At 64.3% G+C, this 64,879-nt stretch overlaps 1 protein-coding gene across 1 annotated transcript; it reads left to right on the plus strand.

The window, feature by feature from the left end:
- The first annotated feature begins 20,199 nt into the window (after positions 1–20,199).
- On the plus strand, positions 20,200–60,345 carry NOTCH1 (notch receptor 1). The gene is made up of 34 exons (XM_037127657.2): positions 20,200–20,498; positions 22,275–22,356; positions 37,126–37,388; positions 37,855–38,193; positions 39,994–40,116; positions 40,644–40,877; positions 41,191–41,346; positions 41,536–41,721; positions 41,899–42,012; positions 42,429–42,542; positions 42,814–43,047; positions 43,127–43,237; positions 43,792–43,984; positions 44,185–44,330; positions 44,469–44,582; positions 46,044–46,163; positions 46,408–46,560; positions 46,966–47,194; positions 47,826–48,027; positions 48,567–48,720; positions 48,815–48,999; positions 49,517–49,649; positions 49,949–50,206; positions 50,289–50,401; positions 51,059–51,630; positions 51,765–52,193; positions 52,639–52,787; positions 53,461–53,677; positions 53,790–53,877; positions 53,981–54,146; positions 54,654–54,949; positions 55,929–56,076; positions 56,157–56,254; positions 57,323–60,345. The coding sequence occupies exons 1-34, from the start codon at positions 20,438–20,440 to the stop codon at positions 58,781–58,783; spliced, it is 7,641 nt and encodes a 2,546-aa protein (XP_036983552.2). The 5' UTR covers positions 20,200–20,437; the 3' UTR covers positions 58,784–60,345.
- Positions 60,346–64,879: the final 4,534 nt, after the last annotated feature.

Consider the following 64,879-nt stretch of genomic DNA (forward strand, 5'->3'; position numbering starts at 1 on the left):
TAGAGACATCGACTTCTTGTTCCACTTATTGATATGTTCGTGGGCTCAGTCGTGCGTGCCCTGACCGGGGTGGGCCGTGACTTTGGGGTGCCCAGGACACACTCCAACCAGCCAAGCTACCTACCGGGCTGGGGCCACTGGAAACGGTCTCCAAACCAGGCACAGACGGGCAGGTTTGGAGTTGAGCGGGGGTGGGGGCCGTGGGCTGAGGGGCGAGAGGGAGTGGGCCTGGGGGGCCCGGGGGGCCTGGGGCCCTGGACGTGGCTCAGAGGGCAGTGGGGCCACCCAAGGGCTCGCGCCTGGTGCCCCGGGGGCGCTCCCTAAATGCCGGTGCTGTTGGCGGTTGTGCCGACTCCTCTGTCTTCTTCCGGATGGACGGATCGCTCTACCACACCATGCCTCAGTTTCCCCCTGCGTGCCACCAAATATCTCCAGATCTTTCTGGGGCAGCCAAGAACTGGCTCTGGGCAACCGTGAGCAGCTGTGCCTTGCACGAGACGCGCAGCGGTGGCCCGACAGGACACCCTCCGGCACGCACCCTCGCTCGATCGTTGAAGCCGCAGATGCCCCAGATAGACAGCGAGGTGCGGGGGTCAGGCACGGGCACAGGGGTTCTTAGCGCCATGTGCGGGTAGATGGTCCTAACAAACCTGGGTGAAGTGGTTAACTTCAACCGAAACGCACCCACGACGATGCGGGAAGTCTAACCCTGTGAGGGGCCAGAGAAGGAAGTCCCCATGCTCACCAGAGCCCTGGGCGAGGAGTCCGAGATCACCAAATCTCACCAAATCACCTGCCGAAGCTGCCACAGCCAACAGGCAGAAAAGAAAACCTTTCCATTTTATTTGATGGAAACAGCACCACATAAATACCAAACCCGAGGAAAACTGCACTAAAATAGATAGAAAACAAATATTTATCCCCACCGATACCCAAAGGCATTTGACAAGACTCCACAAAATTCTTGATTAAAAAAAAATCATCATCAAATACAACTAGATAAATAGTCCCTTAACTTGATAAAACCTTTATCCTAACCCTGAACCAGCTTCATGCGGAAGTTCTAGAAGTGCAGCTGTCAAAGGCCGTGGCGGGACAGAGCCCCCGACCAGCATCGGGCGCCATCCCGGGGGCACAGCTGGGCACTGAGACAAGAGAAAGAAAGAAAAGGTGGAACTGCCAGAGGAAGGAGGGAGAAGATTGTTTGCAGGAGATTTTATAAAACACCTGAAAAAGTAAAAGTTTCTAAATAAAACAATTCCTTACGAGGGTGGGGAGCAAAATAAATACAGGCATCTCCATACCTTTCTACACACAAACACTAGCCCATTAGGCAGTAAACTGGAGAAGAGACCCTCTGTGTGCTTGCTGTAAATATTTGGAAATCAATAAGAACCATGTCTGAGCCACACCAAGGGAGTTTGCCAATGCTGTGGAGGGACAGACAAAAGATTCAAACAAATGGGAAAGCCTGTTTTTTTATGTAAGGACTTAACATAGTAAAGACCTCAATTCTTATTAATAAATCCATAAATACAATGACGTTTTATTCTTTACAACTAACAAAGCTTATTTTTAAATTAAACAGGACTCATTCTAAGGCTCATGTTGAAAATGAAACAAGTGAGAAAAGCCAAGAAAATTCTGAAGAAAGGACCACTGGGTTTCAGCCAGGGCGAGGCTCGGTTGCCTGTATCAGACCTCACATTCAGAGGTTTGCTGATGAGTGTGTATTGCTGTCTCCGGGGAAAGAAGCCTCAAGTGAGGCGGGCAGCCCAGGCAGCTCCACGCTGGCTCATGGTGCCCAGGACTCAGGTCCTTCCCTCCCTCTGCCCCACTCTCCTGTTGTGCGGCTTCCTTCCCAGGTTTGCCCAGTGGCCCACGACGGCTGCCAGGGTTCCAGCCATCACCTCCACATTCCAGACAGCCAGGGGAAAGGAAGAAGCGTTCGTGCCCTCCGTGACAGGGACAGTCCTCGGTCACTTCTAGTCACCTCCTGCTGGCCGGAGACCACACCTGCCTGCAATGAAGCCGAGTTCTCAGGGCTTTGCTGACTTCAATAAAATCAGGTTACAGAGGAGGAAGAAAGAAAGCCACAGATGTTGGAGTGGGCTACTGCGGTCTCTGCTGAAGTGAGAGGTAGGCCCGGCCCCGCCAGGTATTAAGAAATGTTACAGCCTGGCTGGTGTAGCTCAGCGGGCTGGGTGTTGTCCTGTGAACCTAAAGGGTCACCGGTTCAATTCCCAGTCGGGCCACATGCCTGGGTTGTGGGCTGGGTCCCCAGTAGGGGACGTGTGAGAGGCAACCACACCTTGATGCTTCTCTCCTTCTCTTTCCCCCTCCCTTCTCCTCTCTCTAGAAAGAAATAAATAAATTCTTTTTAAAAAAATGTTACAAAGCCGCAGTAATTAAAACAGTGTAATGACGGTGCAGAGAAAGTGGGTGGATTCTGGGGCAGAATAGAGCCCAGAAACAGATGCAAACCTGTAACGGAATTTCGTGTGCAAATGAGAGGGAATTTCGAATCGGTTGGAAGCCAGGAAGCCTGGGAAGGAGAAAATTGGATCTCACCCCTCACACCGGAGTCAGTTCCAGAGAAGCCAGACAGGCCAAGGTGGAGAAACAAAACCACCAAGGCTAGAGAAAAGAGGAAACTTCTCTGTGAACTTGAGGCAAGGCCTTCCCAGCATGCTGCAGGACACCGAAACCGAACACACACAAAACTTTGACAAATGTCCGATCCGATATCGGGCACCTGAAACAAATGGAATGTGGGACGTCAACTGCCATTGAGAAGCTAAAATTAAAATTAAAGCCGAAACCATAAAGCACCGTTTCTACATCTCACGAACCCCTGACGCAAAGCAGCGCCGGCTGTTCTGCAAGGTGGGCACGTGTTTGCCACGACTTCACGCCGACGCAGGCTCACTCCTCTCCGGCGTCCGGGGAGCCAACAACCCAGGGCACGAGGCGAACAACCGGGAGGGGGGTGAGGGGAGGAGAAAGCAACAGAGGGCCCCCAGCAGAGGATACGCCACGGGCCACAAACGTGTGAGACGCTCTCGGCCTCACTCCTAGGGTCAGGGTGCAGATTAAAACAGCGACGGCACAGCCGCCCCCCAGGCCGTCATCGCCCTTGACCTCACGCCGTTGGCAGCCCTGGGAGGGCGTGGGGACGCACGCCTATTATTTCAAAGGGTCCGACCTCAGCAGAGGGCAATTGGCCAAAATCTCTCAGAACCACGACAGCACATCCTTTGCCCCGGTGGTCAGTCCCCCCCTCCTAGGAAGGCTTCCTGCCCCGGTCACCGGGACAGGTCACCGAGTGGGCTGGGAAAGCCCCGAGGCCCGTCAGCAGACCGCACGCCCACAGCCCGGTGCAGGTGACAAGGGAGGCTTTGGTTTGGCCATTTCGACCGGGTGCGGGTGGGGAGGGCGACACGCAGCGGTGTGCAGAGTGGGCTCCGGCCGGTGGGAGAACAGGGAGGCACAGAAATCTCTAGGAAAGAGCCCCCGGGACAGGCCACCGGGGTGCCTTCGGGACTGGGTGACGGGAAGCTTTCCTCACACACCCTGGGTCCTGGGTGACTTGTGAGCGCGTGAATGTCTTCCCACTCAGGACACAAGGGCAGATGGGAGGGGAGGGATGAGTGACGGGCTGAGGTCCGCGTCAGGGCTCTGGGTGTGTGGGAGCAGGTGGAGAAGGGTGCTGAGCTTGCTTGTTCATTCATCAAACACAACCGTGCTGGCCCCAGAGCTGGGCCCTGACCAGATAGGCTCTGTCCTCTGAAATCTGGCCCTGGCAGAGGCCACAGGGTGGTGGCGAGGGTGGGATGACAATGCACTATGACAAAGGCCGGGCTGTGGAGGGGCACCCACCAGGCTGGGGTCCCAGACGGAGGGAGGGAGTGAGGGAGGCCCACAAGCTGCCCTTTCCACCCAAGGCAGTCCTCATCCCAGAGATGAGATGGGGGCGAGGGGGGGAGGGGGGCAGGTCGGCCCCTCCCTCTGGGCTTGGCCCAGGCTCATCAGCATCTCATTTGCATGGCTATTCATCCTTCCCCAGCATCCCCAGCCCCCAGAAGCCCCTTCCTGCCCTGGAGAAAAGGACCCGGCCTGGGTCCCCCTCCCAGCAGCGCCCCCACTCTGCCCCTGCCCAGAGGGAAGCACAATGGGGTGGGGGGCGGTGGGACGGAGTCTGGCTGGCCGGGCCAGGCTGGCGGGAACCATTGTGCATGAGGCCCCGAGTGTTTGCCCAGCGAGCACCGGGCTGCTGAATGGGGCGCAGGCATCCCAGGAATGCCGCGCCCGGAGGGGCCTGCTTCCCGGGCTCCAGGGGCTTCTGCTCAGCTGCTGGGTCTTCCCGCCGTTCACACCTGAGGTGGCGGAGTGTGCAGGGCGAGGTGACAGGTCGTGGGCTGTGCAAGCGCAGGGGCACCGTGCCCCGGGGCAGCTGCCACTTCCAGTGGCCCACAGCCCCCTGCTGACCTCAGCGGTCTCAGCAATGAGGTGGGAAAGGAGAGCCCGGCCCTGAAGGGCGTCTGCTCTCAGCCCACGGTGGCAAGGGGCGAGGGCCACTGGGAAGGGGCGCCGAGGGGGAGGGGAGGGAGGGAGGCATCTGCTGAGGCCTCGAGAAGGGAAAGGCTTCTTGTCTGGCAGGCTGTGGGCCCAGAGGGGGGTGAGGGGCTGCTGGGGGCGCTGCGGGGTCCCGGACACTGGGGGGTCCATCCTGCAGACCATGAGTGACGGCTGGCAGCTCAGAGGCAACCACACCCGTCCTGTGGGCCAAGACCTTGCCTGGCTCCTGTCTGTGAAGTGGGGTGCGGGAGGCCGGTGCAGTCAGCACCCTAGAACTCACAGCCTGATCACCACTGTCCCAGGCAGGGTGCTGGGCTGTGCTTTCAGGAACAGGGAGGGGACAGGAAGGCAAAGGCCACAAGGCATGCGGGCCTAAGGGGACCAGGAAAGAGGCCACTGAGGCTCAGGGGCCAGCGGATCTGTCCCCCTCTCTGCCCCAGCCAGGGGACACACTCTCCCCTGGAAGCCATGGAAGCCATAGAGAGGATGGGGGCGTTGCAGGGGCCTGACCGGCCCTGTCTGGGCATCTGTGGCCCCAGCAAGGGGACGCTGACAGGCAGCATGCCAGCCAGGACCAGGGGTCTACCAGGCCAGGACCCCAGCGGCCGAGCTGTGAGGGTGTCACCGCTGTTCTCGCTGCAGGGCCCAGTGAGGCTCAGGGACTCCAGCTCCACGGAGTTGGCCCCTGGTTCCTGTCAGCGTCAGAACAAGCCAGAAGGGCTCCCTGGCAGAGGCAACGCTGGGAGTGGGAACACAGCCAAAGGCAAGTGGGCCTGACTCCCGGGGCTGAAAGGGCCAAGTTCCCATTGCGAGGATGGGGAAACTGAGGCGCAGGGAGTGGCGGGCGCGGCCACGGACACTGATGGCGGGAGGGAGGGCCCTGTGGGGGAGGGGGAGAGCTCAGCTGTGCGGAGCTAGGGGGGAGGCAGGGGCCCCAGACCCCCACAGGCCTCCAGCAAGCGGCCAGGACACCCAGAGGGGACTGAGAGGGGTCTGTGCCGTGACCTGCCACAGTCCCTGCCAAGGTGGCCCCGCCCTGGGCAGCGGTGCTGGGGGTCTGTCCTCCCACTGTGGGGCCTGACAGGAAGTGGGTCTCAGCCCAGCTCTGGCCTCTGGCGTGGGGCCCTGGCTCTGCTCCTGGGCTCCAGCTGGGCCCTGGGCGGCTGCAGGGGGAAGGGGAAGCCTGGCCGGGTGAAGGGCCGGAGGGACAGGAAGGGCAGGGGCAGGGGCTGTTTATGTGCAGCGTTAGACCCAGACTCAGGCCATCAGCCGCCCCGGATGTGGGCAGGAGGGCTGACCATCAGGACTGAGCGCGGCCCCCCAGGAGGGCCTGGTCCCCAGGTGTCCCCAGGCCTGGCCCAGCTGTTTCTTGCCTCCAGTGGTGTCTTTGGGGACTCAGGCCCTCGGCCCCGGAACTGGGCCTCCCCTTTCCCTGTATCCTGGCCCTGTTCCTGGACAGGTTTGAGGCTCCTGTCCCCGCAGCGCCTGTCTGGGCTGCACTCCGATCATTCGTTCACTCGTCCACTTGTGCTGGCCCCCCCCAGGTCACGTGTCCCCAGAACAGCCTCTGCGGCCCTGGCTGCGGATGTCCCACTCCCTCACACCGCTTCAAGGAGGGGCGCCCTGCCCCCACTTTCAGGTGAGGGGGCCGAGGCGCCTGGAAAGGGTGGACGGTGAGGTCTCAGGGCAGGTCCTGGGGCTTTTCCCCACCGGGGTGTGGCGTGTGCCCAGACGTCTGCACGTCTCCACCATGGCACCGCCTGTGACCCCACGTTGGGAGCCCAGCTTCCTTCCTCCCAGGAGCGGACGGGGCCCTGCACCCCCGAGTGAGGCCTGTCTGGGCCTGACCCAGTGGCGCTCGCCAGCAGGGAGAGAGCAATCGCCCACTTAGCCGGCGATGGCAGGCATCCATCTTCCTGTGGGAGTATGGAGATGACGCACGGCGAGGCCCGCAGTGCTGTCCACGATTTCGCTGATGCCCACGCTGCTGGCCTTTCCCAGCCCGCTGCCTATCACCTCGAGATCCAGACAGCTTTGTGGCTCCCCGCTGTTTTCCTTAAGGGAGGTGGAGGTATGGGGGGCACTGGGTGGGACCCCCGGGATCCTTGGGGCTCCACTTTCCCCATGAGAGGCTGAGGGACAAGCAACCCTCAAGTCCCAGGCTCCTTTGGGCAAGGGGAGGCCCAGCTCTGTGCGTGGGACCCCGAGCCCTGGCCCTTTACCTCTGCGCAGCCCGGAGGGCTTTAGGAGCCCTGGGAGGGCCCACACCCTCTCCCCAGGAAAACTCCTGAGACTCAGAGGTGGGCACAAAACCCCAGAGCACCCTAGGAACCAGGAATGCGCGCTCCAGTGGCGGCGGCGGTGGTGGCGGCGGCGGCGGCGGCTGGCCCGGGTCTGTCCGCCTCTGCCTGCCCTCACCACGGGATGCGGTCTCCCCATCTGTTAGACGGGCCCGTCTCACAGGGCTGTGATACCACACCAGAGAAAGTGACAGTGGTGCCCCTCGAGACAAACGCGGGCTGTTGTGGTCCCTGCCCACTCCCCGAGCCAGCCCTGACCTGCCTCAGGCCCACACGCGGGGCCCAGCCCGCACCCTGACCCTCGAACGGGACAGGGGAGTAGACGGCAGGTGCTCTCCCTGTGCCCCTCCAGAGACCCAGCTGCCAAGATGCCGGCCACTGGGGGCCGGATGCAGCATCTCTGAGCTGCGGTGAGGGACCCCTGCGGTGTCCTAGGCAGGTCCCCACCAAGGACCACAACCCAGAGCAGAGTACGAGCACGGCAGGAACCCAAACCGGGGTTCTTGACACCCTGGAACCGGGCAGATGCTGGGGTGGGTTTCCTTTCCTGCACTTGCTCCGTCAATTCAAGGCCGCTGCCCACTTTGCCCTGCTGAAATCCTGGTGATGATGACACCAGTTCCCACCTTTCCCCTGCCCACCCCACCATAAGCATTCCCCGAGTTGCTGGAACTTCCACAGACACTGTACCATTCAGGGGACAGACATGCGCTGGCCTGTGAGCCGGCCTCCCCGCGCCTGGGCAGTGTCCGGGTTCCCGTTTTGAATAACACAGCCCAGCGAGGTCCGAGCAGCAAGCCACCTGGGCTCCAGGTTATTTGCTCGGCATAAGTTCCCCGAAGGAGAACCACGGGTCAGAAAACAGATGTTGGATGTGTCTCGCTACACACCGACGTCAGGATGAACCTGGATTCGGCCGTGCAGGGAACGGACCCGCTGCTCAGCCTTCCCCTGGAGCTGTGGCTCCTGCCACATCCCATGGGCTGCGGCCACTGTGCGGAGCCCGGTGCTGCGGGGCCTCTCCGATTTCAGAGTTCTGGCACTCAGAGATGCACAGGGCCAGGCTTCCATGGGGGGGGGGGGTGACTCGGGAGGCCCCTGGGATCTTGCCAGGGCCCAGGGAGTGCCGAGAAGGTCCTGGTGTCTTTTCGTGGCTCCACTGACCGGGAAGCTCTTGTCTGAGAATCAGCCTCAGGTCAAGTTCAGGCCACCTGACTCGGAAGCAGAGATCTGCCACAGACTCACAGGCTGACCCTAGGCCGCCCCTTCCCCCAGAGGCCTCAGTTTCCCAGATGTAGCCCCAGTGGGCCAGCCCAGACAGGCCAGCCAGAGCCATCATGATGGCGCCACGCCAGGGGATGGTGGAGGGGTGGGGTGGGAGGTCTGGGGCTCAGTGGGCTCCCTGGAACCCACACGGGCTGGGGCCCTGGGGCGGGGCCCTTAGCCTGAGAGCTGGCTCAGCAGCCAGGGGAACTGCGGGGGGTGGGGGGAGCGGTACACACAGACACCGAGAAGTCATCATTTCCTGCCTGCTCTGAACATTCTGCGAAGCTCTTTGACTCGGCCCTTTCCTCTCTCCCTGGAGCTCCAGCCCCCCGTGGATTTTCCTGTTTACTGCACCCCAGAGGTCGGCCTTGACCCGGCTTTGCTGGGGCTAGTTCCCAAAAGGACTGTCAGCTTCCATGGGCAGCCACAGGCCCTGGGGCCTGGGTGCTGGCGGGCTGGTCTGCACCCCTCAGTCACCTGTGCCCCGAGGCCCGGGCAGTTGCCCACACTGCCCCCTCCTTTAAGTACCCCTGCTTCTTCCGCTGCCCAACCCTGCTTAGTTGTCACTCCCGTAGCGAGCTGTCCCCACACCCGATGGGGCAGCAGAGGGCTTGCTCCTGAGCCGTGTGGGCTGTCTGCCTGCCCCCGCCCCCCACGAGGCTGCCGCTCCCCACGGCCGAGGCCCAGGGCCCGGCGCCCTCACGGGGCTGGGCTCAGGGTGCATTCAGTAAATTCTCTCTGAGTCTGAATCTGATCCAGGGACCGGGGAGCCTGGAGCCCCAGGAGGACCCGCCCACTTTTCCAAGTGGTCAGTCTGGTTTGGGAGCAGGGTGGTGACGCCCATCCCCACCTTCCAAACTCCAAGAGGACCCTGGGTTGGAGGACAGTGGGGGGAGGAGGCACTCAGCCTCTCAGGGAGAGGGCACACACAGGAGGTCCCACGCAGTTGTATAAACAAACTGCGAGGGGCCCCTCCTGCTTTGTGAATCACTGTGTGCCCGCGACGCGGCCGCCCAGGGCGGCCTGAGCAGTGCAGAAGGCCTGGCGGGAAGAGCCCGAAGTCTCCATCATTCACCCGGCAGTTCCATTCCACGCCACCTTTCCAACCCCTGGCCAACCTGCTGGGGGGAGTGGGTAGAAAGAAATCTCCTCCCCATTTTTCTGGAGGAAAAAGGCTCAGAGAGGCAGGATGGCTCATCCACGGTCACAAAGCTGATAAGTTACAGAGTGAGGCTCTTTGTCAGCAAGTGGGGGGACAGTCCTTAGGGGGACATTACCCATCTTGGGAGTTCTGGCCTTCCTGGGGCAGGGCAGGAGGCCCAAGGGACACTACCCCCCCGATGGGCGGAGGGCCGAAGACCCCAGTGCCAGTGGAGGCTGGTGCCCAGTGGCCGGGCGCCCCTCCCGGGGAGGCCTCCAGACATTGCCCCACCTCCTCAGCCGGCGCTGCTCGCTGCTGAAACCCAGGCCTGCTCCCGCTCCACACCCCGCCAGACCTCAGGCTCGTGTCCCGCCAGCAGGGCTGATGCCCAGGGCAGGGTCTAAGCCAGTCCCCTGCCGTCACCCGCTCCCCTGCCTGTCTCGCTGCAGCCCTCTGTGGGGGGTGTCGATGGCCCCACTTGACAGTCGGGAACACAGCACAGAAGGGCTGGGCCTGTCTGAGGAAGAGCGGGGGAGGGGGGCCGCTCTGTGGCTCCCAGCCAGGCGCTGATCCCCTCCCGATCTCAGGACAGAAAGGAGGCTGGTCTGGCCGGTTCCTGGCTGGCGGGCCGGGCACAGGGCCCGGCAGTGCCCAGGTGGTCTCAGGGGTACGCCCGGCAGCCCGGCTCCTGCCGAGGTGGATGGCGAGCTTTGTCTGAGAGTAAACAGGCTGCGGCCTGGCTGGGGGCCTCTGGGGGCCTCTGGTTCCCACTGTGGGGCCCCAGGTCCCGCCGAGCGCCTGGGCGAGGAAACACCTGCTTGGCCCTGGGATGAAGGTGGCGGGTGCGGCGCAGCACCCTGAGAACCTTGGGGTTGAGCGGTCTCCCGAGTGGAGCTGGCGCCCTCCCCCGACAGCTACCTGTCCAGATGGCCCTGCCGCGCTCCCGGCTGAGGAAGTGGGCACGGGCGCAGGAGGGAGGGTGCCCACGGCTGGGTCTGGGCGGGAAGAGGGCTCCCAGCCCCTGGTGGCAGGTGGCGGCCCCTCAGCCGGGCCATGGTGACCTGGGAAGGAAGTGGGTGGGTCCGCATGAGCTGTGACGGGCTCTGGGCCAAAGGGTCCGCTCCTAGCCCTGAGGACACAGGGCCTCTCTCAGGCTGGCTTGGCAGCTGTGGGCGGGCCCTTGGAGGGGTCCTGGCTGCTGTTTGGCAGGTCGGCCCGGGAAGCCCTGCGTGGTCATTCACACGCCAGCCGGACAGGCAGGCCACGGCCCAGCCCCAGCTGGGGGCTCCCGGAGGGAACTGGGAGGCGGGGGAGGTAGGCCTGAACCCCCTCCCCGGCTCTGCCTCCAGCTCCCCTCCGTACGCCTGGAATGCTGTCCTTTCCCGCTCAGGTCCTGGCACCCCAGTGGTCCCCTTCCACTCGCTCATTCGTCCCTGGTGAGCATCTGCAGCACACCAGGACCTGTAGACACCTCGGCAGTGTCCCGCCCGCCTCTGTCCCCCCGTCCTCAGGAGTGTGTCCCCATCTGAAAAGTTGGGATGACGAAGCCCAGCGGTTAGTGGGGCGCAGTTTCGTGGGGGCTCAGAGGAGCCCGTGGGGCAGCAGGGGGCAGCCGGCACCCTGGTTTGAGACTGTCTGCTCCGTGGTCCCCCTAAAGAGGGGACCCCTCTGTGCCACGCAGACTCGGCCGCAGCTGCGGGCTGTAGGCCACGCGACTTCCTCCTCTTCTTCACTTTTGGTTCTGCTTGAATTTTTACAACGGGGGTGTGGACTAAGAAATAAAATGCCTTTCCTTCCCTCTCCTAAGCTCCTCCGGCTGGGCTAATCATCAAACCTACGGAGACAGATTCCCAGGAGAAAGTCAGATTTTAATACTGCAGGTGGGAAATCCACAGGCGTGTGGCAATTCCTGAGACGGGGAGGCCACGCTAGGTGGATGAGACGTCTGGGCAGAGGGGCAAGAGCGACGGGGGTTCGGGTGCAGAACAGGGCGGGGGCTTCCAGGCAGCTGAGGAAGAGGGGAGCACTCAGGGCGGGAGAACCCTTTTGAGCCGCTCGGAAACAACGGACACAAGGACTCGGGGGCGTCCAGCCAACGCCTGGCCGACACCCTGTTTCCCACCCGTGAGTGACGTCAGGCCAAGGTGACACCCTCAGGCTCGCTCCCAGAGGAGGTGCTGTGCCCGTGCCTCTTGGGCAGGAAGGAGGAGGGTCAAAGGTTGGTTCTGAGTCTTTCGTTCCATAGCAAAGAGCTTAGGAACGGACCCCAGACGGCCTCTGCAGGGAGTGTTGATCCCCTGGGGGGGGTAGGGGGAGGGGGGAGTGGGGCGGAATCCATTTTCATTGGTGTAAAAAAAAAACCCTGGGACCAGGAAACCCAGACATGTTTGTGTTTCCTAAATTGGCCCTGACCTGAAAAAAAAGTCACATAACGCCCTGGCTGGCTGGTGTGGCTCAGTAGATTGAGTGCTGGCCTCTGAACCAAAAGGTCGCCGGTTCGATTCCCAGGCGGGGCACATGCCTGGGTTGTGGGCCAGGTCCCTGGTGGGGTGTGCAAGAGAGGCAGCCACACATTGATGTTTACCTCTTTCTCCCTCCCTGTCTCTAAAAAAACAATCTTATTAAAAAAAAAATGCACCTTCCTCCCTGGGGCCCCTTAGAACTCTATAGAACCCTACAAGGGTGCTGCGCTCAGGGCTGGGCCACCCGTCGGGGGTGGAGGGGTGGAAGGTGAATGGTGTGGGCCTGTGCCCCCGGGGGGGCCAGCCGTCCCTGGCCCCGCCCCACCTGTCCAGGGGGAAGCCGGTCTGAGCCGCCTGCCTCTCCCTCCGCGTGTGGCCCCCAAACACAACCCTCCATCGCTGAGCCCTGTGGGGCCTTCTCCTCGAACCGGCTTTCTTCGGGGCCACCCTCACCCTCGGGGGTCCTTGGTGGCCCAGAGCACAGGCACCACTCTGACGCAGAAAGGGACCTTGGAAACCCAAGGCCAAAGCCGGCAGCAAAGGCACCTCTGGAACTAAATTCCTCTTTTCTCTTTGCAAGAGGCAGAGTCAGATCTGGGGCTTCTTCCTGCCTGGCTCACACCCTGGCCTCCCGCCCGTCCGCCCGCTGGGTGGTGGACCGGTCTCTGCGGGGCTGAGCCGGGGGCGAGCCCGTGGCCCTCGCTCCTTGAGTTGCGCCCAGGAATCAGCTAGGAAGGCACAGATGCCAGCCCACCCAGGGGTCGAGGGACGCAGGCTGTGCCGGCAGGGGCCTGGCTCGGCGCGACTCCAGAAAGCAGCCTCCTGGCCTGCAGCCTGCACCTTCCTCCCTGCGTTCTCCGGAAAGCCTGGAGCGCCCGCCCCAGTCTCGGGTCGGCCCACTGGTGGAGGTCTGCACCTGCGTCCCACTGTTGCCACGTTCTTGCCACGTTCTTGCTGAGTGCTGGCCCTGATGGGGATGGGTGGCCACTGCTTGGCCCTCCATGTGGCTCAAAGTGGGTGGGTCCCACTGTGTGGACCAGCTGGGACACCGGACAGGGTGCCTGGGGCCAGACTGGCAGGTGCTATGCCGAGGTGGGGACCAGCAGAATCCCACCTCAAAATGTAACTGACGTGAAGGCCTCTCATCCCACGGCTCCATCTGAAGAGGGGCCTCCTGCAGCCATGAGGGGCGGGAGGCGGGGGCCACACCCCCAGGGGGCAGGCCCCCGCTCCTTGGGGACCTGACCTGACCTCCTCACCCACCCTCGCTGTGCACCTCCCGCCTTATGCAAAGCCCCTGAAGTTGAAAACTAGGTTTCTTCACATGAAAATACCTCCACCCCTTTGTTGGTCTCCTGGGGCTGTGGTAACAGCGACCACAGACTCAGGGCCTTCCGACCACAGAGCGCGTTCTCCCCCAGCTCCGAGGCCCAGAGCCCGAAGTTCGGGTGTGGGCCGTCCTGGGGTTCCTGGGCTGTGCCCACGTCACCCCGTCTTGGCCTCTGTGCCTGTGTCTGAAAGTCCTTCTTCTCAGGATGCCAGCCATGGGAGGACAGCCCACCCTACCACCCGCTGACCGCCTCTCATCTCTATCCGCAGCGGGGACCCCGTTCTCGAGTCAGGCCACTTTTCACTGGCCCCAGGGGAAGCCATCTAACATATCTGTAGGGGACATCGTTCAAGTCCTGACACCCTGTGGGGACATAATTCAAGTCCCAACACCCCGTGGGTGGCAAGTGACACACGAGGCGTCACCTCCTGGCAGGCAGTCAAGTGTGGGGAGGGACACAGGCATGGGCACAGAGCCTCCGGGGCGACTGTCATCCGAATGCCGCCCCGTCACCCCCACGCACCCAGCTACTGCCCTCCTTCTCCCCGGAGTAGGCCTAGCCATTGAGGAGGACTCGGAGCCAGGTGCCCCGGGGGCAGCCCCGTCAGGGTGTTGGCGGGACAAGGTGTTTCTGCGCTCCCCGGCCGCTGGGGGTGCAGAGTGCACCGTGTTCTAAGTGAGGGGTAGACGGCCCCAGGGAGGAATGATGGGGCACACATCGTCACTCTCATTGCAAGGCTCTCCCCACCCGGCCGTGTCCTGCAGAGAGGGGCTTCCCGGCCCACCCGGAGTCCCCAGTGGGTGGTGGCAGAGGCGGAACTACCCCCCACCAGCCCCCCTTCCCAGCCCCGCCCTCAGGCAATGGGAACCACAGACTGAAAAAAACAGTGAGGCCCTCCCCCCACCCACCCCCCTGCTTCATGGGTTGACCGTGGTAGCAAGGTGCACCCGATGGGGTCGCAGTCCCGAGTCCTCACCCTGGCTCAGGGCACCACCTTGAATGCAAATGTCACGTGCGGGCCCCTTGCCTGAGCCCCAGCATCCTTGGTGAGGAGGTGTGGTGGCTGGGGGTTCCCATGTCCACTGGCCCGGCTCTGTCCTCTGGGCCCTGCCTCCCCCTGCCAGCCCCTGGGAACCTGCAACCTGATCCTGTGGCCGCTGGCTTTTCCATCATGCAAGTATTTTTATCTCCCTCCGCCCCAGCAGTGGTCCATCTGATTTATGCCGTGTGGAGTGGCCGGAGTACCTGTGGAGGCTGGCTCGGGCGGCCAGGACGGGGCCGGTCCCCCAGCCAGGGGAGGAGACCGACCTTGCCGCTGGTTTTTTAAATTATTGCCTCCAGTGTTTACCAGCAATGATAAGGAGGCCAGAGAGGCCCAGAGGAAGGAGGTGGGGGGGTGTGGGAACCCCCTTCCCAGCCACAGCAGCCCCCAGGGCAGGCCCGCCCGCCGGTGGAGGCCTACGGAGGCCTGTTTGTATTTAAATGGTCCAGAGCAGATCCCTGACTAGAATCACATTCCCACGCCAACACTCGGCGGCAGCGCCTCTGGTTTTGGCAATTATTTTCCTGAGCTGTCAAGGAAGAAACATGGAAGAATTCTGGTCCTACTTAAGGGTTGCTGGGTTTTTCCCTTCCTCCTGGGGACATGCAAATAGCTCGCAGATGTGCGTCTGTGTGTACCTGTGCGCTTGCGCCCCTGTGACTCCAGGAACGGAACTCCCGGCCTCCCTGCAACCCAAGCCCCCCTTCCAGGCCTGACTTCTTGTTCACGGTGGGCCATGGGGGGGGTGGGGGACGGCTGTGCCGAACATGTTTCATTGCGTCTGGAGCAAAGGGGAGAAACCAGTCGGGGTCCCCAAGGAAGGCAGCCCCACCTGGGGGGATGGGCAGGGGGCAAGGCGGTGGGGGGCTCCGGGTGCCCCCAATTTCTGCTGGGGCAGAAGCATCCCGCTGTGGGAAACCTATTATCTTCCCGGTAAAAATAAAAATGGACTTTTTTTTAAAGGATATTTCCAGCTATTTTTAACCCCAGAAAGGAAAAAAGGGAAGGAAGATAGGGAGGAAGAAGGGGGCGGCCGGGAGCTGGGAGGGAGGAGGGACCTGCGGAGGAGGGGCCCAGCCAGGCTGCCTTTTCCACGAGTGACTCAGGCCTTTGGAGGCCGGGTTGAACCAAAGCCCAGGGGGTGGGGCTCAGCAGTTTCGTCCCCCGAGGCCCTTTCTTTCTGGAGCAAGTTCTGAGCTCAGGCCTGCAGGGCCAGGTAGGGTGGAAGCGCCCCAGAGCCACCCTGACCCTCCTCCGCGCCTGCCCCTCCCCCCCGAGGCCCCGTAGAAGCCCCAGATCTGTGGGCCGGGGGCTGGTGCGGGCAGACCCTGGTGCCAGGCTGGGCTCTTCAACCCCACTGGGAGCATCACTGTCCAGTCCAGTCCATGGGAGGGGCTTGGGACAGCTTCCCTGTCATGGGGTGGGGGACTGGAGGCGGACCTCAGTGAGCCCTTACCCAGAGGGGTCATCCCTGACCTCTTAACTCAGAGAGCATCTCTGGGCCGACACCCCCACCCTGCCCCTCCTCCATGCAGCCCCCCTGATTTGGGCAGGCCTTGTCAGCACCTCCCCCACACCCACAACAAGCAAGGTGCCCTGGAGCACCCCCCCACGCTCCCCGCACAACCAGACCTTTCCTTCTCTCAAGCTGCCCGTCTTTCTGGGGCACCTGGAGGTGACCCCAGAACTCGAGGGACCCAACTGCAGTGCAACCCACGCTCTGCAGGCAGCTGAGGGGGCCTGAGGCGCTGGAGAGGGCCCTTCCTTATTGGCACCGGGGTGGCCCTGCCGAGGGCACCGGCAGTGCTCTGAGCAGTCCAGGAGCGGCGGCCTCAGAGCCCCGAGCTGCCAGGATAGGGAAGGCAGGAGGTGTCTGCTAGGGCCCGTGCTGCTCTGGCCACCTCACGGCAAGCGCCAGGTCGGCCCCACGGGCCAGCGTGAGGCCCTCAGAGCCCGCGCCTGCCAGGCCTCCACGGCTACCTGCAGGGAGGCAGGCTACCGGTCGGGGACTTGCCCGGGCAACACGCTCCCCAGGCTTCACGCCTGCCTCTGGGATGCTGACCTTCCTCTGTGGGCCTCGTGGGCAGCAGGGGGCTCACGACCACTCCTGCCCTGACCCTGAGCTGCCAAGAAGCCTTGGGGGTCCCAAGCTGTGGCCACCGTGGGGCGTAGGTAAACAGCCTCCGTGGCCTGGGACCTGGGCACTGTCCTGCATTTCTGGAGCCCCACATCAGTCACAAGTCAGGCTGCATCTGCAAGGTGTGTGGGGACCCACAGTGACAGGTCTCTGCATGGGGGACTGCACCGCCCTGAACACCGTACGACCTGTGTTGGGAGTGGGGAGACCCAGAGGCTCTAGAGGGCTTCCCGGAGGGGGTGAAGGTTGAGGAGAAGCAGCTCATTTCGGCGCGGGAGGTGGGGCAGGGAACTGACGGGCTGGGGCGCAGGGCACAGGGGCCGGCCCCAGCAGGCCCGACGCTGGCTCCCTGGCTCCGGTGCCCACTGGGCCTGGGAGATAGTGGGTCCCTGCGTGGGGAACAAGGGGCAGGCAGGGAAGCAAGCCCCAGATGCCAGCCTCCTTCTGAGAACCAGGGGGAGCCCTGGAGGTCAGCCTGAAGCCCCTGCGGGAGAGAGCAGCGGTGCCTCCATGCCTGTCCCACTTGGAGGCGCTCTGCTCACAGCCGAGAAGCCCACGCGGGGGACGGGGTATCAGCCTGGCCCATCCACCTGAAGCAACACACAGCCATTAAAACCACACCCTGAAAAACGAACACTCAGACCTCTGAGGAGTGTTCTGGGTTGGTTTTAAGTGGGGAAGAGGCGGAGAGGACTTTAGACTGCTTCATAGAGGGGAAACTGAGGCAGGGGGGCAGTGCTGGTCCCTGGGTGCTGGGCGTGGGTCTGGCCTGGTGGACGGGGGTGGGGTCAGAGGCTGGACACTTCTCAGGCCCCGGGCTGTCTCTGCGCCAGCAGGTCAGATCTGTTTTACGAGCAGCTTCAGTAGGTGGAGGGCCCACCGCTGTCTGCGTGCCGGGATCTTCCCACAGCTGCCTGGGCCAGCACCCGCCTCTTCCCAGGCCAGCCCACTGCACCCTCTCTATTATTGCCACCCTCCGCCCAGCCTCGAGCCCTTGCCCTTGTCCTTGCCCCTGACACTCCTGCCCTTGCTCCAGGGCCACTGCCACCCAAACTTGGCAGACCTGAGCCTGCACCGTAGGTCCGACCCTCCCCCCCTACTGTGAACCACCCCTGAGGCAGCAGCGGACCCAGGCCCGATGTGTGCACACAGCCCCCAGCCTTCAGGGCTCACCAGCCCGCTGAGGGCCACAGCCGCACCTGGCCTGACCTGAGCCAGAAAGATTAGGGGCACAGTGTTGCCCCCAGCCCGGGGCTCCAGTGTCACAGGCAGCACCTGGTGTGCCCTGGCGTGCAGGAGGGGCCAGACCCCCAGGACCAGGAGGAGTCAGGCCTGGCTGCACCTGAGAACCCCGGGGACCCTTAAAAACACTGACACTCCCCCCCACACACAAAGAGGACAAGTCATGCTGGACCCCCCTAGGAGGGGTCTGAATGGCTTTTCTTTGGGGGGCAGCAATGGACCGGTGTCAGCACAGCCTCCCCAGCCCACTCTGACAGTGGCCTCATGTTGTCTCTGGAGGCAAGAGAAAGGAATGCTGATCCTTGGGGTGTGTAGTGCGAGGGTCTTCTCCCTTTCGGGGCCTGGGGAGATGCGCAGCACCTCATGAGGCCCCTGGAGAAGAAAGTGGCGGTTGGACACTTGTCCCTCTCCTCTGCAAGCCAGGTCTGCAGCCATGCCACTAGCGTGGGGTGGCTTCTCGAGCAGCCTGTGTGTGGGCTCACCGCCCTGCTGGCCTTGCCCCGGCCCCACATCAGCAGGGCAGGGAGCCCAAAGTGGCTCTGCCTTGCTGCCCCAGTTCAGTTTCTTGCTGCCCATCGCCTGAGAGAAGGTCTCCAGATTCTGGGCCATCAGGACCCTCCTGTCCCTCCAGACCCCTGACCTGGGGAGGTTCAGAAAGAGAGACCAGAAGAGGGGGGCCAGAAGTCTCCCGCCTGATTTGCAAAAGAAAAAAGCTTCCTTGCACCCCCTTCCCCAGCCTACAGGAAAAGGAACCCCTTCCCAGCCCCTCCCAGCCTCAGCCACTTCTGGCTTTCCTGGATCTCCTCCTCAGCCTCAGGGACCCCAGGTGGTGGGCGGCAGAGGGGCTGGAAGCCTGGGAGGCCTGGTTGCCAGTCCGTTCTGTGGGCTGAGAGTACCAGCTTCTAGGTGGATGCCCAGGGTAGAGCCAGCAGAGCTGCACAGACCCAGGTAAGACCCCCCCAAACCCCTTCTGGCGCCCCCATCTCTGGGGCTGCTCCTTGGCAGAAGGGCAAGAACTTGATCCCCAGCTAGGGCTGGATGGCTTTCAAGTTGGACCTGGGGCTGACTGGCAGAGACACAGGTCCCCGTGGAGGGCACACAGCCAGTAGGTCCCAGAGGGGCACCAGGCTGCAGGCCTTCAGTCCCAGGAGAAGAGTGGGCATGTAGCTTGCAGGGCCCTGAGTCTGTGAGCTGGGGCGGGATGGGACTTTGAGGTCCCCTCTTCCTCCTCTCAAATCTGCTCCTCTGGGCCACAGCTAATGGATAAACATCTCTGTGGCCTCCAGGCGCCTCCCGTCCCAGCGCTGACCCAGAGAGAAGTCACCCCAGACTCCGAGAAGCGCAGCCAGTTCCTGGGAGGAGGCAGGCGAGGGAGGCTCCCAGGAGCTGCACATGGCCTGTACTGGCTGTCCTGTCCCTCCAGTGTTCACAAGTGTCCCAACTGCCACCACTGCCCTGCAACAGGTGGGCCAAGAAGGGCTGGCCTGGGGCAGGTGTGCAATCGGTCACTGTTGCCCTGGCTCTGCCCACCTCTCCGAGCCTCCCAAGGGCTGCTTCTGTGTTAACTTCCAGGTTTTCTGCAGTCCTGCGGGTTCTACTCCAGGGCCCTTCATCTGGTTAGGTCCCTCTGACTCTTGAAGGCTCGCCTCTGGCACCCACATACTCCAGGAAGGCCTCCAGGATGCCAGGGCTGCTCTCAGAGCCCTGTGTTGAGATGGGGCAGGGTGTGTGTGCCCAGTGGGAGGCTGTGTATTCTGGTTTCCTAGGACTATGTTGGGCATTTTGGATGCCAGCGCTTAGCCTGCCTTGGCACAGGAGGCCCAAATCTGGCACCGGCTCAGAAATAAATCATCTGGAAGGAGCACGTGGGGGCCTAGGTCTGCACCGGCAGTAGCAGCGGGTCTGAGGCACCCGCACCCTTTGCGCTTTGCGGAGCACCATAGGTGGGAGGCGCCAGAAGGGGAAGGACGTGAAATGACTAAGGAGCGTCTAGAGGCGGGACCCTCCTGGGGGAGCCTGTGCGCAATCTGTCCAGCCTGGCCTTGGCCACAGGCTGTTCCCTTGGGGCACTCAGAACTTCCTTTCCAGAGGCTGTGCCCGAGGCGCCACCATCTCTCTGGGTCAAGTGCCTCGGCAGTCAAAGCCAGGGGTGTCTAGCCTCAGTCTCCAAGAGTCTTAAAAAGCTTCGACCACGGGGCTCCTGGGGGTGGAGCCCCTGGGCCAGGTTCTCCCAAACTCGGCTTCGGCCGCTCCGTCCCACCTCTCGGGACTCAGCTCACCGCCGAGCACGGCCCCCAGCAGGCTTCCCCTTTTCCCCTCTACGCCCTCGCCTCCTCTGCTATTGAGATGCAAATAGTTGCCAATTGTCGTTGAGTGCCGCACAGCCACAACTGGATCCTTCCGCAGTCCTGGACGAAACTTTTGGCCTCTGAAAACTTTCGAACGAGAAGTAGTCCCTAGGGTCGGCCCACAGTTCCCGCACCTCCACGTTCCCCAACGCAGGAGGACCCGGGCTCCGCACGCGACCCCCAGGCCGAGGATGTGCAAGGGCGGTCGGGGCGCGCAGAAGGGCGCGGCCACCAAGGGGGACCAGGGTGCGGAGGGATCAGAGGGATCCGCGGGGGCGGGACCCAGGGGGCGGGGCCGGCGCAGCGGGGGCGGAGCGCACGGCCTCGCCGAGCCTCACTAGTGCCTCGGCCGCAGGAGGGAGTGCAGGGGTACGGGGCGCGGGCGCGGGCGCGGTGGAACGAAGGGACAAGCCGGCGCACGGAGCCGGAGCGAATAGCCGCGAAAGCCCAGCACGCCCTGCAGCCAAGGGAAGGGCAATAGCGGGCCGCTGCCGCCCGTGGGATCTCCCGGCGCTCGAGTGTGTGCCCGAACCCAACCCGCCCGGCTCAGGAGGCCGCCACCGGGCGCAGCGGGCAGCCCGCGGGCAGGCATGCCGCGGCTCCTGGCGCCTCTGCTCTGCCTGGTGCTGCTGCCCGCTCTCGGCGCACGAGGTAGGCACCCGCCCACCGCGAGCTTGCAACTTTCCGCGCCTTTCGGAAACTTTGGCGGCGCCCTACGCGCGCGCCCGGGGCGGCTGGGAGCTGGCGGCCAGGGTGGGAAGAAAGGGGGACCGGGCTCTCCGGGGCGGGGTTGGTGTGGGGGAACAGCCGGAGTCTGGGGCTCGGGGAGGACTGACCTTCCCCCGCGCCGCCTGCCCAGTCAGGGTGGACTCGTGCTGTCCACTCCCGGAGCCCAGGTTTGAAGTCGCGTTGAAGCCCGGCGTGGGGCGCTGGCAACCCCCGGAGGCCCATCCCTGGGCTCGCGCCCTTCGCTGGTGCGCGTGGGGCTCGCCACCGGGGCGGGCGAACTGCCTACCACTTTTCGATTTGAATCAAATAGGTTTTGGTTTCCTGTTGCTTTGGGGGCCATTTATCTTTTTCCTTCGTCTCTGGCCCGCGCTAGGGGCGGATGTTGGGGCGCGGAGTGTGGGGTCCGGGGCGCCGCGTTCGCCTTGACTGTGCCGCGCCCAGGCCGGGTGCGGGGCGAGGTGGGCACAGGGGCGCGAGGCGGGCCCGGTCTGCCTGCCCCTTTGGCAGAGTTCGCGCAAAGCCGGGGAAGGGGGCTCGGATCCAGGGTCCACGGCCCCTGGCTGCTCCTCCCGCCAGTGTCCCCGCCCCACGCCGGGTCTCTGCCCACTGCCCTGCCTCACGGACAATTTGGGGGAAGGGGCTGGTGTGGAAGAACTCAGCTGCGACTGGGGGGACTTCCCCTTTGCGGAGTTCAAGTTTAGATATCTTGCCGGAGTGGGGTGGGGGCGCTCATTCCTCTCTCCACTTACTTGGAGGGGATGGCCGAGGAATCCAGTGGTATGATTAATTCAATTCCCATAAAAGTTGGAGGAGAGAATTAGCTCCCCACTCCCAGAAGGTAGGGTTCCATGTCACCACGCCCTGTCCCAGCTTCTGCGAGGGGTTTAACTCACACAGCCTTGGTGAGATGGGCTTTATTAATTGATCTCTTCTAGGGAATAGGGTCAAGTTCCTTCCAAATGGGGCATCTTCAATCCTCCACTCTGGGTGTGTGTTGGGGGCGGGGGTGGCGCCTCCCTGAAGATGCCTGAGGGAGCAGGTATTGGGTGTCCCTAGGGGCGGGGCCAGGCCCCCAGGAGGCAGCCCTGGCACGACAATGAGCTGCTCTGATTCCCCGGCCGGCGGGCGCTTTGTTGGCGGGCGGGGCGGCTGGCCTTGCAGCTGTCGCGTTTTCCCACGATCAGTAGCTGAGCAAGGCCACCCCCCAGCGCCGCCCCCTCACAGAACATGTTTGAACAGCAAGACGATCCTGGTGGCTGGATAGGGGCCCCAGGCCGGCCGCACTCCCCGGTGAAAACAGGTTGGGGTGCCCACTTTAGGAAGTGGCCCGGGGCCATCTCAGCTTTTCTTCTCTGCTGTCCAGGTGGCATTTCAGGCCACCCTGCCCCACTTCGGGCAAGACCGCTGCACCTGCCACCTAGCCAACCTGTTCCCCTGACTCAACATTCAACATTCTGGGCAGAATGTTGAAGCCCTTTGGGGTTCACGCAAGGGCTTCAACATTCTGGGCAGAATGTTGAAGCCCTTTGGGGTTCACGCAAGGGCTCCCTGCGGCCCCCTTCCCCCAGCAACCCCATTATACAGTAGATCCTCTGAGGCGAGGCGAGGGGTGGGTGATGCCCCTTAGGGTGAGCGCCCGCCCCCCGGCTGGGGGCCCTGCTGCCTGGGAGGCTGACCTCTCCTCTTGCCCCTCCCCAGGCCTGCGCTGCTCCCAGCCCAGCGAGACCTGCTTGAATGGCGGGAAGTGTGAAGCGCTCCCCAACGGCACGGAGGCCTGTGTGTGAGTACTGCCCTTGCTCCAGCGCCGCCCCCGAGGGACCTGTTGCTTTGTCGGAGGAGCCCCTGCCTCTGCAGCAGGGCTGGCGGGACAAACACTAGTCCATTGTCTCCTGGGGATGGCCCAGAAGGCTGGGCGTGCTCACGTGCTACTTTTATTGGACAGAGTCTGGCAATTACTTAATCACCCGCAATTATGCTGCGTGTGGAGCCGGTCTGGCCTCTGGAGGCTCGCGCACTCCTCTGTGGGCCTGCTCGGGCTCACGGGGTACTAAGTGGGAATCCCCGGCACCCAGTTTCTTCCTGAAGTCCCCGAGAGACCCCTGCCCTGCCAGGAGGGCTCTGGATCCTGTATGGAGTGGTCCAGCCCCCTTGCCCTGCTGCCCGGGAGTGACCCCTCCTGCAGGCAGGCTGTGCCCCTCAGTGAGAAGTGGACTCTCTGGAAGCCACAGCCCACCTTCTCGGCCCCTGGCCCCTGGCTGGCTCCTCTGGCCTCAGGGAGGCTGGGGAGAGAAGCTGGAGCCAGGCCTGTCTGCTGCGCCCAATTCTGCGGGGTGGGAGGCTGGGGTGGCATTCCCTGCGGGACATTGGGTGTCCGTCCTGCCATCCGAAGCACTCACCTGGCTCCCTAAGGGCCTCAGGTTCTCGGCCGTGAAATGGGCGAGGGTGGGCGGGGTGGTGGAGGGTTGCTGTGTGCACACCCGCCAGGGAGGGAGCCCCAGGGAGCCCCAGTCGGCCCCTGGGGGAAGTTTTTCTTCTGTGGCCAGTGCCCTTCAACTTGAATTCATCCCTGATGGGAATAATGAGGAGGTGCGTGCTGGCTGCTGGGAGGCCCCCGCCTCCCCCTGGAGGCCCGCTGCCCGGCGCGCCCTCATTCCAAGTGCGGAGGGCCCATTCCCTTGACAACCCCCAGCCCATGGGCCAGCAGCCCCCCTCCCAGCTCCCACCCTGCCCACACTGAAGCCAATTAAGCGGGCCTGTGAGCAGTTTAATGGACAAAGCCGATTGTGTCTTTGTCAGATGCTAATGAATGCACACTGCTTTTTTTTTTTTTGCTTTTTTGGGGGCCTTTTCCTCCTGCAGAAGCCTCACCGACGCTTGATGCCCTAAATCTTGTTTCCCTTCATTCAGAGACCGACAGCTGGGACTCAGTGGACGTGCACTGGCTATTGTTGGGGAGGCGGATTAATGCTGTGTGATTAATTATGCGTGGCTTCCCAGAATGCACAGCTCCGCCCGCCCAATCCTGTGGGGGTGGGGGGTGAGTCTGTGCTTCTGCAGAGGGTTTGGGGAAGGCGGGAGGGGTGCTGCTCGGGGGAAGTGGGGGCAGTGTCTTATCGGTGGGACCACGGAGTAGGGGCGCTCTGGCCCGGGGGACCTGGGGTGGCCCTGGGGCAAAGCCCGTGCTGCAGGCTGCCTGGGCCAGAAAGGGGGTGCACTGGCCTCGGGATGGGACACCAAGGGGCCATGAACGTGCGACGTGCCCTCCCAGCCCTGAGCCTGGGCTCCCTGGGAGCCCTGCCAGGCCAAGCCAGGCCACTGATCAGGGTGCCCGCCTTGTCTCTGCCTGGGGGCCTGGCGCGCCGCCCCCGCCACCCCCCCCCCCCCCGTTGGGAAGCCTGCCTCAGTGCGGCCTGGCGCTCGGCCGAGCTCGGCCCACAGAGGCCTCATTGTACAGCCCCCACAGATCCACTCGGAAGACGGACGGAAGCAGCGTCCTCAGAGGCCCCACCTCTGGGCGGCAGCGTTATGTTGGCGGCGAGGGACCCAAGCAGGGTCTGGCCCCCAGCTGGGTCCAAGTGTGGAAAGGCACAGGTCCCGGCCATTTGTGGGTGTCACAGGCACTGGGGGGCAGGCACCCCGGCTCCCTCCTGTTCTGGGGTCTGTGCCTTCCCACTGGTCCCCAGCCCGCACTGCTGCTCCGAGGGCCCCGTGGGGGTCACTGGTGTGTGAGCGGCCCGTCTAGTCTGGCTGAGGGGGACGCTGCCCTCTCTCCTCAAAGGTGCTGGGGTGCAGGCCTCTGGAGGCCGCCGACCTGGGACCCTCTGAAAAGTCTTTGACTGGGCCAGTCTGCTGGCTTCCTTACGGACAGGGCGTGGGGAACTGGTGTCACCGTGCCGGGCACGCCAGTACCTGAATCACCCGTTCCCACCTCGGAGAGAAGGGATCTTCCTCAGAAGCCGCCAGTCAGGTGGCTGCAGGGTTGAGAATTGGAAAAAGAAGCTCAAGCGTCTTCCCAGGAAGTCCCAGTGGCCCGGAGGAAGGGCTCTCTGCACGTCCCTGTATGTCCCCGTGTGTCCCCGTGTGTCTCGCCGTCTCTGCACAGCTGCTGGGGGCCTGCCTGGGCCGGCCATTGCAGCTCTCTGCCCGTGTCCAGCCTCCAGGTCAGCCCCTTGGCGCTGAGGGGAGGGCTCCCCCTCTTTTGGTTGGGGAGGAGGGACTTGTAGGGACTGTCATCCTCGGGGCGAGCGTGCATTCTTGGCGCAAAAGACTCATGGGCCTGTCCAGCTCCCAGTCCCGGAGCTGAGGCCCCAGGAGGACGAAGATGCTCGCCTGTGAGAAAGTCGCAGCTTCCCTGGGCCTCTCCCAGGCGCTCACAGATGGCCGACTGCCGCGCCCAGAGCCCTGGAGGGAAGCCCAGCTGACCCGCTGGGGTGGGCTTGAGCTTTGGACCCTCCTGCGCTGGACGCCTGGCTCCGCCACCTCGGGTCATCCGGCTGCCTGAACTCAGGTTCCCCATCTGTCCTGTGGACCATGGGTGTCACACACGAGGGGCCCCTCGGTGGTGCGTGAGGGCTGCGTGAGGACAGCAAGCCGCAGACCTCGGGTGGGGCCGGCTGCTCCCGCCTTCTCCTTTTGAGCTGACGGTGCCGGTTTCGGGATCCTCATTCTCAAATGTTCCGTTGGCTAATGAGTTAAATCAGAGAACCCAAGAGGTGCTGCCTGGCGGGCCCAGCCAGGGCCTGGGGAGGGTTTTGTGCCCCACAAGGGCCCTGCGCGCCTCCTCCCGGGGACACTGGGGCACCCGCCGTGTGCTGGGGTCTGTTCTGTGTGTTGGTGGTGGGGGACAGGAGAGGCGAGGGTGTGGGCGTGTGGCCGTCCAGTGCAGGTGAGCACCGTGGGTGGGGCAGCTCCCTACGACCTGGCATCCCCGTGTGGATGGGGCACGGGACAGGAAGTGGGCACGGAGAAGCCAGTGCTTGGCCCCAAGATCGCACAGCGCAGCCTGGGTCAGGCCGCCTCTCTCTCTCTCTCTCTCTCTCTCTCTCTCTCTCTCTCTCGGGCTCCTAACCCTGGCCACCTGCGGGGTCTTCCCTCCCTGGACACTCCTCGAGGGAGTACAGCTGAGGCCGCGACTTCCCTTTAAAAGAGGAGGTTCGGAGGTTGGGGCAGGAAGTGGCTTGGGCGGAAAGTGATTAGGCCAGCCACCTGGCTTCGAGGGACGAATGTTGTGTCTCTGTCACCTCGCTGCACTGTTTCCATTGAGTCACTTGCAAGTCTTGGGCGAGGCCGGGGAGGAATGGGTTCTCGCCCATCCTCACCCTGAGGCTGCCGCTGCAGGGCTTCCTCGGTGGACAGGAGCCCGGGCTTCAAGGACAGACGCAGGTTAGAAAAACACGTGTCCACGCCCAGCGTCAGCTAGACAGTCTCAGCGACTTCCACGGCACGCAGACGTCAAGGAACAAGGCTTCATTAAAGAAAAGCACCTTCCTGGGCCAGGCCCCGCCTCTCTGCAGCAGCCAACGTTTTTTCCATTGAAAAGATCACGATAATATTTTTTAGAAAGAGAAAGAAAACTGCCCTTAGCAGGAAGAGGGTGGGGGCAGGGCAAACAGTTGGCCAAGGAGCAGCTCAACAGGAAGGAGGAGCTGGGTCCGGGCGCTGGGACCCCGGTGGCCGTGGCGGCAGGGGAGGGGCCCCAGGGAGTGACCGCTCCACTGCCCTCGGGTGGGCGGCAGAGGCCACTACCAGCAGACAGGGGGCCCGCCTGGGCAATGCCAGGCCGGGCCGAGGGGTCGCGTCCCCCTGGGGTGGAAGGACACTTTTCCTGTTTCGTGTCTCGCCTGTAAATAGTGAAAGGATGTGGCTTTGCAGGCGGGACGGCACGTCTAGCTTGCTTTCCTTAACGGTGGAGACGTAATAGCCCCACGAAAAGCAAGCTGTGCAGAGTGAAATCGCCCCTGGGCAGGCGGGTGATTCACCGGGCTCCCGCCCCTCCGGGGGGCGGCCGGCTCTGCCCGGGTTCATGCCCAGTTTACAGGTGGGAAAAACGGAGGCTGGGCCTGGGGGTGGGGCCCCGAGGCCGGCCTGTGGCAGCTTTCGCCTGCCTGTGCAGGCGCGCCCAGAACTTCCCAGTGCTTCCCAGAGAGAGGTTTTTGTGAGCAGCTGGTTCTGGGCCTCCCGACAGAGTGGTCCTCCCGTTCCCCGAGGGGTAGGGGCCTGGGTGTCTCTGGGGACCACGTGGGCTCCAGCCCATGCCCCACCTCAGAGGGTCTAGAAGATTCGAAGCCAGCCTGGCTCTGGTTTGCTGGGCTCCCCTCAGACATAGATCTCCTCCCTGGGCCTTGGTTTCCCCCTATGAATGTGAAGGGGTTGCGTTAGGTGGCCCCCGAAGCTCCCTTCCAGCTGCACCCCCTGGAAGGGGCCTGCAGGTGCCCTGGGTGGTGGCGTGGGCAGCGGCATGGTGGGGGCAGAGGGGCTGGAGAGTCAGACCTGGCCATGTGGCAGGGCAGGTTCTGCCAGTCTGGAGCAGGCCTGGGCTCCCGCCTTCTCACCACCTGGCCAGCTGGTGGGGCACACCTGCTGGGGAGCAGGCAGTGATTGACAGGCGCTCTGGAGGGGGGCGGGCCAGCAGAGGAGGGCCCTTCCCCCGAAGTGGCCTTCTCCTGGCCACCCCCCCCAGGCCTTGCCTCCCCCACCCTGTTCTGGAGAACATACAGGAGCTGACAACCAGATTCGGGGGGGGGGGGTAGATGTGCACTCAGGGATCTTAGTGGTAAATTACTCGTTTATATTTTGCCATTTTATGCCCTGAAAGGGTACAGCTCAGTGGCGTTTAGTACGTCCACCGGGTTGTGCAGTTGTCGCTGCCATCTAGTTCTGGGACGTTTCCTTACCCGGATGGACCTTGGACCCACTGGGCAGCTGCTCCCTGCGCCCCCGGCCCCCAGCCCAGCAGGCCCTACTCTGCTTTCTGCGTCTGGGCCGCTAGTTCTGGACAGGTCACGCAGGTGGGCTCATAGGACTCATGGCTGCTCACGGTCCTTCTCCTCAGTGTGTATCCAGGGCTCACCCACGCCGTAGTGGGTGTCAGGGCCTCCGTCCCTGAAGCACGGGCTTTTATACCCACCTGGGACTGGACCGCGTGGGCCCACGGCAGGCACTGGCATCCAGGGCCTTGTACAGCCTTGAACACGAATCCAGAGATGGGGGTGGGGGCTAGCAGGCATCTGGAAGGCTGCCTGGAAGAAGCAGCGCTCATTTCCGGGCCCCTGTGGCCGTCCCCAGTGGTGTGCATCTGTAGATCCGTGGAATTCTGGGGACAGAAACCCCCCACCCCGACGCTTCACCACCGAGTGGTCACTTCTCACTGCGGGTCTCCCCCTACCACACCCACTGCCCCTGGGGCAGAGCATTTTGGGAAATGGAGCCCCTAAACCTCCCCCTCCACGTCCCCCACGCTCCAGGGCAGGGACCCGGACGTCTTGACTTCAGGGTGAGCCAGGTGAGGCATTCCGCTCCCTCATGCGAAGCTGTTCCTTTGACTGGGCGTCCATTGGGCGGACACCCCTGAGAGGCCGCCTGAGGGGCCTGGTCTCTCCTGCCAGGCAGCCCCCCCAAGCCCTAGCCGTTGGTTGCCCTGGGGGTCTTGGTCTCTCCTGGGTTTGGGGTGTGATGGGAGCCTCCGTCCACTGGAGCAGTGGAGGCTTGAAGCTTCCTGGAAGGAGCACCTGGGGCCCTGGTTTCGCTTGGCCCATGGAGAGTACATGGGGGAGGCTCAGCCTCTGACAGCCGCCCTGCAGCCCCCAAACCTGAGGGTCACTCAGACACGGCTGCCAGGCCCACATGCTGCCCTGGACCCCGAACCCAGAGCACTCATCCCCAGTGTGGGGCCCCAGCCACAGAGGGACTCACCTGGCCCTGCCTGCACAGGGCTGCCCGGGGACAGGTGGGTGCCAAGTGTGGCCGCCCCCCAGGTCCGGCATTAAAACACGTGGCCGTGTTAGGCCTTCTCCACCGCCAGACCTGAGGCTGTGACATGCTGGCTCCGCTCCAGTGGGTGGATTGTCCGGCCTGTGTCGCCCGCCCTGTCCCTGGGCTGGCTGTCAGTGTGTGTCTCTCAGGTGCTTGCACTGGGAGTCCTGTTGACCTGCGTGCACAGTCTTCTTGTCACTCTGCGGACACTGGTCATTTGCTGAACAAACTCTTGCCCACGGGGGGCTCCAGTGGCCCGCCTCCCCAGGTCCCCGCCTGTCTGGGTGTGAGTGCGGCAGGCCCACGAGAGGGGCCACAGAGCATCCGAGGCGCCCAGAGTCGTGGGCCCGCTCTGAGGGCCCGGCCCCGGGAGGGTGCCATCACCCTCTGCAGCAGACACGCCCCTGACCCACTCAGTGCCCCTGGCCACCCCTGCGGATGGACCCCTGTGAGCGAAGGCGGGGCGGGGCGTCTCTGGAAAGAGCTGTCTCGTGTGAGTGGCAGAGACAGGGATGGTCGGTCGCGGGCCCTGGGGACCCGCCTCCCACATTTCCTCTCGGTTTCAATTGCTGGTGAGCGGAAACTGCAGTTACTGGAAATGAGAGCTTTGGGGGAGCAGCCGGTGTGGTTCTGAGTGCGCGTCCCCGGCGGCTGGGTGGCGGGAGGCAGCCCGGGCCCCACAGAGGACGCGCGTCGGGGCCTCGGCCCCACTTCCGCCCCCAGGCCCCTGCCTCCTCCTCCTTCCACGAAGGGCCCAGTGACGTGGCTACCTCTGGGCCTCGTGGGTCCACCTGAAGGTGCCTCTGCCCCATCAGCTGGGCCTGTGCTCCCCGGGGGTGCCCCGGAGGTCAGACTGAGAGAGGCCCCCTCCGCCGTCTGGTTGAGAGCCTGATGGGGGAGGGGAGGCCAGGTACAGCTGCGCACCCTGGGGTCCAGTGTGTCGGGGGCCCAATGCCCTGGTGGCTCCCAGCACAGGTGCCCGGCAGGTGTCTCCTGGGCCTGGGAGAGCGGTGGGGGGGCCAAGGGGGCGGCTGCAGGTTTCCGGCAGGCCCGGCTTCCAGCCCGCAGGGAGACGCAGCCCGGGACGCTGCTCCCCCAGGGCCCGGGTGGTGCCGTGGTGGAAGGCATAGGCCCTGTGGGCTGCGTGACCTCAGCTGCCCGCCTGCCTCTCTGAGCTGCTCTTCCTCCCGGGAGGATGGCGGCCTGCACGGGAAGCTGGCCTGGGCATTTCCAACGGGCAGAGGCACGTCCTCCCCGCCCGCGGTGTCGTGTTCGACCGGCGTCTTACTGTGAGGTAACTGGATTCCCATGGGCTGTCGGAAGTCAGGCGGACAAGTCCTGCCAGCCTCACTCTCAACCTGCCGTGAGGCCTGCCCAAGTGTTACTCTCGGAGCCCCTTCCCGCCCCGAAGCCTCTTCCAAAAGCTCTTGCAGAAGGTAGCCCCGCCCCTGGATTTGGGCAAGGTCCAGCCAGGGCCGAGGGTCCAGGCCAGTCCAAGAACCTCTCCCTGTATGGCAGAGCCGCCAGACAGCCCTCTACCCATGCTAAGTGGCCCAGGCCCCCGAGCCCCTCAGGGTGTGATTTGAGGCCCCTCCCTCATCTGGCCCAGCCCGGCCTGGGTGTGGGTGGCTGGATTCTGTTGCCAGCATTTGCTGTGTCCCCAGGTACCTTGGTGGCTCTGCTGGGCGTGGGGTGAGAGGGGCCTCGTGCAGACAGCCAGGTGTGCAGTGGGCTCCGTGGGTGTGGGGACTGCAGGGGCCTAGTGCTCTGCCAGGCAGGCGGTGGGGAAGTCCCTGACTGGTGTGGCCTGGGAGAGAAGGCCAAAGAGAGAGGGGGCTGGTGACCCGGGCAGGATGGGGTGGCTTTGGGTGCCACCTCTGAAGCCTTTACCCCATGCTCTGGTTTACTCAGGAGCAGCCCACAGCCGGGGCTGCCAGGGTCCCCGCTGCCCAAAGTCGGGGGGTGTCCTGGGAGGAGTGGAAGAACACGCAGGGGGCTGGCCCTCCCTTGGTCTGCCCAGCGGCCAGCCGGGAGTGGGCCCCATTCCCTCATCCCCAGTGCCAGCAGATACCACCGTCCCTGAGGTGGTAACAGGTGTCCCGAGCTGGTGCGGCCTCCTGGACAGAGGGGTGCAGCGGAGCTGGGGCCCAGAGAAGCCAGCTAGGAGGCTCCGCAATCCCCAGGCCTCTCACCAAGAACACCCCCACCCTGGGTTTTGTGTTTCGGCCACTCCGTGAGGATGTAAGAATGCATTGTCTGCTCAGGCTCCCAGCAGGTCTGGGAGATCAGGTGGCCAGGGAGAGAGCCAGGCGCCCAGTGGGGCGGCCGGGGTGCACGCCCTCGCTGTGTCCATGGGGCACCTGCTGGCCCTTCGCCGCCTTGGGAGGCGGCGCTGTCCTGACTGTCCAGTCCCCCTCAACCCTTTGTTCCACCCTGAGTCTACCCACCATGTGGGGCAAGGAAGGCTGAGAGAGGCACTCAGTTGCGCACTGTGGGCACGATCTGCGTGAGCCAGGTGTTCTGGTCTCAGATGGGCCCGTGTGTGTGTGCAGACCTTCTCTGGGGCTCCCGGGAGGCAAAGCTGTCAGCATCCGAGGGGTGGGGGTGGCTCCCCTCTTCGTTCTGGGGCCCGTGGGAGGGGCCCTGCTGCCCTCCCCCTGAGTTCTCAGGATTCTGGGCCCACACAGGGCTGCCCCTGAGTGCCCGCCCGCTTGGCTGAGGGGGGACAGCCCCCCCGCACCCCTCCCAGATGGCGGCTGCCCCTGTGAGCGGAGGCCTGGAATTGCCAGAATCGGTTCTGGCTTCGGCGAGGAGCTCAGCTGGCAGTTGCTGACTTAATTAATCGAGTCTGGGATTAAGTCCTCCGTGCGCGCCTGGCCTCTGCGCCCATCGATCCAGACCTGCATAGGCCCCACCCTCCGAAGAGACCCCTGGCAGTTCTGGGGGTCCCTGGCTTCCCTGGCTGTGGGGGCTCAACAGGTTTGTCCCTGAGGCTCTCAAGGGGCCATTTGAAGGACCCAGAGAGTGGAGGGCGGAGGGCATTCGAAGAGCCCAGAGAAGGACACCCATTCCAACCTCGTTCCTGGCCTGGGGCTCTGTTTTGGGGACCAGGTGGGAAATTCCTCACAGTGAAGGGAGCAGCCGGCTTTGCTCCCCCACCTCACAGCCATGCCCCCCACCCCCCCGCCAGCGGTCCCTGGGAGAGCTGTGCTTGCTGGCGCTGTGTCTTCTGCACCCCGTGGGCAGCAGCTGGGCCGTGTCCAGGAAGCCGCTTGACCTCCACGCTGGCCTTTCTGTCCCTTCAGACCGGCACCCACTTCCCATGTCGAGGGTGGGGCGGGGGGGGATGGGGGTGCCGGGGGCATTGTTCTCCCCACGGTGGGAAAGCTGACTTCTGGGGGACAGTTCCGGCCCCACACAAAGGGCTTCCCCGGAGCCAGGACGGAAGACCGCACTTTTCCTGTTCCCCTGCTTCCCAGCACACCTCAGAGCGCCAGCGACGCAGCTTGGGAGAGGGAGCCCAGTCGGGGGCTGGGAGCCGCTGCACGGCCCGGACGCGGGGCCTGCGGGGCCTGTGGGCCTGCTGCAGACCCCCACCCCCCTGGGCCACACCCTGGCGGCCATTCCGGTCTGAGGGGCCACTGATGTTTGTCAAGGTGGCAGAGGGGGGCTGGACACAGGAAGGGGAGAGGACTGGGAGAGGAGTCCAGGGCCCTGGGAGCAGGGAAGAGGCCCGGCGGGGCACACCGGGCCCCACCCCCAGACAGGTGTCTCCACAAAGGCTCCTTCCTGTCCAGGCTTGGAGGGAACCCGGGGGGTCCTGTGCTGTGGCCCTTCGTCCGGGGCTCTGGGAGGTGAGGACAAGGGGCCAGGAGTACGTACTGGGCAGCGGTCGCCCTGGCTCTCATGTCTCCCTGGGGCTTTGTTTCGGAGCGGAGTGGGTCTGCTGTTCCTAGTGGGGAAGGACCCCGGGTGGGGCGGGACGGGGGAGGCCCAGAGGAGCCCCTGCCCAGCCTGATATCAGCACATCACTCCTTGGCAGCAGGTGCGGCCTGGGAGGTGGGGGACCCCTGCTGGGATGTGGGGGGCCCTGGACAGGGAGGGGCCAAGGTCTCGGGAACACGCCCTACAGCCTTGGCCAGAGACAGAGTTAGGCTTGTTGACCCCGCCCTTTCTGGGGCAGTTGTCTGGGGATCCAGGGTCCCGTGCCCCTCAGTCCTGCGAGGTCCTGGCCTCAGTCTCCCTCAGGTGCCCCGCTTCCTGGGCCAGAGCAAGGCCATTCTGTGTTCCCAGGGTGGAGGGCCCACCTGCCTGGCCACGACCCAGGTTTTGTGCCTCGATGGGTCTTTGCTTCATACCTTGGGACCAGTCTCTGGGGAGGAGGGGGCGCTGCACCAGGCCCCTCCCCAGTAGTGGGTCCCAGTGACACCGGGTTGGTTGGAGCTGGTTAAGGACAAGAAGGTAGAGGCCAGGACAGGACGGCTAATCCTGGCGAGGTGGCTCCTTCCATAGGTATCCATGCAGGCTGCCCGGCACCGTGTTCAAGGGGCCGGGGGTCGTAGGGCGGTCCCTTGCTGTGTTGGAAGTCTCGGCCCCTGCTAACCTTTGGGGTGGGGCCCCAGGCCCTGCAGACACGACCTCCGGTTCTCACACTGCTGCTGCTGCTGGTCAGGACAGGCTTCTGGGCCAGGAAGGCCCACGTGACCCCCATGCTTTCCTGGAGCAGGTGTGTGTCCGCTGGCGCAGAGAATCCAAGCGTCGTGGGTCAGAGCACAAGTCCTCCGGCCCTGGCGGTCGGGTGACATCCAGGATGGGCGGGGGGGGGGCCCTCTGAGCACATGCAGTCCCCAGCCCCCTCACTGCCCCTGTGGGAAACTGAGGCCCAGGTAGATGACGGTGCGCAGGTGGTGGCCACTCCGAGTTCCCTGGGTGGAGCCACATGTGGCTTGCCCACCCTCAGACCCCCGAAGTACCTCCCTGGTGTCTCTGGTTCCTGCCTCAGATGGCCTCCAGCTGGCGGGGGACAGGGTCTGCCTCACCCCTGGGCCGGGCCCCGCAGGACCGGAAACTCCTTGAGGGCAGATCTGACTTGGTGAGCTTCGAAGCCCCCGGTGGCTCTCCTTTCCTGGATGGGGTGGAGGGAGCTGTCATCTGTCCCCCTGGGGGTGGCAGATGGCCGCTTAGCTTAGAAGGGAAAACAGCACAATTTAGAATCGGTCCTGGGTGAAAGGTCGCAGCAACATCTGCCTCCGGACGCTTTCTGGAGTCACACTTCTATGGAGCGCCGCGCGCTGCGGGGGAGGGGCCCCGCACAGTGGAAATATTGAGGCCGGGAACAAAGCACAGACCAGGCTGGGGGACAACAGGCGCGGCAGCCATTTGGCGTGCCTCCGGGCAGGTGGCTGCCGGAAGCCCCGGCCCTCCGAAGTCCCGTCCTGTGCCCCCAGCCCCACCTGTCACTCACCTGCTGCCTGTCGGGGCCGGTCACCCGTTCCAGGGCTGTGTGTGGGGCGGAAGAGAAGGCAGGTGGAGGAGCAGGCGCTGCGGTGACCTCCTTCAACTCCGCTGTGCCACGTCACCCAGCGTGGGCCCTGAGGCCCCGGGAGCTGGGGGGTTTGGTGGGCAGGGCTGTCCCTAACAGGAAGGGCCCAGGGTCAGCAGGAGGTGTGGTTTGGGTCCCAGGGCCCTGACCTGGGCCACTGTAGGAAATCCCTGAATTTCAAGGCAGGTGTTGGTTTTGCCTGCCCTTGCCAAACCCAGGCACCTGTCCCCACTAGGCACATACACTGAGCTGCCAGGACAGGCATCAAAGACAGAATGGCCACCGGGGGCTTAGTCACCCTCGCCGTGGCCCTGGCCGTGTCCGAACTGGCCTTTCAGTCACTCCCATCTCGTTAGGGAAGTCTAGTCACTGTGGGCAGAGGAGGGGATAGGTATGAGTCCCTGGGAATTCCAGTCTTATGGCCAGACTTGGAAACAGGTGCAGGGGAGAGAGGTGGCCTGGGCTGGAGCCCCGGGGCCAAGGCAGGCGTGGCCGTCGGGACTGGCCCAGGCCCAGACCCTGCGTGCCCGACGTCCTCCTGTCCTCGCTCCGGCCCTCCCTGACCAAGCACCTGCTTCCGGAGCCCCACCCGCAGGGCCTGCTCCTCCCCGGTGGCCCTGCCTGTCCGCTAGCTGGGATGCTGGTGGTGGAGGGAGGCTGTGCCCGGCCCAGCCCCGGAGCCTGCGGAGATGGGCGGCAGGCCTTCACGGCGTGTCCGCCAGGCCTGGGTGGGAGCGGGGAGACAATGGGCCCTCTCAGCTGCTGCTCCCCAAGGAGGAGCCTCTCTGCCCCTGCCCCTGCCCCGCCCGCCGGGGCAGCCCACCACGCCTGGCCCGGAGCAGCTGCCGCCCGCGTCCCCTGCCACAGCACACCTGCTGCCTGGCTGCCCTTTGTCCGTGCTGTGGACGCCTGATTGATTGGGCGGGTTTTCCCTCTCGCTGGCTGGCTGTGATATGTGCGGTCTGGCGGGTTCTCCCAGTCCTCCACGCTGAGGTCCCCATTCAGGTCGGAGTGGCTGCATGGTCGGGGGGTGGGAGGACGGGGGGACACATTCACTGGAAGACTGCCCCAGGGCTGGTGGGCTCAGAGTGCCTATCTGGGCGTGGCTTTCTGGTCCATTTGGGTGTCCCGACACGTTAGGGAGCTGATGGGGAGGGGGGCTGTAGCGGCAGGGGTCCCCCAGCACCAGTGAGGGGGCCCAGCTCACACAAAGTAGGGCAGGGGCGCAGAGAGTGGGGGGGTGCGGACGGCAGCCTCCCATGGCTTTGGTGAGCCTGCCCTTGGTCCGGCACCCACCGCCCGCCCGCCCCGTCTGCCGCTGGGGAAGAAAAGGAGCCTTTTCTCTGGCGGGAGTGGTAGCCAGCTCCTGCCTGACAATGGAGGGCATTGAGTGGGGTGGGGGAGGTGCTGCCACCCCCCCACCCCACTCAGCCCAACTGCTTGGTTCCCAGTGAGCTCAGGCCAGCACCAGGCGGCCGGTAACTGGATCCACGGGCGGGGTGGAGCCGCCTTCCCCAGACCCGGGGCGGGGGGGTGTGTGGCGTCAAGGGAGCCCCAGTGCTGGGTGCCTGAGCACCCAGCTCCCTGGTCTGTGCCCGACAGGAGGAGCCCCCCTGGCCCAGGCCTGAGTCAGCTCTCCAGGCCTCCCTGGCGGGGCGGGGGGGCAGCTTGTTTTCTTTAAGCCAATTGGTTTGAGACTTTTGGCTTCTGGCAACAGATGGTGGGCCCGAGTGGCCATTTTGGGTCCGCCTTTCCCAAGCCCAAGCTGCAGCCACAGATAAAAAAGCCTCAGGGGGACAGATGCCTCCCAGGCCGCAGGGACACGGGGACAGTCCAGTTGCTGAGAAACGCTCAGACCCCGGCCCCCCCAGACCACCCCCGTCACCCCTCGAGGGTGGGGATCCTCCTGGGGTCACCCTGCTCGTGAGGGATGAGGGCGGCAGGGGAGGGAGTGAAGACTGGACCTCAGGCATCTACGTGGCCACAGCTTTAGGCGCTATGCCAGGGGCAGAGCCGAGCCCCTGTTCGTCCGGGGGACCCCCAGGTGCCCCACCAGCTCCTGCCCCTGAGTGAGGCCCCGCCCACCCAGCGCCCAGGGCTGCGGGTGCAGCTCGGGGGCCTCCCTCCCTGGCCCCCTCAGGCAGGCACGTTCTGCCTCAGAGGCTTTGTGCCTGGGAAGAGCAATGCCTGGCTGGTCCCAGGGCCTCTGCTGAGCTTTCCCGCAGGGGCTGGGCCGACAGGTGGCCAAGGGGGGTCCTGCACTGACTGGGAAAGGGAAGCTCTCAGCTCACCTGCTCCTGATGTACCTGCCCAGTGTGTTCAGGGGGGCGGGGGCACAGACCTGCATGTGTGGCCGCCCTCAGCCCACCCGGCCCCTGGAGCCCAGGAAGGACGCCCTTGTTCCGGCACCTCGGTTTCTCCAGCTGTAAACTGGGTGGTTCCTGGACTTCCGAGGAGACTTGTTTGGAAAGGACCAGCTGGGTGCTGTACGCGGGTGGGGGTGGGGCACCAGCCGTGGCCCCACGAGGTCCCCGTTGGGGACAGCCCTTGACGGGAGCAGTGCCCCGTCACGTGTGGCATACTCATGGTAGAAAAGCTAGAGGGGAAGGAGGCAGGGTCTCGCAGAGTGCTCCTGCCCCACCCCCACCCCATCCAGTGGCAGTGGCGGGAATTTGTCGCCCCCTTCCTGGAGGCTGGCTGGTTTGGAAGTCTAAGTCGGGTCCTGCCGAATGTGCTGGTCTCTGGCCCATTCCCCTAATTAACAGAATTTTTTTGCGTAGAGGTGAAATTCACTTACTATAAAACTCACTACTTGAGCGTGTCCAGTTCAGTGGCATTTGGGCTCACTCACGACACTGTGCAGTCACCCCGTGGACCCAGAACCCGCCCGCTGCCCCTGGCAGAGCCCTGGCAGCCCCCCTGCTGTGCCTGCAGCACCGAGTGAAGCCGGCAGCTGCTGGCGCCGCCCAGGAGTAGACGCGGTGCCGAGTGGCGGGACAGCCGGTGGAACTGACCCCTCTGCTGTGTCTGCCACAGCTGCAGCCACGCCTTCGCGGGCCAGCGATGCCAGGCGCACAGCCCCTGCCTCAGCGCCCCCTGCAAGAACGGCGGGACGTGCCACACCGTGGACCGTGGTGGTGCCGTGGACTACACCTGCCGCTGCCGCCTGGGCTTCTCCGGGCCCCTCTGCCTGACGCCCCGAGACAACCCCTGCCTCTCCAGCCCCTGCCGCAACGGCGGCACCTGTGACCTGCTGACGCTCACAGACTACAAGTGCCTCTGCCCCCCGGGCTGGTCAGGTGAGGGTGCAGTGGGGCTGGGGCCCTGAGGACTCCTGTTGGGACGCACGGCCCTCCTGGGGGTGGCTGGCCCTGGCCCTGCCCCGGCTGTGGGACGTGCTGGCAGATGCCCGTTTTCTGTGGCTGAGGGTGGGGGGGGTCCTGGGCCTCTGAGGTCTGTGATCTAGAAATAGCTCCGAGCCGCCCCCCTAGAGGCCTGTTCCAGCCCTGGCTGTGGGGTTTCCACTTCCCTGCCTTCCGCCCCCTAGGGGCACAGTGGTCCTCCGTCAGGAGCCGCGGTGCCAGATAGAAGTTTCTGGGAGTTCTGCAGGCAGACGGGCCCCGTTGCACCTGCGTGACTCAGCCTCTGGGAAGTACCTGGCCTGTAGAGAGACAGCTGCGCTGTGTGGCGGGGCCCCGAGGACTAAGTAGAGGGTGCCAGGGGCCGCCCTGCCAGTGTGACCCTCTCGCCCCGCTCGCCCACCAGGGAAGATGTGCCAGCAAGCTGACCCGTGTGCCTCCAACCCCTGTGCCAACGGTGGCCAGTGTCTGCCCTTCGAGGCCACCTACATCTGCCGCTGCCCGGTCGGCTTCCACGGCCCCACCTGCCGGCAGGACGTGAACGAGTGCGGCCAAAACCCCGGGCCCTGCCGCAACGGCGGCACCTGCTACAACGAGGTCGGCTCCTACCACTGTGCCTGCCGCGCCACCCACACCGGCCCCCACTGCGAGCTGCCCTACGTGCCCTGCAGCCCCTCCCCGTGCCAGAACGGGGGCACCTGCCGCCCCACAGGGGACACCACCCACGAGTGCACCTGCCTGCCAGGTACTGCCCGCCGGCCTTGGGGCGGGGGGTGCGCCCCTGACTGCAAATTAGAAGGCGGCGTTGGGTGTACGGAATAGGGGCAGGTCTGGAATCAGGGGCATTGGGAGGCGGCCTGTGTGGGGTCCGGCTGTCACCCCAGTCCCCAGCTGCCCATTGCTGACCGGGGCAGCATCTGCTGACTGCACTGCGGGCCCACGACGCCCAGTACCCCTCCCCTGTGCCAGGGCCCTTGAGTGAGGTGGGGCCCTGGGCCTCCTGGGGCAGCAGGCAGGGCCACTGTGAGTGACCCTCATGGGGGCCCCCGGGGACGCACCTGCAGGCTGCAGTAGCCTCGCCCTGGTAGGGAGCCCCCCCCCCCAAGCCCGGGGCTTCCCCTGCTTCCGGGGGGTGGGGCTGCCTGGCTGGCACCGTCACTTCCCCCGGGGGTGGCCCTTCCCTTCTTCCGGTCCATGCAACAGCAGCAGGGCCCCTCCCCCACTCCATCTCGCCAGCAGCCCCCCTTCACTGGTTGTTCGCACTGGTCTTTCCATCCTAGTTTTTGTTTGACTCAGTTTTGTTGCTGGTGGCCTAAAAATAATGACGCCGAGGAGGTCCGAAACCTCGTGGTCTGTCTGTCAGTGGCACAGCACGGTGGGGAGGCGAGACCACAGCAGGGGAGTGGGGATGAGGGAGGAGTGGGTGGAGTGTGGGTGCTGGGGGGCACAGCACCGGCTGACCTGCGGGTGGCCTGGGGGGTGCCCCGGCCCCCACACCGCCAGCCTGGCCCAGCCCCACGAAGAGGAAGTGCTCTCGAGGCTGCCGCACCCCAGGCCCCGTGGCCGCGGTGCTGCCTGTGCGTGCAGAGGCCGGGCGCGTGCCCTTCTTGAGTGTCCCTGGGTTCCCCCCTCGCCACCTGCCCTCCCTAGCTGCTGGCCACTAGCCAGTCAGTCTCTGGGGAGCTGAGGGCTGTGCCCTCTGGCCAGGCCCGCCTCAGGCCCTCAGTTCAAATGCCGCCTAGGTGGCTGTGTGACCTTGAGCCTGAGACCTCAGTGCTGGCCCGACCTGGGGGCGGGGATGAGCCCAGCCCTCTAGCCCCACTCGCTGGACAAGGGGATCCTCCAAGGTGCAGGGCTCCCCAGAGTCAGGGGAAATGGCGCACAGGCTCTGGGCTCTGATTTGGGGCGCTCCCCAAACCACTCTGATTTACATTGTGGCGTTTACATCCTGGCCAGCTGATTTTGCTCCAGGGCAGCTGAGGGGGGTTCAGGGGAGGGGCTGTGTCCCCAAGGGCAGGGGAGTGTTCAAAGGCACCGGGAGGGACTGAGGGACGTTAATTAGTAACTGCCTGTGGTCTGACTATTGCCAGGCACACCTCTCTGTGGGCTGGTCCTTGGACCAGCGAGGGCTGAGTGGATTAATAGCTCACTGGCCCGGGGCTGGGGGAGGAGCTGGGAGGGGAGGGCTTCGGCTGGCACTCCCCCAGGACTGCCAGCCTGGTCCCGTGGCCCCATGCAACTCCAGTGAGGTGGCACATCCATGGCTGAGCACTCCCCCACGCAGTGCCTGGCCCTCGGGCCCTGCCCTGACCCGTCAACCACTGGGAGCGCTGAGCCACAGAAGGGCTTCTGCGGCAGACCCCCAGAGCCCGTGTGCACCTGTCCGTCTGTCCAGTGCCCTTTACCAAATGGTTCCTCGGAGAGAAACGTGCTGCTTGGTTTCAGGAGTGGGGAGGGCAGGGAGCGGGGCTCGGTCCCTGAGGACCCCAAGGGCAGCGGCACTGCAGGGTGAGGGCTGACCGGGCCCCTGGCCCTCCTTCCGTAGGCTTCACCGGCCAGAACTGCGAAGAGAACGTAGATGACTGTCCGGGAAACAGCTGCCAGAACGGGGGCACCTGTGTGGACGGCGTGAACACCTACAACTGCCGCTGCCCGCCCGAGTGGACAGGCACGTACCTGGGGGAGCAGCCGAGGGGGGACTCCACCCCCCCGCACCGTGCTGTTTTCCCTGAGGGAAGCCAGGGCCTCGAGAGCCTCCTCTGGGCCAGCACCGGCGGTGCCACCAGGGGCAGCCCTTCTGCCCACAGCCAGCATCTCGGGCCCCACGCCAGTGGTCAGCACAGACCTGGGCCATTTGCGGCCTGGGCCCAGGCAGCCCTGGGCCAGAAACAAGTGCCCAGGTTTGAGCCCAGCCTGCTGGGTAGGACAGAGGGATGCTGGCCATCGGGTGCGAGCCCTGCCATCGGGGCTCGCTGTCCGGTGGGGGTGAGGAGCCCATGTGGACCCCAGTATGCCCGTGTGCACACAGTCAGAGCAGGGAGACAGAAGTGCCCTCGGTGCTGAGGGAGCAGGGAAAACGGGATTCGGATTGGTGATCGAGGAGTCTTCCCGGGAAGGCTTCCTGGTGGAGGTGGGCCGGGCTCGGGCAGGAGCCAGGGTCCCGGCCCGGGGCTGAGGGCTCCACTGCCCCTACAGGGCAGTACTGCACCCAGGACATGGACGAGTGCCACCTCATCCCCAACGCCTGCCAGAACGGCGGCACCTGCCACAACACCCTGGGCGGCTACAACTGCGTGTGCGTCAACGGCTGGACCGGCGAGGACTGCAGCGAGAACATCGACGACTGCGCCAGCGCCGCCTGCTTCAACGGCGCCACCTGCCACGACCGCGTGGCCTCCTTCTACTGCGAGTGTCCCCACGGCCGCACCGGTGAGGGCCGGGTGGCCCTGGGGGCAGGCCTGACGGGGGTCGCTGCCCTTGACCGGGGGTCCCCATGGCCGGGCAGGCACACGTGATCTTGCTCCAACACACAGGCTGGCTCTTTAGGGCCCCCGGGGATGATGACCTGAAGGGGCCGCTCTGGAGTGAAGAGGGCAGGGGCGGCCTGGGGCCGGGCTGGGTGGCACTCTGGCTCCTGGAATCAGCCCACGGACCTGGGACACACGGCAGGGACCCACTGGGGGCCCCTCCTGGGGCCTCTGCAGGAGCTGGGCCGCCCACTGATGGCCGACGCTCCGCCCAGGTCTGCTGTGCCACCTCAAAGACGCCTGCATCAGCAACCCCTGCAACGAGGGCTCCAACTGTGACACCAACCCCGTGAACGGCAAGGCCATCTGCACCTGCCCCTCGGGGTACACGGGCCCGGCCTGCAGCCAGGACGTGGACGAGTGCGCGCTGGGTGAGCTGCGGGCGGGGCGCGCTGGGGCTCAGGGCCGAGGGGTCCGGTGGGGATGGAGTCCGCCCTCAGAAGGTCCCTCGTCTGTTGGGGGAGCGTCTGACCCGTCCCCGGTTGAATTGGGGTGGGGAGGCCCCAGAGCGTCTGAGGCCAGAGCAGCCCCTCACCATGCGGCCCCCCCACCCCCGCCAGGCGCCAACCCCTGTGAGCACAAGGGCAAGTGCATCAACACGCTGGGCTCCTTCCAGTGCCGGTGCCTGCCTGGCTACACCGGCCCGCGCTGCGAGATCGACGTCAACGAGTGTGTCTCCAACCCCTGTCAGAACGATGCCACCTGCCTGGACCAGATCGGGGAGTTCCAGTGCATCTGCATGCCCGGTGCGCGGGCCAGCGGGGGGCCCAAGGCCACCGAGGGGGGCCCAGCCAGGGGGAAGCAGGAGCAGTGGGGGTGGGTCGGCCCTGGTTGGCCCTGGGCGGCTGGCCGCGAACCCGGTGTGGAAAGCGGGAAGGGGGCTTTCTGGGCCCAGACCGAACCGGCCCCTGCCCCCGCTGCAGGCTACGAGGGCGTGTATTGCGAGGTGAACAAGGACGAGTGCGCCAGCAGCCCCTGCCTGCAGAACGGCCGCTGCCTGGACAAGATCAACCAGTTCCTGTGCGAGTGCCCCCCAGGTGCGGGGCCATCCCCCGGGCCCCGACACTCCCCGTGGCTGGTCCCGGCCTCGGGAGTGCTGGGGTGTGTCCAGGCCAGGCAGGGGGCTGGCCCCTCATCTTGCTGGGTGTGCTCCTCTGGGTTGGCGAAGCCCAGGGCCCGGAGACTCTCCTTCCTGCTGCTGGGGCGCCCTAAGGAGGGGGTGCGTGCCCCAGACTCCTGAGAGGTTTGGGCAGAGGGACCCCCGCCTGGCTCCCTGAGGGCTCCCGGCTGTGTTGGAGCCCCTGGGGGGCTGCGTCTGCCCGCCAAGCCCCCGCCAAAGCACACGCTGGGGAAGCCCATCTCGGGCACTGCTGGTCCGGGCCGGCTGGGGCTTGGCCACCGGGCTGTGGTGCCCGCCATCTCGGCTGACAGCCGCCCCTCTGCCGGCCCCCAGGCTTCACCGGGAACCTGTGCCAGTACGACGTGGACGAGTGTGCAAGCACGCCCTGCAGGAATGGGGCCAAGTGTCTGGACGGACCCAACACCTACAGCTGCGTGTGCTCGGAGGGTGAGGCGCCAGCCCGCTGCCCGGGACCGAGGGGGGCAGGTCCGCAGGGTCCAGGGGAGGGGACAGTCGGAGCTGAGGCGGGGACCCTAACCCAGGGCCTGGGGGTGCTGCTCAGCTCTGAGCCCGGCCGCGTGGGCATCTCTCGGTGAAAGACAAACCCCCGGTCTGTCCCTGCGGGGATGTGAGCAACCGGGGTCTGCCTGGTGCAGAGTCCCAAGGCCAAACTCGTGGCCAGGGAGCAGCTGCCTGAGCCCCGTGCCCCGCCCTGCAGGCTACACGGGACCCCACTGTGAGGTGGACATCGATGAGTGTGACCCCGACCCCTGCCACTACGGGTCCTGCCAGGATGGCGTCGCCGCCTTCGCCTGCCTGTGCCAGCCGGGCTACACGGGCCACCACTGCGAGACCAACATCAACGAGTGCCACAGCCAGCCCTGCCGCCACGGGGGCACCTGCCAGGACCGGGACAACGCCTACCTCTGCCTCTGCCTCAAGGGGACCACAGGTGCCTGACCGGGTCTCGGCGCGGGGCGGGGCTGGGGGCAGGCTCAGGAGCTGACTCCCAGGTGTCCCCCACCCCCCAGGACCCAACTGTGAGATCAACCTGGACGACTGCGCCAGCAGCCCCTGTGACGCGGGCACGTGTCTGGACAAGATTGACGGCTACGAGTGTGCGTGCGAGCCGGGCTACACGGGTGAGGCGCCCAGTACTCGGGCCCCAGGGGGCTCTGTCCCTCCCGGGCCCCCTCACCACGGGCCCGGGCTGTGCTCAGAGGTCACGGTCAGCGGGGTCCCCAGGGCCCCGCTGTCGGCTGACTGAGGCAGGGACCTTGGGGGTCCTGGGCTCTGGGCAACACCAGGCAGCCGAGAGCAGAGCCAGGGTCCAGAGCAGCGCTGCCCCCGAGCATGTCCTGGCTGTCTGGGTTTCGGGGGCCCTGCAGTTAGAGGGGTGGTGTGGGCTTGGCCCCAGGGTTGCTGGGAGGAGACTCGTGAGTGCGGTGCTCACCCCACACAGCACTGGGCCGGGCCAGGCCGGCTGGGGCTGCACCGACGCCCTGGACACTGTCCCGCAAAATGCCTGCTCGGCCAGTTCATGCCTCGAAGGACGGGGTGGAGGTCTCGGTTAGCACCCCTGGCTTAACAGAGGGGGAAACCGAGGCTTGGGCCAGACCCTGCTCTCCGAGAGCCCTCCTCCTTGTTCTATTCTGGGGGCCCTGGTGTAGGCGCTGAGCCCCCCCCTCCCCCCCAGGGAGCATGTGCCACATCAACATCGACGAGTGCGCCAGCAGCCCCTGTCACAACGGGGGCACCTGCGAGGACGGCGTCAACAGCTTCTCCTGCCGCTGCCCCGAGGGCTACCACGACCCCACGTGCCTGTCGGAGGTCAACGAGTGTGACAGCAGTCCCTGCATCCATGGAGCCTGCCGGGACGGCCTCAATGGGTACGGGGTGGGGGGACAGGGTGCAGGGGACCTTCCGGGCACTGCCCCGGAGCCAAACCGCTGCCGCTGTCCTGGGCGGGGCAGGCACTGTCGGGGACTCCATCTCCCTGCCATCTGACTGTAGGAGGGGGCTGGAGCTGGGCAGGGCCCAGGCCGCACATCTCGACCACCCCTGACCTGCAGTGCGGTCACCTCTGCAGGTACAAGTGTGACTGTGACCCTGGGTGGAGCGGGGCAAACTGTGACATCAACAACAACGAGTGTGAGTCCAATCCCTGTGTCAATGGCGGCACCTGCAAGGACATGACCAGTGGCTACGTGTGCACCTGCCGGGAAGGCTTCAGCGGTGAGCCGGCCACACAAGGCTCTGGCTTCAGGGTGGGGCCTCCAGGCGGGGTGGGCAGAGCCAGGACAGGCCCTCCGCCCTGCACCGGGCACGGCACACGGTGACTGACGGGCACTGACCGCTGCTCCCTCTGCTCAGGCCCCAACTGCCAGACCAACATCAATGAGTGCGCATCCAACCCGTGTCTGAACCAGGGCACTTGCATTGACGACGTGGCGGGGTACAAGTGCAACTGCCTGCTGCCCTACACAGGTGGGGGCGGGGCCTGTGGGCGGGGGGCGGGGGCGGGCAGGGGAGGCGGGCCTGCCGGGCCTGGGTGCACAGTGGCTCTCCGGGGCGGCCCAGCAGCCATCCTCAAAGGTTCTGCTCTACCCTCGGAGCCACAGGCTGGCTGCGTGTGGGCCTCACTCCACGGGTGTCATTGCCACATGGGCACAGAAAATAGAGTGCCCAGAGAACATTTCAGTTGGAGCGAGCCCCAGCTCTTTCACTGGGAGGTGAGAAGGCAGAGCCCTCGGCTGCAGAGGCGGAGTCTGTGCCGGGTTGTCACCCCCGCAGTCTGGGCGCACGCCAGCACGGGCACTGGGGCCGGCCGCCCTCCCTGTCTGCAGGCCGGCGCGGGATTCTTTTGCCGGCAGGCCCTCTTTGTGTAGAGAAACAAGGAGGCTCTGTCCCCACCGAGCAGAGGCCGGGGATGTTTCCCTGGGCGTCGCAGCTTCTGTTCTTGCCCTGGCCCAGGGGATCACAGGAAATGTCCCCTACCCGGACAGATAGGCAAAGAATTAAAAACCAAAAGTCCACCGCCACTGGGGTCCCTGGCTCTGCTGGGGCTGAGCCTGCAGCTCCCGGGGCCGGGGCAGTGTTTTCTTTGACCAGAGCGAGGGACCTGGATTTTCTCTCCTGACTCAATAAGGAGGACCCCGGGGGCCGCCCAGGGCCCCCGCCACCAGGTGCCCTGGTCCCTCTCGGCCAGGTTGCTATCAGAGGCCGGAGGGCCTGGCCGGGAGGAGCCGGCCTGTGCTGACTCCCTTCCCGTCTGCCCGCTTCCTGCTTCCCTTCGCACAATTGTCGGAAACTCTGGCGAGTTTCCTGCCTGCCCAGGTCACCGTGGAAACCGAAAGAAAGAAAGGCCCTGGAAAATCGCAGCAGCAGGCCGGGCCGATAATGGGCCACGAGGACGATAAGGCTTCCTCGCGCCCTCGGGAGTCGGCCCCACAGGCCGTAAACAGGAAAGCTCCTCCGGGCTTTCAGGGAGACGGGCCGCCCGGGGTGCGCAGGGCTCCCGCCCGGCTCCCCACCTTGTCCCACAGGGCCTGCCGCCGCCCGGGGGTCCCCTGTGTGTGTGTGCTCGGGGCTGAGGCGGGCATGACCCCCGATAGTGGGTGGCTCATTTCCCGTTGTCACTGCCTCTGCTCAGTGGCCTCCTGTGAGCGGCGCTTCCTGCCTGTGACAGCCCCCAGGCCCCGCGAGGCTGTGGAGGGGCGGCCCGCCCTGATTGCCAGGGAGAGTCCCCACCTGAGCCCTGCAGCCCATGGGGAGCCAGTCGTTCCTCTGGTTTGTGTCCCTCACCCAGCTCAGGTCCTGACTCAGCCAGGAGCGCACACGGGGCCCCTGTGCAGCCCCTCTGGCCCCGTGTGGGACCAGCCCAGTGTGCTCTGGCAGCGGGAGGGCGGCGGGCACTGTGGGTCTCACGGTTGGACCCTCTTCCCTCAGGAGCCACGTGTGAGGTGGTGCTGGCCCCGTGCGCCTCCCGCCCCTGCAGGAATGGCGGCGAGTGTGAGGCGTCGGAGGACTACGAGAGCTTCTCCTGCGTCTGCCCCGCAGGCTGGCAGGGTGAGGCCTCTGCTCCCTGCCACCGGGGTCGGGCCGTGTTCTGGGGGGCTGGGGCGGGTGCTCCAGGGTGGAAGGTAGTGAGCTCCCTGTCTTTGGAAATGAGCCACCTGCAAGGAGGAGGGGCTCCAGAAGCGGGCACTGACCTTGCCCGTCAGTTCTGGCTGGGCCGAGGAGGCCCCACCCCTGGGTGCACCGGCGAGAGGCCTGGAGGGGGCGGACGTGACTGCTGCTCCTCCGCCCCCAGGGCAGACCTGCGAAGTGGACATCAACGAGTGCGTGACGAGCCCGTGCCGCCACGGCGCCTCCTGCCAGAACACGAACGGCAGCTATCGCTGCCACTGCCGGGCGGGCTACACGGGGCGCAACTGCGAGACGGACGTGGACGACTGCCAGCTGAGTGAGTGGCGGACCAGCTGTGCCCTGGGAGATGGGCAGGGAGCCTGCTGAGTTGGAGGGGAGGATGGGCGTGGCTGTGGCGGGAGCAGGGGTGGCCCTGGTCACACCACCTGTCGCCCCGGCGTGGCCAGGCGCCGAGGGAGTGCTGTGGGGATGGCAGCTGCTTATGCAGCATCACTCCAGGCCTTGTGTGGACCGAGTGACATGCTTCCGGGTAGTTCCAGAAGGCTCCAGAGTGACACTGCCCAGCTTCAAACCCATCCCACATCTCCCGATCTGCCTCCAGTAGCTTCTCCCCGGACGAGAGAGCCTGGCCCCGTGTGGCCCTTACCTCGACCACCAGGGGCCACCTCAACCCCCACCCCCGCCTGCCCCTCAGGCCTACCCTCCCTCCCTCCCTCCCCAGACCCGTGCCACAACGGCGGCTCCTGCACAGATGGCATCAACATGGCCTTCTGCGACTGCCTGCCCGGCTTCCAGGGCGCCTTCTGCGAGGAGGACATCAACGAGTGTGCCAGCAACCCCTGCCACCACGGCGCCAACTGCACCGACTGCGTGGCCAGCTACACGTGCACCTGCCCCGCCGGCTTCAGTGGGATCCACTGTGAGAGCAACACGCCAGACTGTACGGAGAGGTGGGTGGGGCTTCGGGCAGCCCAGGCTGGGGTGGGGAGGGAGACGGGCCACGTGGGCTGGGCACAGTGTCTGGACCTGGTGCACCAAGCAGGTGTCCCCGTGGTCACACTCAGCCGGCCAGGTTGAATCAGACGTAGTTCATTGTGTTGTGGTGTTCCTCCTGAGAGAACCATTGTCAATTGAGGAGGAACCAGGAACCCTGGTAGCTTAGGAGCTGGTGTGCCTTCTTTCAGACGAGGAGAACTTTGTAACCCATCTTGTTTCCCTTTCTGCCTTGGCTGCCTGGAAGCTCAGCATTAAGTGTCTTCATCCCAGCTTGGTGACATGGTGATCTTCCACACTAACTCCACAAGTCCTCGACTCTCTCGTTTTTATCTTAACGTGTGTGTGTGTGTGTGTGTGTGTGTGTGTGTGTGTGAGAAAGCTCCTCCTGGAGTGACTCACGAGGAAGACGGAGGCAAGGGGGTGCGATGTGGTTGGACAGGCAGAGGCCCCGGCCCCATGTTGGGGGCTGCTTCTAGCCTGTGGCGGCTGCCGGGCCCCTTTGGCCACAGTCTGAGCCGAAGAGGAGAGGCCGGCGCGGTCCTGCGGCCCCAGTCACCCTCTCCCCTGCTGCCCGCCCGCCTCCAGCTCCTGTTTCAACGGTGGCACCTGCGTGGATGGGATCAACTCCTTCACCTGCCTGTGTCCGCCTGGCTTCACGGGCAGCTACTGTGAGCACGATATCAACGAGTGCGACTCACGGCCCTGCCTGCACGGCGGCACCTGCCAGGACAGCTACGGCACCTACAAGTGCACCTGCCCGCTGGGCTACACCGGCCTCAACTGCCAGGTGAGCTGGAGCTTCCTGGCAGGAGGTGGCCACGGTGGGACCCCAGCCCGCGGCCAGTCCTCCCAGCCCCCTGGCCTGTCCCAGTCGGCCCAGCGTAGGGAAGAGCAAGGCTTGGTGGGCAGGGGTGGCCCTGGACACGTGCTTCTGGGGGTGTGGGCCGGACAGGCAGCCATCCAGGGCGGGGGCAGAGGATGTGGGAGAGAGAGCAAAGGCTAGGGAGTTCGGGGAAAGGTTGCTAGAAGCCAGCGTGTTGCTAGAAAATGTACGCTAGTCTCAAAGATGGGCCTTCCTGGGAGAGTTGCTCCTGAAACATCAGTTACAAAAACCTCCAACAAAATCGTTTACTTCTGAAAAAAGATCTGCTCTCCAGAAAAGGTGGTCTGGATTTGCTGGGGGCCCTGGGCTGCTTCCCAGCAGCGGGAGCCCCCCGGCCGCAGCGTCCACCCGAGTGGGCAGAGGCGGGAGGCTGTTGGGCGAGTGTCCCGGGGGCACGTGACGGCACGGCCCGGGCGGGCTGTGAGCATAGCCTCCGTCCCCAGAACCTCGTGCGCTGGTGCGACTCCTCGCCCTGCAAGAACGGCGGCAAGTGCTGGCAGACCAACGTCCTGTACCGCTGTGAGTGTCACAGTGGCTGGACCGGCCTCTACTGCGACGTCCCCAGCGTGTCCTGCGAGGCAGCCGCACGGCAGCGAGGTAACCAGCGCGACCGGGCCTGGGCTTCCCTGGCGGCCGTGTCCCAGGACGGGGGGGCCCGGGCCTCATGCTCCCTGCCCCGTGTCCCCCGCAGACACCAACGTGACCCACCTGTGCCGCAATGGGGGGCTGTGCATGGACGCTGGCAACACGCACCACTGCCGCTGCCAGCCGGGCTACACGGGCAGCTACTGCGAGGACCAGGTGGACGAGTGCTCGCCCAGCCCCTGCCAGAACGGGGCCACCTGCACCGACTACCCTGGTGGCTACTCCTGCGAGGTGGGGGACTGTTCAGGGGGAGGTCGTGTGTGTGTGTGGTGTCACCAAATGCTGGGCGCCTGGCTAGGAGGTGGCACACTGGGAAAGACTAAGCCTGGCAGGTGTGGACACGTTTCGGTCCCATTAAGGGAGAGCCAGGGTAGTCGGGGAAGACTGCTTGGAGGAGGTGTCCGGTTGTGGGGGGGCTGGAAGAATACACTCAGAAATTGGACAGGGTTTTTCTTCTTGTAGGGTCTTCCGTTTGGGCTTATCTGACACCTACCCCAAGACCCACCCCCATGTCTGTCCCAGGGGATAGGGTCCGGCCCCTGCTGTGGGCAGGGACTTGTAGCTTACTGTGGCCCTTCCCAGGGTGGCTGAGCAAGGGTCTCCCTCTGGGTCAGCCAGCGATGGGGAGCCCCAGGCCTCACTAGGCGAGAGGACAGCTTGTGTGGCGCTGTCAGCACAGGCGTGGCAGCCCACGCTTCGGCTGGGCACCGAGCCACAGTCCCCACCCCTTGCCCGTCTCCCTGTGCAGTGTGCGGCCGGCTACCACGGGGTGAACTGCTCCGAGGAGGTCAACGAGTGCCTGTCCCACCCATGCCAGAACGGGGGTACCTGCATCGACCTCACCAACATGTACAAGTGTTCCTGTCCCCGGGGCACACAGGGTAAGGGTCGCCTCACCCAGGGCTGGGATCCAGAAGAAAGTGGGCAGTCGGGCACCCCATGACCGGCCAGAGGCATCCTGGGCCTGGCCAGAACCTCATGAGGGAGAAAGGCAGGCACAGGGCCATTGGCGGAAGCCTGGCCAGGCCCTGGGCACACAGCAGCCAGCCCCTGCTAGTCTCCTGTATCTCCTAAGTGTCCGTGCGGTCCCTGTCCTCACCACTGGTCCAGGGGTGCCTGGGGGGGAGCAGGGGTCAGCGTTCGGCCAGCGCAGGTCCCTGATACTACTGGGCCCCTGCAGGGGTGCACTGCGAGATCAACATGGACGATTGCAACCCCCCCATCGACCCCATATCCCGAGGCCCCAAGTGCTTCAACAACGGCACCTGCGTGGACCAGGTGGGCGGCTACAGCTGCACCTGCCTGCCCGGCTTTGTGGGCGAGCGCTGCGAGGGTGATGTCAACGAATGTCTGTCCAACCCCTGCGACGCCCGCGGCACCCAGAACTGCGTGCAGCGTGTCAACGACTTCCACTGCGAGTGTCGCCCCGGCCACACCGGTGGGTGCAGCGGGCCTGGCGGGGAGGGGGGGTGCGGCCTGGGGCACGGCCCGGCAAGCCTCACGCCCACTCTGGTCCCCAGGGCGCCGCTGCGAGTCGGTCGTCAATGGCTGCAAAGGGAAGCCCTGCAAGAATGGCGGCACCTGCGCTGTGGCCTCCAACACCGTCCGCGGGTTCATCTGCAGATGCCCGGCGGTAGGTGCAGCTGTGGGGCCGGGGTGGGAGGGCTCCCTGGGCGGCGGGCGGCAGCTGAACCCTAGCGACATGGCTGGCCTGGCCCTGCACACAGGCCTGCCGGAGGGTTGCCCCATCCCTGTGCCTCCAGAGGTTGTCTTTGTGTCCACAAATGTCGTTTTTAGAGCCGTTTTAGGAAAACAGGGCAGGAAGTAGAGTTGCTGCATCCCCCCACCCGCCACAGTCCCAGTTCCCGTTATTAGCACCTTGCCTCCCTGTGGTCCTTTGTTACTATTGACGGCATTACTATTGATGTGCTGACATCGACACATTGTTACTAAGTCAGGTCCACAGTGTTTCCCAGAGTGTCGGGGCCGCTGCGGGTGCTGTGCTGCGTTCTTCGGGTTCTGGCAACGCACACTGTGGCGTGTCCAATGTCACAGTATCATGTGGAATCTGTCAGTGCCCTGAAAACACCCTGTGCTCCGCCCTCCCTCCTTTTCCACCTGGAGCTTCGGAGCTTCGTTAGGTTCAGAGGATGTGACTTCAAAGGGCTCACTGCCTGGGGAAAGGCTGCCAGCCCCTCCCCCGGGTGGGGCCTTTGTCGGGTCCCTGTTTTCTGGGAACCAGCCTGTTCTGAGTCCCCTGGGCCCCCCCCCCCGCTGTCTGCCCCCTCAGGGCTTCGAGGGCGCCACCTGTGAGAACGATGCGCGCACCTGCGGCAGCCTGCGCTGCCTCAACGGCGGCACCTGCATCTCCGGCCCGCGCAGCCCCACCTGCCTGTGCCTGGGCCCCTTCACGGGCCCCGAGTGCCAGTTCCCAGCCAGCAGCCCCTGCGTGGGCAGCAACCCCTGCTACAACCATGGCACCTGCGAGCCCACGTCGGAGAGCCCGTACTACCGCTGCCTGTGCCCCGCCAAGTTCAACGGGCTGCTGTGCCACATCCTGGACTACAGTTTCCGGGGCGGCGTGGGCCTGGACATCACCCCGCCGCCCGTGGAGGAGGCCTGCGAGCTGCCCGAGTGCCGCGCAGAGGCCGGCAACAAGGTCTGCAGCTTGCAGTGCAATGACCACGCCTGCGGCTGGGACGGCGGTGACTGCTCCCTCAACTTCAACGACCCGTGGCAGAACTGCACGCAGTCGCTCGAGTGCTGGAAGTACTTCGGCAACGGCCGCTGCGACAGCCAGTGCAACTCGGCCGGCTGCCTCTTTGACGGCTTCGATTGCCAGCACACAGAGGGCCAGTGCAAGTAAGCGGGCGCGAAGGCTGGGGCCTGGAGCACGGGCGGAGGGGCGGGGCAAACGAGCGAGGGGCGGGGCGGGCGTAGGACCAGCAGGCGGGGCCCTGGCCGGACGCAGGCGTGATGGTGCCCTGCGCCCGCAGCCCCCTGTACGACCAGTACTGCAAGGACCACTTCAGAGACGGGCACTGCGACCAGGGCTGCAACAGCGCGGAATGCGAGTGGGACGGGCTGGACTGCGCCGAGCACGTCCCGGAGCGGCTGGCGGCCGGCACCCTGGTGGTGGTGGTACTCATGCCACCTGAGCAGCTGCGCAACGACTCGGTCCGCTTCCTGCGGGAGCTCAGCCGCCTGCTGCACACCAACGTGGTCTTCAAGCGGGACGCAGACGGCCAGCAGATGATCTTTCCGTACTACGGCCACGAGGAGGAGCTGCGCAAGCACCCCATCAAGCGCTCCCTGGATGGCTGGGCCGCTCCAAGCACCCTGCTTGGCCAGGTGAAGGCCTCGCTGCTCCCGGGCGGCGGGGGCGGGCGCTGGCGCAGGGAGCTGGACCCAATGGACATCCGCGGGTGAGTGAACAGCGACACGGGCTGAGCCCTGCGTAGTGCTCAGGGCTGCCCCGAGAGCAGAGTTCCCTCCACCTGACGGTGAAAGAGACCGAGTTTCTGACGGACCTGGGACGTCAGGGCCTGTCACGAGCCAGGGGCGGAAGCCACAGTCCCACCCAGGGCTCTTGACCCCAAAGCCCACACTCCAAGGCCTGGGCTCAGCCCCCAGGAGAGGCCGGGCTTGAGGTCTCAGTACCACTGAGATGAGGAAATGAGTGCTTTTGGCACCTAGGGGAACTGCAGGGTGGTGGAGCTGGGGTGAATGGGCCCTTTGACAGGTGGGTGTCTATGCCTGTTCCCCCCCACACTGTTCCCTGTCCCCGGGGACCCCTTGGGACATGCCAGAGGCGGGACAGGTGTGGGGAGGAAGCCTGTGGCCGAGCCCTGCCCGCCTGCACATCCCCAGGTCCATCGTCTACCTGGAGATCGACAACCGGCAGTGTGCGCAGGCCTCCTCCCAGTGCTTCCAGAGCGCCACTGACGTGGCCGCCTTCCTGGGTGCGCTCGCCTCGCTGGGCAACCTCAACATCCCCTACAAGATTGAGGCCGTGCAGAGTGAGTGGCCGCCAGCCTGCCCCTGTTGCTCCTGAGTCCTGGTCCCCCCTGCAAATGCGCTTGCTCTTCCTGTCACTTGCCACCCACGGGCGTGTGCCGTGCCATCCCGCGCTGCTTGGGGAGCACTTTTCTGGAATTCTCTGCCTGGCGCATCCTGCCTGCCGTCGTGACAGCTGCCGGTGGGGCTGGCCCGGGGGACAAGCGCATCTGCCAGAAAGTGGGGGCTTTTTTCTCTCCCCGCTCCTTTCCCCCGATTTTTCTTTGTTGGGTATTATTTCAAAATGATTACAGCTTTTTAAAAAGGAGGTGGGGGGAGAAGAATTGATCGGTGTCATGTGAAGAGTTGAAGTTTGTGTCTCGAAAATCCCCGGAAATCCTTTGTCTTAACAGGCTCAGTGTGAGTGCGGCGGTTTTCAGGTTGGCTAATCCTCCTCCTTAAAGGGGAGAAAGTGAAAGCCGCCTCCAGACACTCGGCTGGTGCAGGAGAGAATTTAGCGATAGTTTGCAATTCTGATTAATCGCGTAGAGATGACCTTATTTTGGGGGGCGGGATGGAGGAGAGAGGCTGAAGAGGCACCCAGCTGCACAGCCAGTCCGCTGCCCCCCGGCCGCCGGCCTGCTGCGTGGCGGACGCCTGACGCCCTGGCGCCCGCCGCCGGGCCCGTGCCTGCAGGTGAGACGGTGGAGCCGCCCCCGCCCCCACCGCTGCACTTCATGTACGTGGCCGTGGCCGCCTTCGTTCTGCTCTTCTTCGTGGGCTGCGGGGTGCTCCTGTCCCGCCGGCGGCGGCGGCAGCATGGCCAGCTCTGGTTCCCCGAGGGCTTCAAGGTGTCGGAGGCCAGCAAGAAGAAGCGGCGGGAGCCCCTCGGCGAGGACTCCGTGGGCCTCAAGTGAGTGGACGCTGCTGTGGCCTCCTGGGGGCTTGAGGAGGGTGGGGCCCCTGCGGACCTTGGGGCTTCCCGGGGCGCCCTGCTCAGGCTTGCTTCTTCTCCACCACCCCAGGCCCCTGAAGAACTCCTCAGATGGCGCCCTCATGGACGACAATCAGAATGAGTGGGGTGACGAGGACCTGGAGACCAAGAAGTTCCGGGTGAGTCAGGGGACCCAGGGTTCCCCTGGGTATCCCAGGCTGTCCCCCCGTTCTCCCCTTCCCGAGGTGATGTGGCGTGGCTCTCTGCTTGGCCCCCCTTTAGTTCGAGGAGCCGGTGGTCCTTCCTGACCTGGATGACCAGACGGACCACCGGCAGTGGACCCAGCAACACCTGGACGCCGCTGACCTGCGCGTGCCCGCCATGGCCCCCACGCCGCCGCAGGGTGAGGCCGACGCAGACTGCATGGACGTCAACGTCCGCGGGCCTGGTGAGTGTGCAGCGGCCCCCAGGGGCTCTCCGGCCAGGGCAGCTCTGCTCGGGCAGCCTGCGCACCCCTGACCCCGCAGTCCTCCTGCCTCCTTCCCCTGAGCCCCCAGGGTCAATACTCTGAAAGCTGCGTGGGGGTGGGGGAGAGCGAGCAGCCCCCACCGGGCTTCCTCCCGGCCGACTCCCCTCGCCGCTCAGCCCCACCATTGATTTTCTCTCCCAGATGCTCCCTTGGAGGCATCCGCAGCGCTGGTTTTCTGCATTCTTACGTCGTCTTTCTGGGGGGCGGGTGTCAGCGAAGACCTTGCAGGTCATAAGCAGAGCTGCAGGTCTTCGTTGCCCAAGGGTCCATTGGTCCGATGCTCAGATTGGTTTTGGTGGCCCCCCCAGGCCCAATGGGCAGGGCCCCCCCAGGCTGGGTCCCCCCAGGTTGGGCCCAGTGTCCTCACGGGCTGTCCTCCAGGTCAGGACTGTCCTGACTCTGTGTCCACCCCTGTCCTCACTGCAGACGGCTTCACGCCCCTCATGATCGCCTCCTGCAGCGGAGGGGGCCTGGAGACGGGCAACAGTGAAGAGGAGGAGGACGCCCCGGCCGTCATCTCCGACTTCATCTACCAGGGCGCCAGCCTCCACAACCAGACGGACCGCACCGGCGAGACCGCCCTGCACCTGGCTGCCCGCTACTCCCGCTCAGACGCGGCCAAGCGTCTGCTGGAGGCCAGTGCCGACGCCAACATCCAGGACAACATGGGGCGCACCCCGCTGCATGCGGCCGTGTCCGCCGACGCACAGGGCGTCTTCCAGGTGGGCAGCTGCTGCCGGCCCCCGCGGTGCCTGCTGTGCTGGCCTGGGTGGTCTTCTGTTGGTGTGGACCCCGCGCATAACCTAGACAGGACAACGGTGTCTGTCTTTGTCCCCCACGAGGCACAAGTCTGGGGAGGGCACCACCCCCCACAAGTCGTCCCCACAGGGAAGCCAGGCTAGAGATGGCCAGAGCACAGCACGCAGTCTGAGGGACCTGCTGGGGGTGAGGCCTCCTCACCCCTACCTGAGACAGGCTCCCCTCCCACCGGGGAGGGCTTACAGGCTGCTGCTTGCTGCCTGCAAACCTGGGACATGGCCTTGCTAGGGAGCCCAGGACAGAGGTGGCTTTAGGGATCTGGATGCCCAGGACTCTGGGGATCGTCCCTGGCAGAGGCTTCTTCTGTAAGCCGCTCACTGGTTCCCCTGCCGTAAGGCCCTAGGCTCTGGCTAGCCCTGCCCTGCACAGGTGGGCAGGTGAGCTGGGGCAGATCCTAGGGGACCACCAGAGTTTTTGATTTTATAATCTCCAGCACATTTTCCTATGGATATCAGAAATTGAGGATTTGGGTTAGCTGAAGAGAGGACAATGTAAATGAGCCCCAGGAGGCAGTCTGTGCCCACAGGAGCAGTGGCAGCCTTTCTGGCACACAGAGACACATTCCCACAGGTGCTTTGCAGGAAAAGGCTAGTCCTCCATACTGCTTGGTGCTCAGCTTTTTTCGCTCACCAGCAAAGCGATCGTCATCCTGACCTGTGACCCGGGCTGGGCAGACGCCGAGTCACTGTGGTCTCTGCAGTCCAGGCCGCGTGCGGGCAGCACAGCTTGCTCTCTGGCCTGGTGTCCCCAGCAGCAGCCGGCAGAGTCCTGCCCTCACTGCTGTCTCACTCCATGGCCATCCAGTCTTGCTGGGGCCACTCAGACCCTGGGAGGGCCTTGGGTCCCACTTGGCCAAGACTCGAGACCTTCCCTGTTGCCCAGATTCTGATCCGGAACCGAGCCACAGACCTGGACGCCCGCATGCACGACGGCACGACCCCGCTGATCCTGGCTGCCCGCCTGGCCGTGGAGGGCATGCTGGAAGACCTCATCAACGCACATGCCGACGTCAACGCCGTGGACGATCTGGGTACGTGGGCTGCGGCTCTGCCTGCGGGGCACCGGCCTCCACCCCTGCCTCGGCCCGACTGATCGCTGCCTCCCACACAGGCAAGTCCGCCCTGCACTGGGCTGCTGCGGTGAACAACGTGGAGGCGGCCATCGTGCTCCTGAAGAACGGCGCCAACAAGGACATGCAGAACAACAAGGTGGGCTGGGGCCGGCGGGGGCTCCCACCAGTGACCTCGACGCCTGGGCCTCGGCTTCCCAGGCCAGGAAGTGCTGCTGAGAACAGGGCGCACGGGCAGATGCAGACCCTGTAGCTTGGCCTGTGTGTCGTTAGTCCTCCCCTTTACCCAGCTCGGGCTTACGGGTCCCCTCTCCGGCACAGGGCTGCCATGCAGTGGGACGTGGATCCCAGTGTAGGGGGTGGCCTGGACCTTCTTTTCTGTCCTCTGCTGTCACTGGGCAGGGCAGGGAGACCCAGACAGTGTGGGTTGAGCCAGAACACTGGAGGGTGTTGGGGCTCAGGGCCCACGATGCAACGTGAGAGGTTGCCTACCTGCTTGTGAGCCCACCCCTTCTCACCCACCGTGGCTGTAGTGTCCCCTGCAGCCAGTCTGACCCCCTTGTTTCTTGAACCTACGTTGAGGTCCTTACGGCACCCCTCGCTCCTTGGCTCCGCTGACCCCTGTTGCTTTTCACCTGGGGTCTCCTTTCCTCCTGGGCAAGGGCAGGTAGCAGTGTTGGGCTCCTGAGTCCCCTGGTAGGGGGGGGTGCCTTTGGCCGTACCCAGGGCCCCATGGGGACACATGGCATGTCCACTGAAGACAAGGAGACTGAGACCCTGGGAAGGCGCTGGGGTGTCAGGGCAACTTGGGGACCACAAGGATGAGGGGCTCCCACCCTGGTGCCCACACCTCCACTACTTCAGGGATCCCCAAGCCCCTGAACTTGTCATCACATTTGCGTCTGTGTGGCTTTGGGGGAAGAGAGGCCACGGTTCATTAGCTCCCCTGTGGGACTGGTGACTCCTGCAAGGGCAGAGCTTCCTGGTCCAGAGCGCAGGATCCCATACACTGCCACCAAGTGGGTGTCGGAAGATGTATTTAAAGCTTTTGTTTTTAAGGAGACTGGGTAGGGTCACATGATGGGAGGATGCTGGGGTCAGGTCAAAGGAGCTTTGGCCGTGGGTGGGTGGGGGCCGAATGGCTGGTCCCTCTGGTGATGGGGCCTGTGGGGTAACCCCCCCCCCGGTCCCGCGCTCACATCTGCAGGAGGAGACGCCGCTGTTCCTGGCCGCCCGGGAGGGCAGCTACGAGACTGCCAAGGTGCTGCTGGACCACTTCGCCAACCGGGACATCACAGACCACATGGACCGCCTGCCCCGTGACATCGCGCAGGAGCGCATGCACCATGACATCGTGCGGCTGCTGGATGAGTACAGCCTGGTGCGAAGCCCCCAGCTGCACGGCGCGCCCACCCTGTCGCCCCCGCTGTGCTCGCCCAACGGCTACCTGGGCAACCTCAAGTCGGCCGTGCAGGGCAAGAAGGCCCGCAAGCCCAGCACCAAGGGCCCGGCCGGAGGCGGCAAGGAGGCCAGGGACCTCAAAGCACGGAGGAAGAAGTCGCAGGACGGCAAGGGCTGCCTGCTGGACAGCGCAAGCGTGCTGTCGCCCGTGGACTCGCTGGAGTCACCCCACGGCTACCTGTCGGACGTGGCCTCGCCGCCCCTCCTGCCCTCCCCGTTCCAGCACTCTCCGTCCGTGCCCCTCAGCCACCTGCCCGGCATGCCCGATGCCCACCTCAGCCTCGGCCACCTGAACGTGGCAGCCAAGCCTGAGATGGCAGCGCTGGGCGGGGGTGGCCGGCTGGCCTTTGAGGCCGGGCCGCCACGCCTCTCCCACCTGCCCATGGCCTCCAGCACCGGCACAGTCCTGGGGACCAGCGGTGGCAGTGGGGCCGTAAATTTCACCATGGGTGCGGCCACGGGCTTGAACGGCCAGTGTGAATGGCTGTCCCGGCTGCAGAACGGCCTGGTGCCAAACCAGTACAACCCTCTGCGAGGGGGTGTGGCGCCAGGCACACTGAGCACGCAGGCCTCTGCCCTGCAGCACGGCGTGATGGGCCCACTGCACGGCGGCCTCTCTGCCACTGCCCTGTCCCAGATGCTGAGCTACCAGGCCCTGCCCAACACACGGCTGGCCACCCAGCCTCACCTGGTGCAGACGCAGCAGGTGCAACAGGTGCAGCAGCAGCAGCCAAGCATCCAGCAGCAGCAGCAGCAGAACCTGCCGCCGCCGCCGCCACCCCAGCCGCACATTGGTGTGAGCTCGGCCACCAGCGGCCACCTGGGCCGCGGCTTCCTGGGCGGGGAGCCCAGCCAGGCAGACGTGCAGCCGCTGGGCCCCAGCAGCCTGGCGGCACACACCATCCTGCCACAGGACAGCCAGGTCCTGCCCACCTCGCTGCCCTCATCCCTGGTCCCGCCCATGACCACCGCCCAGTTCCTGACACCGCCCTCCCAGCACAGCTGCTCCTCCTCACCCGTGGACAACACCCCCAGCCACCAGCTGCAGGTGCCTGAGCACCCCTTCCTCACCCCGTCTCCTGAGTCCCCCGACCAGTGGTCCAGCTCCTCCCCACATTCCAACATCTCCGACTGGTCCGAGGGCATCTCCAGCCCGCCCACGAGCATGCAGTCCCAGACTGCCCACATCCCGGAGGCCTTCAAATGAACCGGCGGCTGCAGGACCTCGCTGCCCGCCCCCGGGGCCCCGCCGAGGCGGCCACCTGCTGCTCCTCGGACGCTGGGCCGACCAAAGGAGCATTTTTTTTTTTAAGAAACATGTTTTTATACAAAATAAGATGACATGGATTTGAGATTTTTTTGTATTTATTTATGTACTTTTATTTTACGTGGAAACTGCCTTTTATTTATATGTGCTGTTTTCTCTTGGCTCCAGATGGAAGCTTCTGTCTGTTCCAAGAAAGCAAATTAGTTCTCAGCCATGATTTTTGTACTTAGGGTAAAAATTGTTACGTGTTTGTTAAAAAATATAAACAAAGATTCATGATTTGTAAGTACCACTTATTTATTGATTTCTTTTTTCTCAAAATCCAAAAAAGAAACAGTGTCAGAGAAGGGAGGCTGGCACCCACGTTGTCCAAGAAGCTCTCCCAGGAGCCGGGGAGGCTGCGGTTTCCCCGGGACCCCCGGCCCCCCAGCACCAAGAAAGGAGCAGAGCCTCCACCCGTGCTCTTGGCACCTGGATTGACTTGCATCCGAAGTCGGAAGCTGAAAGGCTGGGGAGGGCGCATTTGGGCTGCGCCAGACGGTGTGCGCTGGGGGTGCCGATCGTGAATCTTTGTTTCGGGCTCAATGTTAGGTAGTCGTTTGTCGGTTTTGCCAGGTCTCGTTCCTTACAGAGAGAGGCTCCTCGGCCCAGCCCCGGCCCCGGCCCCGGCCCCGGGTACTTCAGCAGCGGGAGAAGTCAAGTGCAGCTGTGCGGGGACCCACCTTGGCCTGCGAAGAGGAATGCTGCTCTTCTCGGGGGTGCAGCACTGCCTGGGCCGCCCTGGTGGACGCCTCGGTGTGCACCCCAGGTTCAGCAGAAGGCGGACTGGCCGCCAACGGCAGGAGCTGGCCCACGGGACCGTTTCTATGGATTTGCCAGAGGGAGCTACAAGCGGGGCTTTGGAAAATCATGGCTGTGTCTGGCCTTGGTGTGCAGAGGCGGTTGGTCCTGGGGCCCAGCAGGGCACAGCTGAGGTGGTGGGGCCTGCTTGTGGGGCACCCCTCCTGTTTTGGAGGGGTGTGTGCCCAGGGGAGGTGCAGATTCTTGCAATATCAAGTATAAGCCTGTGGCAGTGTCTGTAAATACATTTTTAAAGGTGGATTTTGTTTAAAAAATCTGAATGAACAAGTCTGTTGGGAGTCACGTTGATGGGGGTGTCACCACGGGTCCCACTAACAACCCAGGCCTCGGGACCTGCTGCTGCCACCCCGGCTCCCAAGCGAACCAGGAAGGGCCCGCCCACATGCGGGGCGGGCGTCCGCCTCCTTGGCTGCTCCTCCGGCCTCGCCGGGGGTGGTGTTGTATCACCCCTTGTGGGTATGACAGACACGTCCCAAGATGTCAATTCTTATTGTGTTTATAAGATAGAGTGTAGTTTACAGGAAAAAAAAAAAACCTTTTGTAAAAGTTAACTACGTGATAAACTGTAGGTAATAAAAATGATGTATTTTTTTCATTTTTTTTGTTAACTAATTTGCAATAAAAAAACAATACTGATGCCATCCAAGTCTTGCTGAACTCGGCTGTCCACGGTGTTGGCTCCCTTTTTTGGGGCGGGGGAGGGAAGGAGGGACAGACCCTGGCCAGGCACCCACCTGGGCCTTCCCTTCTCCCCCTCCACCTGGCCCCACCCAGGCAGGTGGGATTCAAACAAGATTAACAGTCTGCTGTCCCCTCCTGCAAAGCGTGCTGCCTCCTGCCCCCTGGCCACCTAAGCACAGACTGAGCCCGAGATTCCCTCCCTGCGTCCGCGTGCTTCCCCCAGCCCGACTGTGCTGGGCAGAGTTCAGGAAAAGAATATGGGCCCGCCGTGCAGAGGGACGGGCTCAGCCTGAATTCTGCCCAAAGCACTCCAAGCCCCAAATTCCACTCCCAGCTATGCACCCAAAAGAAGTGAAGAGAGACTCAAGCCCAGGTTCACTCGTGGTGCCAGCAGAACCAATCACACCGGCTGAGAGGTGGGACCAGCCACAGCACCTACCCACTGACAGAGGGTGAACGAAATTGGGTGTGGCCACACAGTGACAGTTAACTTGGTGTCACCTTGGCCAGGCCACCTGACAAAACTCGAGAGTGTCTCTGGGCAGGTTCACATTTGAACAGGTGGACTGAGCCAAGCAGACCCCCTCCCACACCCCCAGTGGGGGGGGGCCTTGTCCAATCAGGTGAAGGTCTAACATGAGCCAGGCGGCTGAGTGAGAGCGAGCTCCTGCAGCCAGGCCGCTTGGGCTGGACCCCAGATCGGCCTCTCCTGCCTCCGGACTTGGGGGAAACGGCAGCTTCCCTGGGTCCGTGGCCTGCTGACCACAGATCTGGGGGCTTCGTCGCAGTCCTCGAGTGGGCCAACTCCTTGTGACGAACCTCTTCGTCCTCCTTTCTGCGCACACGTCCTTGGCTCTGCCTCTCTGGAGATGAACACCTGACAAAGGTGTCTCCCCGCCGTGGCAAAGGAGCCAGGCACAAAGGCCACGTGAGGGAGATCCCGCTGACGGCCGAGAGGTCCGTGAGAGTCCAGTCCCATGTTCTGCGAACTTCGCCTCCACAGGTCAGTTTCTAAGAGAAAGAACTAGCAGTGTCTGACCTTCTGAGAAATACATTCGGGGTGTGGGGTTCCCACAGCGGCAGCAGGATGGACCTTGGGGAACCCGCTGGTCGTGAGGACTGCTCTGCTCCCCAAAGTCACTGGAGCCCCCCCCAGAAGAGGTATGTCCCCTTGAACCCCAATGTCATGTTGATACTGGCTGGCACTCCGCCCCCCCCACCCCACCCCCGTCTCCTGGCAGGTCCCCAGCAGGCCGAAGCGGTGAGCAGGGCCTGGCCCTCCAGTGTCTGCTCCAGGGCCTGGATCCCCACAGCCCCCCCTGGCGCTGAAGCCCCGGCAGAGATGCCCTGAGCCCCAGACAGGCCCAGGCCAGCCTGAGGGGGGGCCTGGCACCCACCCACTTGTCCACCAGGGACCCCACCTGCTCGGGCTGCCACCAGGCCTCTCTGTACCTCGTTCTAGTTCCTGAGGTATGACCCTGGGTCTGCCTCCCCCCCAGCCCCCCACCGTCAGAAGGACCCCTGCCCTCCCCACACACCTCCCAGGGGGGATGCAGGCTCTCTGTCGGGGCTGAGCTCGGCCAAGGCCCCTAACTTGGCCCTCACCTGTGGAAGTTCTAGCTCCCGGGACCTCAGAATCGGGCTGTACTGGAGGTGGGCCTTACAGAGGTGAAGAAGGTAAGACGGGGTCACTAGGGCGGGTCCTGACCCCGTCTGTTGGGGGACCTTATGAGAGGGGGATGAGGACCCAGACCCGCGAGGACACGAGGAGCAGGCGGCCTGCCTGCATGCACAGGAGAGACACCTCAGGAGGAACCGACCCCACCCACACCTGCGCTCGGATGTCCAGCCTCCAGCACGCGAGAAAACACATCCATGAAGCCACCTGGTCCGTGGGGCTTCGTCACGACCACCCTGGTGGACTAGTACAGGGCCCCAGGCCACAGCTCCGGGGGGCAGAATGCGTGTCTCGAGGGGCCGCATCCCCAGGAGCAGCGGCCCAAGGGTGCAGGCATCTGACCTGGCTGCGGCCCAGGGACCTGCAGCCTCGCAAGACACGGCGGCTGCAGCCACCCCGCCCCAGGCTTCCTTCCCCTCCCACCGCTGCTTGTGTGACGGGGGCGCCCTCCTCAACGCTTCCAGGATGACTTACAGGCACCCACAACAGAAGTACGATGCAGGCCGCATCGGCGATGCAAAGTACAATGTTTTAGTAACCACATTAAGAGAGTAAAAAGAAGCGGGTGAAGTTTAATACTATGTCTCAGTGAACCCAATCTATATCACAGTTCATCCTTGAACAACAAAGGAGGTCAGCGGCGCCAGCCCTCCAAGAGTCAAAATTCCGAGTGTTACCTTCTGACCCCCCAAACCTGAACTCCTAATAGCCCGCCACTGGCCGGAAGCCTCACTGAGAACATAGAGTCAATCAACGAGTGTTTTGGACATTATATGTGATGGGTTGTATTCTGTTTTGGAAGATTTCATTTATCTACTTTTAGAGAAAAGGGAAGGAAGGGAGAAGGAGAGGGAGAGAAACATCGTGCATCTTGCCGTTGCATCTCCTGCGCCCCGAGGCCCCCAACTGAGGGCCCCAACCCAGGTTGCTTTCAAGAAGCAACCGAGAGAGGCACATGGATTGACTCCCACGCGCCCCAACTGGGAGTCAAACCTGCAACCTCTGGGTTCACTGGTCGGCATTCAGTCCACTGAGCCACGCCAACCAGGGCGGGTTTACTGTATTCTCACAACAAAGAAAGCTAGAGAACAGAAAGTGTTACTAAGAAAATCATAAGGAAGTCGGTGCATTTCCAGCACTGACGGGGAAGAAGTCCACACGAACGTGGACCCGGCAGTTCAAACCCGTGTGAGGAAGGGTCACGGTATGCAAAACATCGTCCTCTCAAGGCGGAGTCGACGTGCATGGTCAATGGGACTGTTTGCGCCCTTTTTTTCAAGGCCCAGCGTGGGCCCAGGCTCATAGCGCACCGCAGCTCGGGCCGGCTGCGGATCAGGCTCTCCGCTGCCCCAGGTGGCCTGTGGCCACCACAGCGGGCAGGATGGACTAGAGGACCCAGAGAGAGCCCCGGATGAGGCCGTCCTGCAGGAAGAGCAGGCGTGGCTCTGTGGACACCGCGGGTGCCAGCAGCCCACTGTTCCTGTCCTCATAAAAGCCTTGCTTCCAGAGACCGTCCACAGGAGAGGCGGCTGGTGGCACAGCCCATCTACATCCTGGTTCCGCATGTCACCTGTGGGCCGCCCAATCCAGAATACGCAGGCAGGAGCCCTGCTGGAAGGGACAGGCCGAGGCAGGGACGTGATGCAGAGTGCCCACAGCAGGGCCCCTGGCGCGGCGCCGGAGCTCTTCCGGAACAGTGTCTCAACCAGAAACATGCACGGCAGTTGGCTTCATCCCCGGGAGAACTGGCACTGGATGCTCAGTGCCCCAAAGGACATCTGGTGGGAGGCTGACGGGTTGGGGACCCTGGGCTCAAAGATCCTTCCCTGCAGGACTTCTCTGAGATGACGGCCGTTCTGTGGGTCTGTCAGAGAGCACACGTGCAGGGCCCTCCCACACCGACCCCCCTTACTGGCTGGTGAGCGACACAAGGGCAACACACCAGCCTGTCCCGTCGCTGTGGTTTCGTGTCTGAAGCCACAGGACCACAGCAGGTGGGCAACTTGGCGTCTCTGAGCCTCCATGTTCGGGGAGGGGGGTCTTGGGGGGTACAGTGGGAGCTGCTCCGAGCCGGCCTCCTGGGCTGGTGGGGGAGCCTCACGCTAAGCTCTTGGCACCAGGAGGACTCCGCAAGCGCACCGCCGTTGCTGTGCCGAAAGCTAACATCAGGGTCCTGTGTGGGCTCGCACAGGCCAGGCAGCTGCCCATCCAGTGCCCGGTGCCACCACCCCTGCTCAGGACAGCAACCCAGGGCACAGAGGCGACCAGACATCTATGCCGCCAAAGCATCACCTACACCCCGGAGTTGGATTTTCCACATTTTCACGTGACCTTGGACTCAGGGCCATTTCCAGGCTACCAATCAAATTATCAGCGTTCATCAGGAACCTATGATGGTCTGCAGATTCACGTTTCCTACAGAGCTTTATCTCTGAGGACATTTTGCTGCGTTTTGTGGTGAAACAGCCCCAGCACAAGGCAGACCTGCGCCTGGTGCTGTCGCCCTCGCCACTTCGGCTTCTAGGCCACGCCCCGGGAACCCCAGGAAGTGACCTGTCCCCCACTCACCACTTCCTCGTCGGAAAAGCGAAGGGAAGGGCACCAACGCAGACCTCCCCGGCCACGCCTGGCTGAGGTCCTCACAGGTGCCAGGGCCCCTGGTGGGTGCAGATGAGGCCGAGTGGCTGAATATCATCCTTTTTTCTTAAACATCAACTTACCAGCCCCCACAGGGAGGCAGTAACTCACTGAGCACCGAGCTTGAAACATTCCTGACCTGTGTGGTTCTGTTAAATCGACACGGGCCACTTACGGAG

The sequence above is a fragment of the Artibeus jamaicensis genome, unplaced genomic scaffold (genome assembly GCF_021234435.1).
Source record: "Artibeus jamaicensis isolate MK-2021 breed Jamaican fruit bat unplaced genomic scaffold, CSHL_Jam_final contig_471, whole genome shotgun sequence".
Taxonomy (NCBI): domain Eukaryota; kingdom Metazoa; phylum Chordata; class Mammalia; order Chiroptera; family Phyllostomidae; genus Artibeus; species Artibeus jamaicensis.

Bases quoted from the DNA above. Each gene is read 5' to 3' on its own strand.
- NOTCH1 (XM_037127657.2), top strand. From the start codon at position 20,438: ATGCCGCGGCTCCTGGCGCCTCTGCTCTGCCTGGTGCTGCTGCCCGCT. The intron at 42,543-42,813 runs GTGAGGCGCCAG...CCCGCCCTGCAG, and splicing joins CAGCTGCGTGTGCTCGGAGG to GCTACACGGGACCCCACTGT. The intron at 53,878-53,980 runs GTGAGTCAGGGG...GCCCCCCTTTAG, and splicing joins TGGAGACCAAGAAGTTCCGG to TTCGAGGAGCCGGTGGTCCT.